We start from the raw sequence: 64,563 nt of genomic DNA, 5'->3' as shown, positions 1-64,563 counted from the left end.
GTGTGGATCTCTATTTCTCTCGCTCCCTCTTCTGTTCTTGCTTCCGTTGAGAGCACTCTCACAAAGTCCACTACATGAAATTACAGCAGCCAATTGATGTAACAAGATACAAAGATGATGTGATGTGGTGGCACGCTGTGCATATCAAGGTGTGGGAGGGAAGGGTGGCACTGTGCACATGTGGCAGGGGCAACGGTCAGATGATGTGGCAAGGGATAGTGGCAGCTATGATCAGAAGGTAGCAGTGGGCAGGGACAGCTCCACAAAGTCCAGGGCACATAGGCACGGAGGTAGAGACTGCACGACGGCACGATGCCCAAGGGACAATTGATGGGATGGTATCATAGGGTAGGCGACTATCACTGAGGCATAGGCAATGATGGTGGTATGAGCCTGATGCATGAAGTGCATGAAGGTAGAGGTGGCACACATCACAAAGCATGCCAAGGGGCTTGGTGGTCAAGGGGCATGGTGACATGGTGATGTATGTGGCAATGACATGTGGTACTGGTAGCCACACAGGGCCATACAGTGCTACAGTGGTAGCTTTAGCAATTTTGGGAGGGAAGAGGCTAGGTTAGGCAAGGGAGATGAGAGAGAGGGTAGTCAAGGGGCAGGAAGATGGTTTGTAGAGAGAGAGAGTGGGGGGGGGAGAGAGTAAGGGGACGAGAGAGAGTAAGGGGGTAGAGAGAGTGTAGCTCAAGGGGAAGAGACAGAGAGAGAGTGAGAGGAGGGGTAGGTAGAGTGAGAGAGAGTTAGAAAGGAGAGGGGGGCAGCTATGAGGAAAGAGAGGGTGTGTGGGTGAAGAGAGTGGAAGGAGGGGGGTAATGTAGAGAGAGGAGAGAGAGGAAAGGAAGAGAGAGAGTGGGGAGAGAGTAGAGAGGGGGGAGTGATAGAGTAAGTAGGGGTGGGAAGAGAGAGGGGAGAGAGGGAAAATGGGATGGGTGGATGGCGATAGAGTGCGGAAAAGGGAGTTATTTTTTTTTTAAAGAGGACGAAGGTGGCTTAGGCAAGATTTGCACACGACAAAGGGGAGGTTTCAATGCAAAGTCAATCTTATCATGACAATGCCACTGACATTTGAATCCCAACATCCACACTATCTTTTTTCTTATCAAAAAAAGAAATTAACACACACCATTAGGCATAAACCATGGCAATGCTCTAGAGCCATGGGGGAAAGAGAGAGAGAGGGTGAAAGTGATAGCATGAGTGGTGGAATGGAAAGAAGAGAAGTGGAGATGAAGAAGGAGGCTATGCCACAAGAGGGAAGGGTGAGGAAGATGAGAAGCATGTACATGGTAAGAGGGAATGAGGAGATAGAGACATCAAGGAAGGACTTAGGAGGGGCATACATTATTGGAAGAGAGAATGGAAAAGCAAAATGCTAGAGTGGTGGCTATATAAGAAAGAGCGGTGTCACATCTAGAAATGGTCCCCCCTTTTTATAACCAAAGGAAGGGGGCTCTCCCCATAAATGCATCCTCCCAAATGGATGGTGTGGGTGGAGGCCTCTCCCACGTGGGCTTGGCGGTGCACATTCTCAATAGCATGCGACAATTTCATCCCCTCAAAAATCAAACATTCTTATCCTAAGTCTAAGAGGCCTCATGGCTCCATCTCAGTGTTATAATGCCTAGGAGGAAAAGTGGAGGGTTGGCACAAAGATCTTGCCACCTCATCCTACTTTTTACCCTTATAGAAATATTATTTCTTGGACTATACATAACCACCCCACATGGGACTAGCCCACATGGATGAGAAAGTCCAAGATCCCCTCACATCTCCACCAATTTAATACTATATTTCCCATTGACATTGGCCATATCTCACATAATGTTTTCATGGGATTGCCTAGGTGGAGGGGTGGCACATGGGATTTCCTACCATCTCACCATACAATATTATTTATGTCATGGACTATGTACAACACACCTATGGGTCCTCTTACATGGAAGGGTGGCACATGGACTTACCCTGCCAACCTCAACCTTGGGCCCTTGCACACTATATTTTATGCTACTAATGCCACACACATTCACATTCAAATTTATTTAAACTATTCCCATTGGGAATTTTTTTGCCTATAATTGTGTGTGTGTGCGCGTGTGCATGGGCGGGGGGTTTGACATTTTGCAAGTAAATTTTTTGTGAGTTTGTGAGCTTTTCAAGTATTTTTATATGTGAATTTTATAGCTAGTGGCTAGTTACGATTCTTGCATATCACCATGAAAGTATAAATAATAATAAAACCAGGGAATATATTTCATAAAAATAGGAAACACTCAACGGAAACCATGGAGCTAGTTCTATTAGAGGACAATATCTCATCATAAATACCTTGGATCAATAGATCACCATTAAGCTATAAAGGCAAGCAAGTAGTAGCCAAGCATCATTGCATTTGTGGTTGAGCCAAACATAAATAGCTGAAACAATAGCTCACCGGCGAGCTATAAAGACAAGGTGCCAAAAACTTTTTTCCCGGATGGAATTTTGGGGTTTCATCTAAAGGTAACCATGTTTGCTCATTTCTAGTGTCAAAGAGGTCAAATTGTGCATGTATCAAAAGTTGTGTTTCTTACAAGGACTTTATACCCCTCTGGAAACATAGTTCAAGTTTTGTTTTGTTCCAAGGAATTTGTACCAATGGAGTAGACTAACGACCCGGATGGAATTTTGGGGTTTCATCTAAAGGTAACCATGTTTGCTCATTTCTAGTGTCAAAGAGGTCAAATTGTGCATGTATCAAAAGTTGTGTTTCTTACAAGGACTTTATACCCCTCTGGAAACATAGTTCAAGTTTTGTTTTGTTCCAAGGAATTTGTACCAATGGAGTAGACTAACGATAGTCATCCATAGGTCAAATATTTGAACATCTGTAATTTATAGTTTTGTGGGAGATATGTGTGTTTGTATTGGGTCCTCTGCATGTAAGAATACAAGTTGTGCATAAAATAATATTTTCAATTTCTCCCAATGCTAAATGCATAGTTCTGCTTAAATTTTGAATTTTCCCATTTTAAAAAATCATTATGGTTGAGTCAAATCAATCCTTGTAGCTAGAGATCAAGGTGGTTGTAAGAGTTCTACACCATACGATCTTTAATGGCATGCCATGAGCTATATAAAAAATTCAATGAAAACTCGCAAAAACTTACTCGGAAAATGCCAAGTCTAGGGGGGGTCACTCATAAATATATATGCATAGCACGTGCATTCAACAAAAGGAATTTTTGAATCCCCTTTTTACACATTTTTCACATACAAAATGGTATGATATAAAGGGGCTATTCACAGATTAAATAAAAGAAGGGTGTATTTTATTCATGATAAATTTAGAGATAAGGGTTTTACAAATAGGCATTGAATGCACGTCATATATAGGGCTTATAGATAGTGGCCCCCCAATGTGTGTGTGTGTGTGTGTGTGTGTGCATACATACATATGAACAAGAAAAGCAATGTTCTGTGTGAGATAATTAATGACACTTGGACATCAAGAGAGAGGTTCAAAAACAAAATAAACTATATTTCACATACTTTAACACTTTATAATTGAATCCCTTTATTCAAATAGAACTATTAATTATGAGTTCTAAACTCAAGGCATCAAAATCATGTTATAAGGGACCTCTTATTTAAGCAACACTACTACACCCTAGCATATTTCCGATGCTTATCCCTATGGTTTGTGGGCCATATTTTTTGTTCCATGGACACAAAAACTATCGGGGGGATTTGCAATCGCAAGAAGCATGGGTATATCTATTGGTATATCCATCGAAATATACCGACACTTGTACTGATACCTATATCGACACCCATACCAATAGACATACTAACTCTAGAATTCTTGACAAAAAAAACATAATGTTGCTTGCAATAATACCAAATATTATTTTTTGTTGCAAGTTTGATCATTTCAAAGATAAAAAATGTAAGATTATGTACACCAAGTTTGAGATTAATATATTCATATATTCATGTTGAATGTAATATACAAAGCGACATAATTCCAATCTAAAAGTGTAAGGGCCAAGCATACTCATCCTTCTCGATGGCAAAGAAACAATTAGTAGCATTTACATCAATGGCTTCATCTTAAGCCACTCGAGCTCTATATCCAACTGATCACCTATAAATATCATCAGGGTCTATATGTCTGATCCTCTAATTCACCCTCGTTAATAATATCATGTGATACATGATCCCCATGTTCTTCCCTAATGTCGTGATCTCCACCTTCCTCTATTATGATGTCATTATTTCCACCTTCTTCTCCGCCCATATCATGATCTAGCTTCATCTTCTTCCCTAGATCCATCAGGATCAACTAGGTCCATTGGCAGCATCTCCATATCCCTATTTTCAAAAGTCGATCTACTTTAAGGTGCAACTTGGACCACCTACTACCATCTTGGATCAAAACGATCCAGATGAAAGTCCAACAAGGAGGGAATCAAAATTTTCCTCCAATAAAATTTCATTTGCGAGAAATGAGGAAATATACATGCCCAAAAATGCAAATGATATCCAATGGACATGATACTTTGCCTAGCCTTGAAGTAGGTGGGATTAACATTGGTGCAAAGTACCATAACTGGTGGAGACTGTGCAAAGTTGATAGATTCATCCAAATGCATAAATTTGACACTCATGCATGACTTTGGTGTGAAATAATGAAAAATGCATGCCTAACCATGCAAAATTTTATTTTTGCTAACACTTTTCATGTGCCTTAAACCCTAAATATTTTACTTACTTGAAGCCCTCCCCCAACCCTCTTTATCCCTAAATATTTTGCCATCATATACCACTCTCCCCTCCCCCCAAGGACTAATTAATACAAATAGGGACTTTTTGTATCATAGGGCACCTAATGCACCTCAATGCTAGCCCCCCATCTGAGGAGATTGATCTCCACCCTCAATTATTATCCTCCATCCTAGCCCTCCATTGTGCACCTCCATCTTAGCCATTGATCTTGATCTAGATCAAGGGCCCACATTAAAAGGTGCCTATTACCTCTTTAACCTAGCCTCCCAAAGTGAAAATTAGCCATTCGGAGCCCACCAAAGTGCATCCACCATCCACTAAAGCCATCCTAGGTCTTTCATCCAACCACCATCCACCAAATTAAAGGTACCCATGTTAGGTTAGTAAGATGCAATAACACCGAGTCAAAATTATTATGCTATGATGTCTTAGAGCCCTACCAAATTTCATCTTGTTTTTACCATTGATGCCTAACATATATCGAAAGACTATGCTATTGATTTTTAATTCTAAATCCTATATTGTAAATGCTAAAGCCTAAACCCTTTATCCATCCTAAAGTACTAATTAGAAATTATAATTAATAAGTAGATTATTGAAAAGAGACTAATATTTATGTAATTGTTGCTGCTGCATCTTCCTTGCAAAGCACTCTCACAAATGGAATGGCAATAGATTTTGTTCCAAGGATGGAGGTGATTTTATGTAGCAAAAGAGAATAGTTTCATTTGCTACAATCCATGATAGTGATCCAAATTTACTTTTCTACTTTAAAATACTTGGCGAAGATAAGATGGCAGGTACTGTATCAAATATTCTTAGCACATATGTTGAGCTAAAGCATAAATGTGGAGATATGGAAATACTTGGAGATGTTATGCCCTATAATACATCCAAAAAATTCATTTATTGCATGGGACAGAGATGAGACTTATCTAGCATATATCATCAAGACTACAAAGTGCATCCCTTTGGATTTTAGTGTAGGGGATATTTTACAAATGAGGTCATTTGCAAATAAGAATATAGCAGAAGGTGACGTATTGGGATTTGAACAAGTGGAGCAATGGTCATTTGCACAGATGAGGATTCTAAAAGGCACTGATGATGGTATGGTTGATAACACAACATCCTTACATGATTCCTACTTTAAGGTAGGCAAGAAGATGAGATGGAGCATGTAATTTTTAAACATGAGAAAGAGGCACATGGTTTTCAATGATAAAGCTAAGGTATACTACAATATCAAAGGACTTAAAAAGCATGCCCACAAGCTAAGCTCTATTGCTTCAAACATGTATTATTTCAATGTACTCAATAATATAAGTGAAATCTTATCTAGAGTGGATGAGTTCATTGGTTCCGAGAAATAAAAATATTTTTGAAGCGATGCCTTATCCGAACTGGATGAATTCTTGCACATTGAGAAGGGTAAAGGTTTCAATAGCAATGTCTTGTGGATGAGTTCATGCATATTGACAAACCTAGTTTCAATCAAACTTGTGGAGTTGTGAAAGCCACAAAATATGTCCCAATGAGTGATGTTCTCTCGGGAGTGAAAGAGTTTTAAGGATCTCAATACTCTCATAGAACATTTAATGCACTGAATGGCACTATGATTATGTTAAAAGCAAGGATGAGATCAACCAAGGATTATTCAGTATTTAACTTTGATTGTGATATGGACAAGGATGCAATGGCCAATGGATGCAAGGTGACAAACAAACGTGAGGAGGGGAACTACACAAATACATATAATGATGTGCACAAATAATGAAAATGGTCATACAAATGCATGAAGAGAAAGTGAATCCTGACAGATCTGCAAAAGCAACCAAAGAGGAAGAGAGTAATGAATGAGGGGAAATATGTTGAATGCATTGGGACATTTGTGTTGCACGTGAAGACGTATGTGATTCATTGACTTGGCAAACATCAAGGAATGTAGAGGATACATGTGGTAAACGAGAGGAAGCAAAAGAAATGACACCTTCTCACAAGTCTCTCTTGCTTTCTTTAGAATGACAAGAAAAGGCTAAGTTCAAGACAAAAGGTCAAACCTCTCGTAAATGGAAAGAGGATTGGCAATAATGCATATCACATTATTACTAGATTATCACATGGCACATATTAGGATTTAGTCAGTAAGGCAAAGGACATCAAAATTTTAGCATTCACGGTAATAGAGGAAGGTCCAAAGCAAGAAGCTCAACTGTCAAGACAATAGTAATTTTGCAAGACTTCATTTAGGAAAATGCTTTACCTTAACCCCATATCTCTATCAAACTCCCTAACGATGACATGATCACTAAAAGGCACCTTAAGCAATAAATTATTGGAAATGTTTAAAGTAGAGGGGAATTGTTCGTAAAATCCAAACCAACACAATCAAAGTTTTTTTCAAGAAGCTAGCATTTATATTTACATTTTTCTCTAAATCCTCCAAGTAATTTTATTCACTTACTTGGAATTCTCATAGTAATTTTTATCTCTAAATTCTCATAGTAATTTTATTACTATGCTTAACTACGGTCTTCACCTACAAGCGCTACTAGCTACCATGGAAAAAAACCCCCTACACCTGCAACCCCCCCTACAAAATATCTCCCTAACTTCCATTGATTGCCCACCTCCCCATAAAACCAAAAAACCCCCAATCTCTCGACTCTTCCTTCCCCGACTACCCCTCCCTTTATCTATATAAGCCTACCTCTATGCATCCTTCCCCATCTCAAACTCTAGCCTACCTATGTCCTCTTACCCTCTGCAACTATGTCCCCTACCAACCTCCATCGCTATCTGTGCCCCGTAGCCTGCACCTTCTCTGCTCGCACCTACTCCCCTCTGCTTTGCTATGCCTACCACCCTCAATCTCCGTTGTCTGCTACCCAAGGGATTACGTCCCTCCACTCCTGTTACCTCTACCCCCTTTCCTGCACCAGTCTGTACCCAATCCCCGAGGGGACTCTGCTCCTAAGCAGTCTGTGACTCTCACCCGCCTTTTCGCCTCGTGAGTTGCTGCTCTTCCTCCCTCTATGGGAGTATAAGCCTTGACAAAATATGAAGAGGGGAGAGGAGAAGAGTGGAGATGAGGAGAGAGGGCACAGCTAGAGAGCACACAACAAATGACTAACTATACACTAGATTTAGTTGAAAGAATAGAATATATACAGACCCTTTTAGGGTTAGGGTTAGGGGATCTAACCCTTTCTTTTATAGCACTCTATAAGGTTAGTGCTATGCACATATGATCACGTGATGGTGCTATGCACACATGATCACATGATGTTGAGCGTGAACTCTCAACACCTTCCCTCAAGATCAACATCATGAAGTAGGCCTTCCCTCAAGATGATGATTCTTTGGAATCGAAGAAGGACTGAGCATTACATTCCATCACACCCCTTTAATGGGAATGTCCTTCCTCTACATCACAATATATTGTTGTTGGCTTTGACGCATCAAAATAATCTGTTTCTAACAATAGTCTTCTGAGCCATATAGCCTCACATGCACTTGTAGTGAGTGCCCTATATTTTGCTTCAGTCGAAGACAAAGAAACACTTGTTTGTTTGTTTGTCAACCATGATATAGCACCTTGACCAAGGAAAAATGCATATCCCTGTGTCGATCTCCTGGTCTCATGATCTCCGGCATAGTCACTGTCATAGTATCCATGCAACCGTGGATGACTTCCTCTGTATTCTATCCCAAACTATCTTGTACCTCTGATGTATCTCAAGACTCTTTTGGCTGCATTCCAGTGAGACTGTTTTGGATTTGCCATAAACTATGCTAGTGAGCTTACTGCATAACAAATATCTAGCCATGTGATTGTCAGATATATGAGAGATCCAATGAGTTGCCTGTAGTATCTGTCATTGACTGTAGGCTTTTTTGAATCGTTAGTAAGTTTCAAACTCTATTCCATGGGAGTGGTTGCAACCTTGCAATCTGCCATATGAAACTTCTTCAGGAGACTGTCAACATACTTGAGCTGACTCATAAATGTGCTATCTGAATCTCTCCAGAACTCAATTCCAAGACAATAGTGCATAAGTCCAAGATCTTTCATGTCGAACTCTGCAGATAAGTCTTGTTTTAGTTTTCTGATGAAGCTATCCTTGCTTCCTGTCACAATCAGATCATCTACATACAAAAGTGCAATAGTAATGTCTTCCCCTTGAACTTTGTAGTAGAGAGTATGATCTGCATTGGACTTCATGTATCCCAGATCAGCAAAATACTTGTCAATTCTACTGTACCAACTTTTGGGTGCTTGCTTTAAGCCGTAGAGACTTTTCTTGAGATGGCAAACCTTGTTCTCCTTTCCTGGTTCAACATAACCTGTTGGTTGTTGCATGTAGACTTCCTCGTCTAGATAACCATTGAGAAATGCATTCTTGACATCGAGCTAATACACATTCCATTTGCTGAGTGTCGCTAGTGATATCAAGAACCGTATGGAATCCATCTTTGCTACTGGAGCATAAGTCTCATCATAGTCTTGACCATATTGTTGTGCAAATCCTTTTGCAATTAGTCTGGCTTTATATCTTTGAATACTGCCATCTGGATTGTACTTCACTTTGTATACCCATTTGTTGGCTATGGCCTTCTTTCCTGGTGGAAGGTTGCATAATTCCCAAGTGTTATTTTTATACAAAGCATCCATTTCTTCATTAATAGCAGTTTGCCATTCTGGCTTGTCTACTGCGTCTTCGAAGTACACTGGCTCTTCTGTAGCCATGATGGTAGTCATAAGAGCATAATTGGTGGTTTCCACCTGAATTGCTTTGCCTTTCTGAGCATATGTCAATCTGGCTGGTGGTCTGCTTTCCCTAGTAGACCGTCTGAGCTGCTGTGGCTCTGCTTGGGGTGTTGCTGGCAATTCTTGCTCTTCTTCATCAACCTGTTCTGTAGATGACTGTGAAGTCGATGCTTCTATCTCCTATGTAGGTGAGGTTTTCCATTCTAATTCCTCATCAAAGATTACATCTCTAGAGATAATGACTTTGCGGTTGATGGGATCATACAATTTGTATGCTTTGCTTTCTTCACTGTAGCCAACCATGATGCATTTGCGTGACTTCGCATCCAATTTCCTGCGATGATCATCATGTATGTGGGCATGTGCTATGCAACCAAATATGCGGAGATGCCCAATGCGTGGCTTGTGTCCAGTGAATGCTTCATAAGGAGTCATACCTTGTATCGGTTCGGTAGGAAGCCGATTAAGCAAGTAGTTAGCTGTAGCTATTACTTCTGCCCAATACTAATTCGGAAGATGCTTTTCACTAAGCATTGCTCTAGCACTGTCTGCTAAAGTCCCATTCTTCCTTTTAGCTCTTGCATTTTGCTGAGGAGTATCTGCACATGTGAATTGTCTTCGTATGCCGTGATTTTTGGATAAGTTCATGAATGCTGAAGACATGTACTCACCTCCTCTGTCTGATCTCATGACCTTGATTTTTCTGCCTGTTTGGTTTTCTACCATGGCTTTGAATTCTTGAAATCTGGAAAACACTTCAGATTTCTCTTTTAGAAAGTAGACCCAACAATATCTGCTGTAGTCGTCGATGAAGGTCAAGTAATAAAGTGAACCATTGATGCTGCGGGTCTGGGCATAACCCCATATATCTGTATGAATCAAATCAAGAATACCTCGTGCATGAGAGGTACTTCTAACAAAGTTGGTTCGCTTTTGTTTGCCGAAGCAGCATGCTTCACAAACCTTTCCAAGAAACTATAGCTTCGGAATCCCAATTGCCATATTCTGATTCCTGAGATCTAACAAGTACTTGAAGTTGACATGACCATATCTCTTGTGCCATTTTGTAGATAGTGGCATCTGTTGCATTTGAACTGACATGGCATGCTTATTTGGTATTGTAGCTAGCATCCTGTATAAGCGTCCTTCCTTGACACCTTTTGCTACTAGCTGATCTCTTTTGGATTTGTCTCTGATAGTGCATTCATCATCGTCCAAGATGACTTTGTAGTTGTGTTCCGTCATTTGACCTACTGACAAAAGGTTCTTGCTGAGCTTCGGAACATAGAGCACATCTTTGACTAATCCTTTTGTACCAGTGAAATTGTTCATAGGGATAACACCTGTCCCTTGAACTAGATTCGGTGTATTGTCTGCTGTGTAGATGACATTTTTCTGTCCTTCTAATGGCTTCATTTCTGTGAACCATTCCTAATGATTTGTCATATGAGATGATGCACCGCTGTCGATGTACCAAGGATCCTATTCCACTTGGTCGACTTGATAGCTATAATCCTCTTTAGGATTGAAATCAGTGTCTAGGTGCATTGTATCAGTCTGATGCAATTCCTCACTTGCAAGAAACATATTTCCATGTTCATTTGCAAAATGACTGTGACTAGAATGTCCACCACGATGATTTCCTCTTCCTTGGGAATTCCCTCGATTACTGCTGGATTGACCACCTTGGTCGTACTGCTTCTTGCGGCAATCTCTTTCATAGTGTCCAAACTTGTGACAGTAGTTGCACTGAATGTTTGACACATTGGTGGATGCATTCCCTCGTCCTTGGAATCTTCCTCGATTGGAATGATTTCCTCTTTGCTAATTTTGATGTTGCTGAGGATTCTGCTGATGCTGACTTTGATTTTGTTGATGATGACCACTTTTCTGATATGATCTACCTCTGTTTCTGCCTTTGCCTTTGCTTCTGTTTGAAGCTATGAATGCGTGATCATTAGAATGACCTTGACATGCTTGAATGGCCTGAGTCCTGAGTTCTTCACCAAGTAGAACTGATTGAAGTTCTTCCAGTGTTGGAATTTGCCCTTGGATGGAAATACTCTGGACTAGATTCTCATATCCTTCTCCTAGTCCATTCAGGATTACTTGAACCATTTTTGCGAGATTCATAGTCTCTCTTACTGCTGCAAGTTGATTGTTGTAGTCTTTGATGCGGAGTACATAAGCATGACTGGTTTCACTGCTGTTGTGGAAACTCTAGTTGATCTGGTTTCTCAGGGTGAGAATCCCGGATGTGTTCTTGGACGCGTAGAGAGCTGCGAACATATCCCATGCTTCTTTTGATGTCTTGACTGTGTTGAGTTGTCCTAGCATGACATCTTGCACATTTTGCTTGATCAGGTGATAGGCATACTTGTCCTTCTTATCCCATTCTACTTGAGCTTGGGCAATGGCAGGATCTACTACTGGTGCAGAAACTGTTTGTGTAGATGTAGATCATGTTGTAGATCCTATTGCTGGTGCTGTGACAACATATGGAGTAGAGCTACTGGTGGCTGGATCGGCCAATGGTCTAAGTGTAGACCCATCGACATACTCCCATTTGTCCTCAAGCACAAGAATGGTCTCCATTCGGTATTTCCATGTACCATAATTGGAGTTGTCTAACTTAGCAGATGCCTCCAAATTGAGGTTGCTAGTCGACATGGTGCAAGAAATGTACTCAAAAAAGTGTCCTGAAAATCTCTGTATGAATCAACTGCAAATACACTAAAGATGCCAAGTGAAATCTCTGTACCATCGGTGAAGATAGAACTGCAGTATATAAAATCTAATCTGTGTTACAAGGCTTGTGGCAATGATGTCGGGAATAGCCAAGAGGCTTTACAAGGCTGAAAAAATGATGTGCACGATGCCGTGAGATAGCCAAATAGGCTTTACAATGGTGGCATGTGTGTGTGAAATCAAATGCTATCTGCCCACTTAATCAATCTGCAATGCCTCTGAAGTCTGCTCCCTTAACTGATGAACATAAGGTTTCAGGTAATGTAATGATGTGAAATCGGATGTGAGCATATGGACTGACTCCGAGTAGGTACTAGTCGAGAATTTCGGACATGGCTTAGATTGGCAACTTGGGGAAATTCAAAGCGTCCCCTCTATGGCGATCTAGTCTACTCTGATCTAGATCTAAACCAACCGTCGATCGATGAAAGAATAGCAAATAATTCCTTTTCTTTTGTTCTTTTTAAGTGCTGGGTCAGATGCGCGTCGATGTAGAGGCAAATGTGCGTGAAGGAAGTGGTTTTGTCGACGAGGCTCAAATGTGAGTGTAACTTGCATCGAAATTTGCACATGATGTGACGAGCGCGTAGAGCACGAAAAACCGAGCGACTTTCCTTTTTGGAGCGCCCTCAAATTCTTCCTGGATCAAGAGATATGACTTGATCTATGTGGAGGGGCAAAAGGAGTGCAAATGTGCTCAATGATGATGTGTCACTGTGAGTCACATGCAGTGATGATGTGGCACTGTGCCTAGCAAGAGGTGTGCCAGTGAAGCTCTGTGCTGAGGTGGCAGGAGTGTGCACATGCAGTGTGTGCATAGTGTGCCTGGCAAGGGACTGTGCCTGCAGGGGTCAGTGCTGAGGTGGCACAAATGATGTCAGCAAGGTGATGTGGCAATGCTGACATGGCACTGATGACGAGTCCCTGATGATGTGGCACTGATAACATGGCTAATGATGTGGTTGATGATGTGGTTGATGATGTGGCTGACGACATGGCCTGATGATGTGTCACTAATGATGTGGATTGCTGATGTGGCACAGGTGACGTGGTCGATGACGTGTCTGCTGACATGGCACAAGTGATGTGGCCTGCTAACGTGGCTGTCGGTGATGATGTGGCAGTGCTGACGTGGACTGCTTATGTGTCAAGGTCGGTGATGACGTGTCTTGTAGAGCTGATGTGGCAATCATGCCACGTGTCGAGAATTATGAGGTGCTTATCTACCACGTGGCAAATAAGATGACATGGCAGACTGATGATGTGGCAGTTGTGACTAAGGCTATCTGCCATGTGTCGCAAGGAGGGCGACCGAAAGTGTCTTGTCGGAATGTTTGAGATGCCGACGGAATCTCGAGATTCCGTCGTCTTCTCCGATGATGGTCGATGAACAGGAGCCACCGGTCGGTGCTTGTGAAGGAGATCCGTCAGGAGTTGCGACTTGTTTTGGCGGCGGCTAGGAGCTCATGGGAGCTGCTACAGAGTTCATTGCTGGAGGAACGGCCATCCGGGTTGGCAGGTTCGCTGGCGCTATGGCACTATGCGCTGTATGCTATTGACCGTCCGTCGGTGCTGTTCGCTAACTTTGGAGCGTTGCAAAGGGCCATTGTAGGAGGCGACAGTCGTTAGAGCTTCTTACCTTGGAGTCGGGGTGTGGCACACAGCGGTGCATTTGAAGGAGCAGCCGCGCTGCAGATCTTGGGCTGAACGGTGCTGTTCAGTCTACTATGAAACAAGCCGAGATCCACAAGATGGTCATGTCTCAATACTTCATAGATCGCTTGTTGGAGGCGCAGTCTGGTAGAGTTTGCTGAAGCATGGTGGCAAGGGTACTTGCTAGAGGGCGTTGAAGCATGCTTTCGAGGGCAAGGCTATGGCGCTTCGTTGTGGGAAGCGTTGGTTGTAGTGAGGGCGGCTGGCGCTGGTTCTTTCATGGCCTCTCTTTGATGAATCAAGCCAAGAAGAGTATCCGGATCCCTTGTCATAGATGCACCGAGTCCTCTTGTATGCCTCGTGGCGGCTTTGGTTAAGCTCTCGTGGAGGCTTTCAATTGTCTGAGAAGCTCTTGATCATGAGACAAGCTTTGGAGTAGAGCCGTAGTCGCAGAAGGGCGTAGGAGATGGCTTTGGACCTTTTGGAAGTCCAGGCAAATAAAGTACCTCACAAATAAAGTACTCTCTTTCTAACAAGCTCTCTCTCTCTCACTCTAACAAGATCTCTCTCTCCCTGAGAAGACTAATCAAGAAAAACACTCAAATGAACTCTCTCTCAAATGACGGAAATCTCTCAAGAACAATGACGGAAATTTCTTTCAATGGACGGAATTTTTCACATGAACAGAAATTTCTCTCAAGTGAAGGGAAGAATCTCACAATCACTCAAGAGAACTCTCAATCTCACAATCTCTCTCACACTCTCAAGAATCTCAATGTCTCAGCGGAAGACAAGGAAGCTCTGATACCATGACAAAATATGAAGAGGGGAGAGGAGAAGAGTGGAGATGAGGAGAGAGGGCACAGCTAGAGAGCACACCACAAATGACTAACTGTACACTAGATTTAGTTGAAAGAATAGAATATATACAAACCCTTTTAGGGTTCGGGTTAGGGGATCTAACCCTTTGCTTTATAGCACTCTATAAGGTTAGTGCTATGCACATATGATCACGTGATGGTGCTATGCACACATGATCACATGATGTTGAGCGTGAACTCTCAACAAGCCTTAGGAGTTACTATAGTAGTCCACAGAGGTCTGCTCCTTACTGCACCCGCTTAACTTAGTGGGTTGTAGACTTGTGGAGTGTGAACATTTTGTGGGACTGTTACACGCACGTGACCCGTGCCTCGTACCTTGTGCACCTTTCATCTTCTCAATCCCGTGATGGACTCACAGGTCACCCTCATACTTTACTACTCACTCTCCCCCCTTTTCTATGTGGTTCATTGACCATTTTTCCTCACCAGTTCTCCATTATTCCATTCCCTTTTTCTTTTTCTTTTTTAATTAAACCCCCCCCTCCCCCCCACCTCTTAGTTTCCCTTATAAACCTCCTAAATTTTGTTTTACGTCTCTAAAACCTTACATTTATTAAAGCCTCTTTATTAACAACTTTTTAATTTCCTGACCTTTTTAATTAAATCCTTCTTATCATTCCCCTCACCTTCTTCTTCTCTCCCCTCTGTATCTCTAAATTCTACTGGTGATTTTTTCCCCTTTTGCTTTCTCCCCTTGTTTTCACAATCTCCCCTTACAACATCCCCTTATCATTTTCTAAAAAATTCTTCCCTTTGTGATCCACCTCCTTCCTTTAATTTTTCCATGTTCAAAATTATTCTCTTCACAACCTTTTTATATACATTTATGTGCTTACCATCTCTTGTACTAATCTTAGTGTGATTAGATGCTCACTTTAATCTCCTTATTCTTCATTCCCCTTTCTTTTCCTAAAAGTTACTTTAATTAAACTTTACACTTGTAAGTGCTCATTAAACTTGATTAGTCTGAGGCTAAGTGTTAAATTTATTGTGACCCCGATAACAAGGGAGGGGTGGTTATGACACCTATCTTCCCAACTTAAGTTAAAGCTGGTTCTCACCGTTTTTCTTGTTGGATGGTGGCAGGTAGGCAGACTCCTCTCTTTAATAAAAGTGATGCTGCCAACAACATATCAAAGCTCTACTACTCACATTTCCTCTTTCTTAAGTAGAACAAATTGTTCACCCTCTAGTGATGCTACTTCATTTTTAGTGGATGTTTATTTCAAAGTTTATCTATTAAACATCTCTCATTCCTACTCTAAATTGTCTACTCTTCCCTATGGAAAGGGGTATTGTAAATATCTTCTACACACACACACACACACACACACACACACACACACACACACACGTATGCATGCATGTATATACACACACATGCATGCGTGTGCACACACGCACACACACCACACACATCCACATGCACACACACACATGCACACGCATGCACACGCGCACGCACACACACACACCCACCTTCCCTAGTGCTCATGAAACCTGGTTGAGCATTAAAAATCCCTACTTGAAATTAAAAATTCTTGGATTTTCATATTTGGTTATAAATCCCAGTATTATTATAACTTTTAAAGACTTTTATATTTTGACCTTTAATTTTCAAGGCTCAAAAAAATATATTTTTTCGTGCACTTGACCTTCCCATTTGCATTGCATACATTTATGCATAATGGATACTAAGACTTACACTGACAATGGCATTCCAATAGGTAGGGCCTTAGTGGGATTCCCACCTTGTGTAGATAAACACTGGTGGGCATTTGGTGCCGACCACAAAAAGCACATGGAGTTTTGAATGCAAGGGTTGGTGATGCCGAGTCCATGTTCTGGTTTTGGATTGTAGAGTTTGCAAGGGGGCTCACCGTTTGGTGATTATACCAAGTTTATTGCCAGTTTGGTGTGTTTTAGTGGAGTTTTGAATGAAGGGCTAGTGATGAGCTTCTAGGGGCACTGATCTTCAATTTCATGTGGTAGATTTTGAAATAGTACTATTTGCGACCAGGCATGCCCAATGAATGTACTGCATTTTGTTTTCCTAAGGGTGGGTTGAGACCACACCGGGCGGGTGGGGGTAGATGATATTAGAGGATGGCCGTCGGTTGTGGTGAATCACCAACTGATGGTCATCAAGTTGCTAATTTATGTCAATAGTGTGTGATTGGTGTAGCGCTTGAAGGAGATGGAATGGGCCAACCATATAGCGATTGGAGGAGTTGTCCATGGAGTGGGTGACGTTAGTTGGTTCTTTGACTTCTAAGTTGAACTAAAAGTAGTCCATCATGGTTTGTAGATTTGTTGATTATGGTGGTCTCTGAGAGGTATCTATGATAGAGTCACCACTACGGCCTTGGTAGCACAATCACTAAGTCCCCATTTAGAGAAAATGTAAAGTAGCTCACATAAATAATACAATAAAATTTTCCAATAAAGTATAAAAGGGAAACTAAGGGTATATGAAAGGGAAAGAGAAAAATGCAGGTAAGGGTGAATGAATATGGGGAAAGGTACATGAGTGAAAAGAGAGGAGAGAAAAAAGATAAAAGGGGGGATAGGCCATTAAATATGAGCAAGGACGTCGCCATTTTGGCAAGAGATCCTCATTTTACATTAAGGTGATATCATGGAGCTAAATGACTAAATAATTCACTAACTCTCATCTAAGGACAAAAACTTAACCCACACAAAGTGACAAAATCATTAGGACCCTCACAAAAAGGCAAAAGCCTAAACTGAAAATTTATTACAATGACCTAAACTACCACTAATCCTAACACTAAGGGGGGGGTTCAAACCACCCGCCCAAACTCTCTCAGAGTCTGGTGGGAAGGTGCGTCCTCCTAGGTGAACGAATCAAAATGAGTGGTAGATTGGAGATGCCACAAGCGACCAACTGCAGCCCATAGCCCTACGAAGTGTTTTTAGTGGGTATTGAACGTGCACCAACAGGTTGATAGTGGCCCCCTTTTTCCACTCAACCAATCACTCATTGATGTAATAAATGTGCAGCTCATGTTTAAATGTTTTCCTCCAGGTGGTGTGGACACCACACTTGCCTGCACCTAGTCGTAGAATTTTTCTCTGTTCTTGGGCAGGCGGGTGGTTTGAACCCACCCTTAAACAGCCATTAACATGGTCAACTTGACCAAATGAACTAGCTTCTTAACAATGAACTTGATTAGAGTTTTTAGGCGGGTGGTCTAAACCCACCCCTAACCACCCATTAACATGGTCAACTTGACCAAATGAGCTAACTTCTTAACAATGAACTTCAAAAACACTCACATCCCTTTACGAAAGCCTTAGTCCGAGAAAAGACTCTCCATAGACCCTTAGCAAGGACAAAAAGCCCTCTGACTTGGTCGAGGCACACAACCCCTTCTTCTACTGGGTCCCTTTCGAGGGGCAAAAAATCATAAGAAACCATTTGACCTGGAAGACCCATTAAAAAGAAATACAACGCGACTTTGCCGTCAACAAACTCCCCAAGAAACAAGCATTTGTTCCTTTTCGACACTCTCTCGAGCTCCTCCATAGCTATGCCGGTTCGTCCCTCTCTGTCCTTTCTCCATCTCTGATCTTTGTATCGCAGTTTCTTCTTACCCATTCTTTTGATCTATAAATCATCCTTGTTTCATGCGCTTTTCCGCCCTACATTCGATCGGGCTCGTCTGTAGTCTCTTAACTTCTACTTGTCTTCGACGGAATCACTTGGATCAGACTCTCAGATTCGCTGTTCCTGATGCTTCCACCTGGGTTTTCCATGCGTGTTAAGTCGTATAGCACGTATAGTAATGCGGACTGGCGCAGCTGGACGTCTTTGCGAATATATGGAAGTAGCTGCGCTTCTTGTTCACTGTTATCTAGCCCTAGTAGCCAATCCTTTAAAGATAAGATCTAATTGTAATAGCAAAGTCAGTATATTTAAAATGGGATGTCTCGACATCTGGCCAAAGAGGCGGTTGTGCAACATTCCTTCATGAGGGAATACTTTTCTAAGCTTCAGGTAGTTGTAATGATTTTGGGAGGACTTAAACTTCTTTTTGAGGGACATTGTTCGGGCGATTTAACCTCTTTCCACGGAAGTTACTCGAGAAGTCGTACTTTTGCAGACAATAAGGTGGGCACATGCAACTCACAAGATCTATGCTAAATCCGGTCTGAAGGAGCTATTTATCAACGTGTAATGGACGTCGAAAAGCCTTTTTAAGCATGGCCATCTATTGTCGTGTGAGAAGAGCCCCAAGACCTTCGTAATGAGGCTTGCTTAGTGTCAATAAAGTACAAGATGGTTAGCCTTCTCCTTTAGTGCTAGCCTTCGTCATGGTTGAGTTTGCCCTTCACCTCCGGAGTGCCGATAGAAACTTAGTACGAAGACTTTGTATAAATGGATGCTTAAGTATGTGTGGGTGTGTGGATTTGTATGTGTGAGAGCATGCTTTTATACTATGGTCTACACCCACTGTTGGGCGCTCATGACGTTAGTGGGGATGTCATAGTAGCTAGTCCCTGCTATGCATGATGGAGTTTATGGTTTTCAATCTTATGAGTGACTATCATGAGATTGAAACTGCACTATGTTGTGTTTTTAGAGGATGAGTTTGGGAATGTTCTTGGATTCATCTAGGTATATGCTTCTTCCGTATTAGCGGACATGCAAATTTCACCTTGTGAAGTTTTCGTCCAAGTTGCGGCCTGCTGGTATTGCAATAATTCTTTCTATCTTAAATGGTGCGTTGCCCTATCAGCTAGATTTAGATTTAGAGGCTCGTTTGGGAGAGACTAAAATGAAATCGTTTAGACTTCACAAGCAGTTGTAGCTTGAATGAAGAGATTTGGACTACTTTTTGATTAGCCTTCTCCTTTAGTGCTAGCCTTCGTCATGGTTGAGTTTGCCCTTCACCTCCGGAGTGCCGACATAAACTCAGTACGAAGACTTTGTATGAATGGATGCTCAAGTATGTGTGGGTGTGTGGATTTGTACGTGTGAGAGCATGCTTTTATACTATGGTCTACACCCACTGTTGGGCGCTGATGACGTCAGTGGGGATGCCATAGTAGCTAGTCCCTGCTATGCATGATGGAGTTTATGGTTTTCAATCTTATGAGTGACTATCGTGAGATTGAAACTGCACTATGTTGTGTTTTTAGAGGATGAGTTTGGGAATGTTCTTGGATTCATCTAGGTTTAGGCTGCTATGCTGGTGCACTGTTGTGAGGTGTCCCCAGGAGGGTATGGCCAGATACGGCTCTGATTAGGGCTCTGCTGTGGCCTGGTGGTCGACGGTCATCGCATGGCAGCCCCTCTGTGGCGCCTTAGCCAGGCCAGTGTTGGGGGCTTGTGTGGCCACCCTTGGAGCTGTAGACCCGCCCTGTGGAGGCCTTTGTATGAGCAGAGGTGGGCCAACCAAGGCTTTGGTCATCCTGCTTGAGGAGGGGGTCAGCCCCTATATGGCTGTGCAGCAGCCCTTTTATAGGGCAGGAGGGGGTCGGCCCCTTGGAGCAGCTCAGTCAGCCCTAGAGGCAGGGGTACAGTCCCTTATAGGACTGCGTGACAGCTCCTATATGCAGTAGGGGGGGCGGCCCTAAATAGACCAGCCGATTGGGGGGGGGCGGGGTGGTGCCTATTTATATGCCCCCCTCCCTCAGTTGTTCATCTCTTGTAGCACAAGTTGTGCATCTTTCAGCAGAGGTTTTCCCCTAGCAGTTCAGGGGGTTTTGGCCTCTGTCCTTTCAGTTCGGTGTGTGTTGTTTGGTTTGCTCTCTCCATTTGTATTCAGTTCCGCTGCACTTCTCACAACTTCGACACCCATAATCTGGAAAAAAACTTTGCAATAATGCTGAGAAAGTGGGGAGGGGAGGGGCCTATAAATAGGACCCTAGCCCTGCAGTTGACCTGCTTATGCAGGCCTGACCCATAGGTTGGCCTAACTCGATCTAGCAGGGTCAGGTCTGGTCGAGTTAACCTGACCGGGCTGAAGGCCTGGTTTGCCCGCAACCCAGCCCTGGCATAGGTGGCACCTGGGGTGGTGGATCGTGGGTCAAACAGACCTCAAAATAGCCCTGAACCAGCCTGGAATCTGGCTGTCTCCTCTGGCCGAACCTCCTGCATGTTACTCTGGTGAGTATCATTTCCTCTGTCCCTAGCCTCTCTCTCTCTCTCTCTCTCTCTCTCTCTCTCTTTCGCACACCATGCTTCCTTCATGGTATCAGAGCAGGTTAGCCCTGCCCTAATCTGCCCTGCCATGTCATCATCCTTTCACCCCTAGCCCTAATTTTGCTTATGCTGTCTCCTCCTCTCAGCTAGCTCGTTTCGCCTCTATTCTGCCTCCTTTCAGCCATGTGCTTCTGTTTTTGCCTCTCCACAGCCTGCCTTCATAGCCGCCTTCATTCAAGCTCTCTTGGAGCTGTAGCTAGGCCCTTGGCTCCCTCTTTGTTTGCTGGTCGGCACTTCCTGCAAGAGGCGCCTGCTTGTGTGGTTCCCCAAGGATGTTTTGGAGCTCTCCATCGCCGAAATCAGGGTTTCTGAGCTGCTGCTGCATAACCGCCTTCAACAGAGCTACTGTCGAGCTATTTCCACAGCAGCCGTTTTTTCAGCTTGGTGACCTGCTACATCAATTTGGAGCTGTCCTGCTGTGCTGCCTTGCATATTTCAGACCTGCTGCAGCATTTCAAGCAGTCACAACGACCACAAGAGCTCCTTTTCTGGTTCAGTTCTGCATTTCGGAGCACATTCTTGCTGTGTTTTCATTAGGGTTTGTATTTGGAGCATCACCAGCCACCTATATCTGCCCTCTTGCATACGTGAAGCCTCCTATTGTGTTTTGGAGTCCTAGACCAGAGGCCACACTTGCTGGTTCTTCATCTGGTGCTGCAAGTTTGCTACCTCGGTTTGCACACATGGAGACTTGTCCTCGTGGTGAAGACCCATCAGCAGAAGTCACAACTTGGGATGTGAGGAATGACAAGGCACTGCCGCTTATTGGTTTGAGGCTGGCTGACAATCTGCTTCATCATCTTGACCTCAATAGTTCAGCCAAGGAGATGTTGGACAAGCTCCAGAATCTATTCGTCACATCTATTGGACCTGTGGCTTAAGCTTTATCTGGTTTATTGGATGATCTATCCCTCTTTGAGGTGGTAGATGATGTTTAGTGCTAATAGTCCTTTTGTGTTGAGCCAATAAAAGGTTCTCAGTCTTGAGTAGTCCCTCTAAAATGAATGTATTTGGAGTCAATAAAGGTACTCTTCCCTGGGTTGTCCCCAAAAATGATTTGGTATGATGGTATTGACCACCCAGTTCAGAGTAAGGGGGGTGATGAGTGATGGTCTACTCTTGCCGGTGGCAAGCTGATTGAGAAGTCACTATCACACGGGAGGTGTTGGAAAGTTGGACTTGCTCTTTGCAGTATTGCGGTGGAGGGGGGATCGGTCTACTCCTTACGTATTGGGTCTCATAGCCAAAGAGTGTGTTGTGTGATGTGTTGTACTAGGAGATCTAGTAGAGGTTTGATGTGAGTGCCACGTGTCATCTTGGGAGTTATCCCATATGCACTTTGTGCTAGTGTGTGTGTGTCTAGCCTATAAAGGCTTGTACTTCACTTGTCTTATTGATGATGATGAATGAATGAGAGCCTTTTATGGTGTCTAAATTTGAGTATCATTTCCTCTCTCTCTCTCTCTCACACACACACACACACACACACACACACACACACACACACCATGTTTCCTTCACAGTCTGGAAAAAAAGCCGACCGTGATACAACATTAGAAGATTCAAGAAAACCATGAGCTGCTATGCAGCTGTACAGTGGATATATGACAGACACATACTAATGTAACACAGTTAAGCTATTGCACAATACATACAATCAAGGAATGACTGCTGTTTACAAAGAAAAGAGCAGCGCATCAAGCGCTCAGAAAACACATTCTTGGTCACTGCTGAGGAGCGTCTGCAACAAGGCCACAAACTTTCTTCAATCACTTCATTTATAGGCTTCTTTGTTTTGCAGATAGCAAGCTCCTGAAAAATGCCAGGGACTGTGATGGTGTGATGATAATTCATGAAAACTCTCATTTTGTTGTTGCCGATCAAAGATTCTTGAAAAACGCCAACGAACTTTGATGGTGTCATGACAATCTAAGCTGAGCTCTGCTTTTGTACTGAAAAAATGTACTGGTAGAGTCACGAGTTGCAGAAGATTGTAGATGAGCCGAGATGCATCTCTGCTGCCAGCCAAAAGTTTTAGCTGCATGTCATATCTATGTTTTGCTTCTTGTTTTCCTTGAGCAACAAGAGTCTCTGCTAAGATTGCCGTGATGATTACAGTGTAAGAATTGACGCTAGCAAGCACAATTGCTTAAACTGTAGATTTTCCTGTTGCAAGGACTCGGTCATGAAGCAGAACATGATGGTCTGCAATAACCCATGGAAACTTCTGATAGATAACTGGCATTGCAGCTTGCCAGCTGAGATACTGCTACGAAAACAATTTGTAGTCTCCAAGACATTTGTGTCGAAGTTTTACTACAATCCTGAACCACTGTGAGTTTACTGTGGGACTCCTGTTATGATGACCAAAGGGCAAATCTGAAATTCCATGGTTATGCTCCAATATTGTCACCTACCAAGAATGAGCCGGGAGACTGAAGCGATTGTCCCCATTGGACAAAATTGGATGTTCCTTGACAAAAGCATATTCTGCATGATCTGTACCTGTCCCACCTTATGCTGAAGAGTGAAATCAAGATCTTCTACAAATACCATCACTAGTAGCAAAGTAATTGTCTGCTGGTGTTGATGTAGGTGCTCTACACTTCACAACAGTGAAGAACCAGTGCTTTCTTATTCTTGTATTACTAATGCAAGAATTACAAACGATCCAAATGTTGATTCCAAATATCTCCTCACAGTCTACTCTTATGTTGATCCCCTTCCCCTTCACTTTGACACCAAACTTTGAATCCGAGTATCTCCTTATAGTCTCCTCTCACATGTGCATGCAAAGCTCGTTTTTAAATGTAACAGGGAAGAGTGAAACGACAAAGCAAGCTAATCTAATAGCTCATGGACAGTTCACCCTCGTTAAAGATACTTATAGAGAGAACCTAAGTACCTGAGAGTTGTATAGAGAGAACACTATATGCTTTGGGAGACGCCACTTTACATTCAAGAGGGAATCCTAACATTCATCCAATGCACACCATCACACCTCTAGACAAATGCACAGAAAATATGCATATGGCATAGCCACCACCGACCATTTAATGCATTTTCTTTCTATAGTACTGCAGTGATAGTAACTGTTTTGGCTCTTTGGTTGCCTTGCAGTGGCCACAAAATGTTGTTCCAACATTTGGGGAATGGGATAGTAATGAAGATCTGTCCTACAGCATAGTATTTGATACAGCACGAGCAGAGAAAGAGAGGAATTTGTTTAGCTCCAAACAAACTGTTGGCTATCACAATTTGGAGGACAGAAATGCTGCATCTCTTCATCAAAAGTTCAATGCGCCTGATATGCATGGCCCAAGAGCATCTCAGACGTATCATGATAAAAGACCAGGAATGGGAAGTAAGGGTTCTGGAGAGAGCGAGCTGGATTCACACAATGTGAATGCTTCTTCTGCTGGTAGACTGTCAATGGGACAGCCAGCTTCTACTCACTTGCAGGACGACTCTATGCATCAGTCCAAAAGTAGGCCTGTTGGCAGTTCATGGATTCCACCCTCTGGAACAAGTGCTGATTCTGGTTCATTACATGAAGCCTTCCAAGAAAAAGTAGGCAGCAGATCAACAATCTCAAGTGGACAAGACAGAAGCGTGCATAGAAAGTCAGATGAAGTTAATTTGGCACCTGCGAAAATTGCCAGGTCTCAGCGAAGCTCAGAAAGTTCCAGAACAGCTGATGGGGTGGGTCTTAATCAAGGTTCTTGATGTGTAGTTGCATATTTCTTCTTGATGTGATGTTGATTTATTGTGGCGTGATTATCAGGCAGAACAAGCTGTTTTGCCAAGGTTTGGTGATTGGGATCCTAGTGATGCTTCATCTGGAGAGGGGTTCACAGTAATATTTAATAGGGCAAGGAATGAGAAGAAGTCCAAGTCTGTAGCGAAGACCTCAGTGCAGCCAGTGTCTCCCAAGCAACCAGATGAAGATTTGTATAATCCAAGCTTTTCTCATGTTCCTATGGTGCGCAAGAAAAAGGTGAGTTTTCACATGGTCCTAGAAAAGTTTTCATGTCAAATAGTGAGTGAAGCTTTTTTACTCAATAGTATTGTCAGATAATTAGTGAAACTTTCATTTGTTTTCATAGTATTGTTTTGCCAAGGATATTGTATAAGAAATTAATGAAAAAAGTTCATAGTATTTTGACTTGGTTTGCAATTTTTCTTTAGGTATGTTTATGATGATAGAATGTGTAACATGCATGAGAAGTAGGGCTACTTATCTTGCATATGCCATGTACACAACTATGCAGTGGGAGACTTGTTGAACAAGAATGGATTAAGGTAGAAAACTCTTTATTGTTGGCATGTTTGGCCAAGCCCCTCATGGTGTGATATTTGGGTGCGTACATGGCTCAAATGTATGTGAATATAGGAGGGCCTTAGGTGCTGAGAAAGAAAGAAAAAGAAATAAAGGTATATTAATGTCCTCGGGAGGCCTTGCGGGTCTATGGGACAAAGTACATCAAGAGAATAGAACTCATACAAGCCTCAGTGGGCTGAAGCAAAGGGCGCGCTAGGGCCCTTGCTGAGTGCTATGCTAAGCTAAGCTAAAGAGCTCGAGCTCAAACGAAACTCAGATGCAAACCCGGCGCCATGGTGCTGTGTGATGGGCTGCAAAGTTATCCCACAGTTGCCTTTGTTGAGCTCTCTTGCTGTGGCAAAGGACATGGTCTCCTCGATCTCTGTATTTGATGGGCTATGTCAAGAATGCTGCCTCGTCTCTGGCAATATCTAAGGAGAGCTGAGATAGGCTGGACCTCGATCGTGTGTGCTATGGTCACTCTTCGTGTCATGTATGGTCTTTGCATCCCTCCTCGGCAGCGTCGCGTTGACTCTTGTGCCTCTTCTCTGGCGATCTCCTCTAAGGAGAGCTGAGATAGGCCGGGCTATGGTCACTCTCCGTGTCGTGTGTTGTCTCTGCGTCCCTCGCTTGACAGCGTCACATTGAGTTTCTCTGCTGACCCACATTGCCCTCATATCAGCTAGCTCCTCTTCCTCCGTCCCACATTGTCCTGGAGTTGACTCAAAAGCATAGACGTCTATGACATGTCATTGTGCTTGGTCTACCTCAGCCTCTTGCTGCGCGGTCACATCGTGCTGCTCTTTGATCTGTTGCAATAGAATCTCTTCTGTGTCATCACATCTCAATTAGATAGAGCCCAATGCAGACGTGGTCATGGAAGTGGATCAATTGTAAGAGTGGACTGAAGACGTGTCCCTCCTGATAAAGGCAGTGGTATCATCCTTGGATTTCACAGTAGGTTGGGTAGACACATAAGAAATGCTTCTTTGTCTCGACCTCCCCGAGCATGCATAGCCTATAGATCCGCTGCTCTCTAGGTATGAGTGTAGCTCTCCCTGCCTCAATCATCAGCTGATGGGATGAGACTCGCATCTGTCCAATGGCAATCCTGAGTGCCTGTGAAACTCCTCGATCCTTGAGGTACTAGGGTCTGATGATGAGTCCATCCTCAAAAACTCTTAGGAAGTGATCATGATAGAACTGGATCTTGGTGGGGGAGCTCCTGGGCCCCTCCCCAAGCCTGAGACGTATGGAGTTGGAGGAGACCCAACCATATGATACAGTTAATCCCATCTTGTAGGATCAACTTGGGTGGTGCATCCATGTTGTACTGAAAATGAGAAAGCCGGCCCATTTTGAATATCATGACTGGCAAACCACGCGGATATGCGTGCATACCATACTGTATCAACCACAATCTTTGTAGAAAAGAGGTAGGGCAGATTTGGAGGAAGGGGGATAGAATAGCAAGAGGGAGAGAGAGATGGGGGAGAAAGAGAGGGGAAGGGGAAAGAGAGAGAGAGAAAGATAAGGGGTAGAGAAAGAAAGAAAGAAAGAAAGATGTATTAATGTACGTGGGAGGCCTCGTGGGTGTGAGAAATAGAGTGTGAGAGAGAGCAAGAGAGAGTGAGAGAGAGAGCAAGAGAGAGTGAGAGAGCTGGAAGCTTGGAAGCTGAAAGCTTAGTTGCAATAGAAGAGAGTGAGAGTACAACACACTGAAAGAAAAGATAAGGTTTTGTCCTAGTGACAAAACCTTATTAGTCACTAACCATAGTTAGTGAACTAACTGCAGTTAGGGGGAAAAACCTCTTAAAGAGGGAAAAATGCCCCTAACTAGCTTATTATATTACATTGGTCACTGCTGAATTATATCTATAATTCTAACACCCCCCTGCAGTGCCAATGTCATGTACAAGGCTGATCAATCACCAGACGGATATAAGTTCAGGGCACTGCGAAATGCCTCAAACTTTTCACGTGGTAGTGCTTTGGTGAAAATATCTGCAACGTTGTCATGTGTGGGCACAAAGATCATACTGAACTCTCCTGCATGCAACTTCTCTCTGACGTAGTGATAGTGAACCTCGATGTGTTTCGTGCGAGCATGAAACACTGGATTCTTTGCCACTGCAATGGCACTCTGACTATCAGTGAGAATTGGAGAGGGACCCTCCAAAGACAGACGAAGATAAGCAAATAGACGTCGCAGCCAGACACATTCAACTGTTGCTGTGAAAGCTGCCCTGTACTCAGCTTCACATGATGAGGTAGCCACTGTAGATTGTTTCTTGCTCAGCCATGAAATACAAGATTTACCCAAAAAGAAACAATTGCCACTAGTGGACTGCCTAGTGTCATAATCACCAGCCCAATCTGAATCACTGTAGGCATGCATCTGCAAGTCACCCCCCTTGGGAAATAGTAAGCCAAAAGACTTTGTGCCCTGCAAATAACGGAAGATGCGCTTAACTGCCTGCCAATGCATAGTTTTTGGGCTGTGCATGTACCTGCTCACCTGAGATACTGCAAACTGAATATCAGGTTTAGTGTTGCAGAGATATATGAGGCATCCAACAGCCTGACTGTAAAGTGTGGCATCAACTGATTCTCCTGCATCATGCATTGTGAGTTTCAGCCCCGGCTCCATAGGAGTGGATATGGGCTTACACTCTTGCATGTTAAATCTGTCCAAGAGTTTCTGAACATACTTGGACTGAGACATAACAGTGCCACGTCTCTCATGAGAGAATTGGATCCCCAAATAAAAGTGAAGCAGCCCCAAATCTGACATGTCAAAGTTGGTCTGCAAATCAGCTTTGAAATCTGCAATTTTTTCTTCATTGGACCCTGTGAGCAGTAAGTCATCGACATAAAGAAGGATGACTAAGATTTCCCCCCCATCCATCTTGATGTAGAGGGTGCTCTTAGTAGGACTATTATGCAGCCCCTTGCTGGTCAAAAAGGCATGTATCTTGGCATACCATGCACGAGGGGCCTGTTTCAGCCCATATAAAGCTTTATTGAGCTTGCATACTTGAAGTGCATTTGCTGTAATTTCAAAGCCCGGAGGTGGTTTGACATACACCTCTTCCAGCAAGTCCCCATTTAAGAAGGCTGTTTTTATGTCCAACTGATAAACATTCCACTCAAAATGTGCAGCCATTGCAATTACTGATCGGATGGTGGTCATCCGGGATGTAGGAGCAAATGTCTCCTCATAATCTATGCCCTTTTTCTGAGCATAGCCCTTAGCAACCAGCCTGGCCTTATATCTGTCAATGGAGCCATCTGGCTTCCGTTTGACTTTAAATACCCATCGTGTGCCAATGGCATGTTTACCTTGTGGCAAGTCCACAACATCCCAAGTCTGATTTTTTGCAATGGACTGCAACTCATCGTGCATGGCATTCATCCAATGCACATTATCCTTTGCCTCTTCAAATGTGGCAGGCTCCTCCTCATCAAGGAGAGTACCTGCATATGCTGATTCCACTGAATTAGCACCTTCCATGTGCCTTGCTGCACTGCGAGTCCTGCCAGGTAACGGAGCATCAAGTTTACTCTCTCTGAGAGTCTGTAACAGCCAGTTTGGGACTGTTTTTGCTGCATGTATGTCTGCAATTTCTTGCTGCACCACCTGTTCCACTGCCTGTGGAGGGGGCAAAACATCCTGTGGCGGAACTGAAGCATCAGAAGGTTGCTGTAAATTCTGATTTGGATCAGAAAAATCAGCAGGGGAACCCAAAGCAATGGGTAGCAATCCCTCAAAGACATCCTCTGAAGACGAAGGCATTTGAAATTCAGCCTAAGTGTGAGCTGAATTTTCAGAAAATATCACATCTCTACTTACTATGATTTTGCGTGTAGCAGGATTGTAGAGACGATACTCCTTGCTTTCTGCACTGTATCCAACAAATATACATTTGATGGCTTTATCTGACAATTTGTGCCTAAATTCAACTGGCACATGTGCATAGGCAAGGCATCCAAAGACTCGGAAGTGATCCACTGAAGGCTTCCTGTCATTCCAGACCTCAAAAGGAGTTTTTGTTTTTAAAACCTTAGTGGGAGCCCTGTTCAAAATGTAATTGGCACACATCAAACCCTCTAGCCAGAATTTATGAGGCATGTGTTTGCTTTTCAGCATACATCTGTCCATTTCCATGAGGGTTCTATTTTTCCTCTCAGCTTTGCCATTTTGCTGAGGGGTCAGCATGACTGTGAGCTGATGCACAATACCCTTGCCCTTGAGAAAAGCATTAAATTCTGCAGATAGGTATTCTCCACCTCTATCCGTGCGTAATGTCTGTATCCTGAGTCCGGTTTCATTTTCAACCATGGCTGAAAAGTGTTTAAACACCGTGAACACTTTAGATTTCCTTTTCAGCCCATAAACCCAGGTAAAATTGGAGTAGTCATCAATAAATGTAACAAAGTAGAGATGACCACCCAAAGACGGAGTCCTCATGGGACCACATACATCACTGTGTATAAGCTGCAATTTGCGAACAGCTTTAACTGAACCATCCTTTTTGAAGGGGAACCTATGCATCTTACCTAAAATGCACCCTTCACAGGCATGTGGAGGAGGTATCTCAAGAGGTGGCAATGCATCAACCATTGAAAACTTCTGAAGTGTCATCAAGCTGTTGTAATGCATGTGGCCATATCTGGCATGCCATAATTCTGCATTTTGCATGGCAGCTGTAGGAGTAGAAATTGCCAGAGCATGGGCTGCTCTTTTCTAAAAAATATCAAGCTGAAAAAGTCCACGAAGCAGAGTACCAGATAACCTTAAGGCATAGTTAGCTTTCCTGTCTCGGACAGCACATTTGTCATCTTCAAAGATGACCTGAAATCCCCCTCTGTTAAGAGTGGACACTGAAAGGAGATTTTTGGTTATGCCAGGCACATATAAGACATCAGAAAGTCTGAAAATGGAGCCATCAATGGCAGTGAGCTCAACCTCCCTATGCCACGTACTGAATATGAAGAGTTGTTGGCACAAGTGACTTTCTTACCAACAGGAGGTGGATGCAAGGAAGTAAAAAGACACTTCCTAGAAGTGATGTGCTTGGATGCACCGCTGTCAAAATACCATGTGTTCAGTGTTTCATTAACACTGAAAGCAGATGCATCTGTAGAAGAGTCAAAGCTGCAAGTCAAAAATGCATATGTATCATCACTGCAAGAGGCTGTACTATCCCGAGCATCTGGAACAGCCAATCTAGAATCTGAAATGCAAGATAAAAAGGCATAATCTTGACCAACAAAGTTGTCTGTAGCAGGGCTTACTTGCATCACTTTTAGCCTTTTGTGAAGGCTGTCGTGACCCACTGGAAGGCTGATTTGCTGATGTCTTTGCCTGTCCCTTTGTTTTTGATTTAAATTTTGAGAGCATGGCTTGTTCACCTGCACGTGAAGCCAAATTTTTCCTGGTCTGCTCTTCTTGAAGCAGAAGTCCTATCAACTCATGAAAAGTGAGGGGATTTGCACCCCCCCTCAATGATAAGTTCAGCGAAGTGTGCAAGCTGAGATAAGACTCAGGAAGAGAATTCAGAGTGATTGTAATCATCTCTGAATCAGGAATAATTTCATCTATGTTTAACAATTGCTCTCTGAGATCCTGTAGCTTTGTGAGATGGACTGACATGGAGTCACCCTCCTCCATATGTGTATTGCTCAACTCTCTTTTTAAGAAAGATACCCTGGCATCATTCCGTGCTGCATACATGCTTTCCAAGATATCCCACGCTGCCCTGGAGGTCTTACACGACCGGATATGCGGAATGATTGATCTTTTCATTGAAAGAGAGATGCATGACAAAGCTAAGGCATCTCGTGAATCCCATCTCTTCTGCTGTGGAGTATTGACTGTAGTTGCACCAACAACTTGTCGTGCAGCTGCACCAACAACTTGTCCTGCAGCTGCACCCTGTGCACGACCTCTTCCACCTCCTTGCTGAGGAGGGGTAGCAGGTGCAATATCTGCTGGTCGGATCTCATCCCCATTGACATAATCCCATAGATTCCGAGAAATCAGAATATTACGTACCATAAAACTCCAGAGGGAGTAGTTGGTACCATCCAGCTTGTCTTCTTGTGAAAGACCACCAAACGGAAACTCATTCTGATTTTGATGGGCCATTCTTGAGAAAAAGATTGAAGCAGATACAGAGCTGAATTCCCTTACTGGGAATGGAATGCACAACTTCCAAAAAACACAGCCAAGCACGGGCTGTAAATGCAACTTAGATTTCTGTACTTGCGCTGTCAGAAATTTGTCCAAGCATCAAAAACTCTCCAAAATCTGCCAAAAGTGCTTCAAACACTCCAAGAAAGGCTGTATGTACTGAATACTCCAAAAAATGCTCTCTCAACACAAAAGCCCCAATTTGTGGCCAGAAATTGCAGCCAGAAAGGGGCAAAATTACTAAAAGCCCCAAATATGCAATTTTTAAACAAAAGCCCCAAATTTCAGACTAGATCTGCAGATCTGTCTGTAAAAGCCCCAAATTTTAAACAAAATCTGCAATTGTGCTCCAGATGTAGCTCCAAAACTGCACAATGATTGCAATGTCTGCAATATATAAAATGCCCCAAATGTACTCCAAAACAACTGAACCAAACTATGGTTTTCTGCAAGATGTGCCTGCCATGTGTTTGCCCCGCCCTCTGCTAGTCGTTTGGATGACTCCAGAGCCAGCTTCGGAAGTCTCCAGTGAGGTAGGTCCCAAGCTCTGTGAATGAAAGTCACTATCTGAAAGATGGCATCAACCTGGAGAGGTGTCATGGCGAACTTTGCTTGTACTATCTCACGTGGGACTAAGGGCTTACATCGAATCATCCTGGACCCCATGATCACCTATAGCTGCTCAAATTTCCTCCACCTTGCCTTTGAGAGATCGCATCCCCAGAAGGGCGCTGCGTACATGGCAGTCAGTTACACTAGAGAGATAGTGAGAGAGTAGGGAGGAGAGAATGTGAGAGAGCATAGGGAGTAGGTAGCAGGAAGCAGGTGGGAGAGTAGATAGGATTAGATGTCACATAAAAAAAGTGTACAATAGGGGGTGGATGGGGACTTACATAGTCCCTCCACATTTTCCACCTAAAAGGCCTCTAAAGTGCCTCTAAATTGGCCCTTTTCCCCCTTCATTACAGCCATCCCTTTCCACAGAACTTTGCCCTCAAAAGTTCACAGCATGACTAAAATTTCACAGCATGGCTGTCCAAAAAGTGAAGCAAACAGAAACTACTAATCAGCCCGGTAGGAGATAGGGGTGGTCCTGGACGATGCTTTTTGGCTGCCATGAATTTTCATCCTGAGGGAGTCCTTGCACTTGATAAGATACTCTATGTAGGCCTTGTTTTGGAGTACATGGTCTCTGAAACCCACGATGCGGTCCGGAACATAGAGGATGTGTCCCTCCTCATCCATAGGTGGCAACTCAGGAAGAACATGGACATGCTGTCCAACATGTGGTTTCAGCAAAGACACATGGAAACATCATGGATCTTGGAGGTATTGGGTAGCTCCAACTGATATGCTACCTCTCCAACCTTGCGGATGATCCTGTAAGGACTATAATACCTATGAGCAAGCTTTGTGTTGGTATTACCTTTCAGCGAGGCATAACGGTTCTTATGGAGACACAAATGCACATAATGTCCCTCTTTGAAAGACAAATATCTCCTGCGTTCATCCATATATTTCTTCTGCTTGGCTTGGGCATCCTGCATATTCTTTTTTTCCAACTGCAGAAGGGCATCCATCCTCTCCAAGTCATTCCGTGCTTGCTGATTTTTCACAGCCATGTCAGCAATTGAAGAAGGCATCCCGACCTTGCATCTGTACATTGCCTCAAACGGGCTCATGCAATGGAGAGATGCTGGGTACTGTTATAGAAAAATTCAGCAAGTGCCAACCATTTATCCCAAGACTTTTGAGTATCATGGCAAAAATGCCTCAAATATTCCTCCACCCATTTGTTCACCCTTCCCAACTGGTTATCAGTCTCAGGATAGTAAGTAGTGCTAGGTGTGAGTAAAGTACCCACTGCTGTCAATAACTCTTGCCAAAAGGGACCCATAAATTTTACATCTCTGTCACTGACAATTTTTTGAGGGAAACCATGATGCTTCAAGACATGCTCAATGAATTGTCAAGCAACCTGTGATGCTGAATACCAGGTCTTAGTGTATATGAAATGGATCTGTTTTGTCATTCTATCCACCACAACAAAGATGCTGTCCCATCCCCTCTCTGTAGAAGGAAATCCTGTGATGAAATCCATTGCTATGTGTGTCCATTTGCCCTCAGGAACTCATCATGGCTGCAAGAGACCTGCGAGTAATTTGCTATCCACTTTATTTTGTTGGCAAGGCAAGCATTCGCCCACATCTCGCCACATGCCATCCCAGATGAAGCTCTGTTTGACCTTTTCATGTCTTAGTGATACCCACATGTCCTGCCATAGGAGATGAATGCTTTTCGTGCAAAACACATCAATCTATACTTGGAGTCTGGCACAAGATAAATTCTGTCCTTGCAGTACAACAGTCCATTATGTAGCTTAAATTCAGAATGCCCTTGGCTTGAAGGCTCCTGTAACTCCAAAAATATGGGAGTTGCCTTTGAATTCTGCATATATTGTTCCTGGATCCCATGACTCCACTCCTGATAGATGGTGGAAATGGTTGATAAACTAGAAGCCCACATTCTAGACAAGGCATCCCACCTCTTCTGCTTCATGGACAAATTGCACTGCGTAAGAAAGTACTGGAGTGTCCTATGATCCGTCTTAATCTTAATCTTTCCACCGTACATGTAGTGGTGCCAGTTCTCGAAAGCATGTAGGATAGCCAACATTTCTTGATAGGGAGCTAATCAAGTTTCGATGACAGGTATTTCTATAAATGTCATTACCTGCCCACTTTCTTATAATTGCACTTTTAATAATTCGTTCTTTGGTTCCCATGGTCTTTTCCGAGTTTATCGAGAAGTTAGGGACCAAAGAGTTCACATTCTCTTTGACTCGGGCAGCTCTCACAACTTTGTTAATTACAAACTTGTGTAGAAGATGGGGCTGTCCACGATACCTAGAGATCACACCTACGAGGTGTAGCTTCCAGCTGGGAAGCAGTTTTGGGATCGCAATATTGAAGCACTTTCTATCTGGATTCAAGACTACACAGCTGCTCTTACGTGCTATGTCATGCACTTGGAACAATTGGATTTGTTAATCGGAATAGAGTGGTTTAAAACTCACGATATTCGGATTGGATGGAAAGACCATACCCTTTTTTTTTTGGATGAGGACACCCAATTTTGTATTCAGTGTGATAATATTCCCTCTTCTTAGGGACCTATTGTATCTGCGATGCAGCTTTGGAATATAATAAACACTTCTCATTATGATGTGTATCAGTGTGTTTTGATTCCGCTTTCTTCATTTGTTGTTTCTGTTAATAACAAAAATGATTTAAGTGTGTTTGAACACCGTGAATTGAGAACATTGTTGGATGAATTCATGGATGTATTCCCTGCTCAACTGTCAGAAGATTTACCTCCAGAACGGGCAGTAGACCATCGCATAGATTTAGTACTTGGGGCTCAACCTATTAGTGTTTCACCTTATAGGATGAGCTAGCTTGAGGAGGATGAGTTAGCTTCACAACTACAAGATTAGCTGAATATGGGCTATATTCGCCCAAGTAAATCACCTTGGGGCGCACTTGTGCTCTTAAGAAAGAAGAAAGATAATTCGTGGAGAATGTGTATAGATTATAAATGATTGAATAAAGTGACAATTAAGAATCGATACCCTCTTCCTCGTTTCGATGATTTGATAGACCGTTTGGTTGGAGCGAAGTATTTCACTAAGATTGATTTGCATACGGGTTATCACTAAATCCGTATCTATGCTAAACACATAGATAGAATCGCATTCCGAACTAGGTATGGCCACTACGAATTTCTCGTATTATCTTTTGGTTTGACCAATGCTCCTGCCACCTTCCAGCAAATGATGAACGATTTATTCCGATATTTTTTTGGGCAAATGTTTTGTCGTGTTCTTAGATGACATCTTGGTATATAGCCGAATGCTAGAGGATCACATTGGACACGTCTGGATTGTCTTAGTTATACTAAGACAGCATAAGCTTTATGCCAAGATGAGTAAATGTGACTTCTTTATGAAAGAGATCATTTACTTATGGCACAAGATTTCTTCTGAAGGTATTAGCATTGATCTAGGTCGTATTCATAAGGTTTTAGAATGGCCTATCCCTTAGACTGTGAAACAACTTCGTTCTTTCCTAGGATTCACGATTTTCTTCAGAAGTGCACCCTTGACCAACATATTGAAAGGTTGTGGACGCAAGTCTTCCCAGTCGATCTCTTGGAATGATGCATTGAACAAGGCTTTTGAAACCTTGAAGTTAACTATCAAGGAAGCACCCGTTCTTGCATTACCCAATCCTACCCGGCCTTATGTTTTAGAGGCTGATGCGAGTGATTTTGCGATTGGGGCAGCTTAATTTCAAGAGGGCAGATCTGTAGCTTTTGAGAGTAAGAAGCTAGATGACACCCAATATCAGTGGCCCACACTAGAAAAAGAACTCTATGCAGTTGTATATACTCTGAAGGTTTGGAGACACTACTTGTATGGTTCGAAGTTTCTTGTATTGACCGATCACCAGTCAATCAAGTATGTGTGTGACAGGTCTGAATTGAGGTGACAAAAGGCTAGATGAGCAGAATTAATGCAAGATTTTTATTTTGAAATACGTTTCTAAAGGGTTCGTTAAATAGTGTGGCTTAAGTCGAGTCAAGTTTGTAAATGCTATGTCATTTACGGAAATATCCTCAGACCTATTTCAATCCTTGAGAGGGCTTTGCGCAATTGATAGTCATTTCAGTTCTTATTGGTAGAAAGTCCAGGATGGGAGCTCCATGGTCGACCAGGACTCAGGGATTGTGCCAACTACGGTACAGGCAGCGGGAGGTCAGTGGATGATTAGGAATGGTTTGCTGTTCCGGAATGGAAAGATATGTGTGCCAGATGTTCCGGATCTTCGATCCAAGATTCTCTGGGAGTGTCATGATAGTGCCGGACATCCAGGTATACATCGAACTCTGTCTCTTGTGAAGCATACCTTTTATTGGCCTAAGATGCGTGCATTTATTGAAAACTGTGGTAGGTTGTCGGGTTTGTTAGGTTACTAAGGCAGAACGCCTTAGAAGCACGTGTTTATTACAGCCATTGTAAATTCCCGGTAGTAAATGGAAAAGTATTTCCATGGATTTTATTACCGGTTTGCCTATAACGCGCAAGGGTCATGACTCAATTTGGGTCATAGTGGACCGTCTGACAAAAATGGCTAGATTCTTACCTACTAGAACAACCATATGAGCTGTTCACTTGCTCATGAGTTTGTGGACCACTTGTTTAAGATGTATGGTTTGCTCTCTGACATAGTCAGCGATAGGGACTCGAAGTTTACAAGTAACTTATGGACACTTGTTTTTGAGAAGTTGGAAACTACTCTAAGTATGAGTTCCTTAGATCATGCACAATCTGATGGCAGTACAGAGAAGGTCAACCAATTGGTTGAAGATATGCTTCGGGCATATGTTTCTAAGAGACAGTCTTCATGGGAAGATTATCTACCTATGATAGAATTTGCTTATAACAGTGCAAAGCATTTGAGTACTGGTTACAATCCTTTTATGCTTATGTACGGGTTTCAACCTAAGTCACCAGTTATGGTTGCATATAGACTAGAATTGCCTCTTGATGTTAAAGTACATGCAGTATTTCATGTCAGTAGAGTGAAAGAGTTACTGGGTGTGGATGAACAACTTGTTTCTCCTCAAGAAATAATAGAAGTTACAGATTTGACTTTTATTGCATACGAACCTGAGAACCCAAGAATTTGAATTACAAGGGTATTCTGTTGAGGGATTTTCTGAATACTAAGTAAATCAAGAATTAGGGTTGATAGAAATTGCAACCCAAAAATTGACCTCGAGGGGCTCAATTGATGGGGTTGTTCGAACAATGATTCCTCCATCTCAGCCTAAGATTTTGAGTTCAAGGATACTAAATAGATAAGGTTGATAGAATCATTTACCTTCAAGTACATATTTTACCATGCTTGTGTATGGATATGTCAACAGAATTAACTCTGTGGATTCAACTCGACGATATGTAACCTTGTTTAGATTGAGAGATTTACTTTTCTTGGGTTGGTTATCAAAGATAGTGGCTTTGGCCTTAGATTTTCTTTGATTTGAATCTCATGGAAAGTATGGCACACGCAAACTAATAGTCAGAGTATAGTTATTGGCATTGACTCATCTTCACAAAGAGTTTTCGGGCTTTCTAGTGAACTCAGGAGTGAGTTCTTAGAGAAAGGGGAGTATGTCATGTGCATGTTGTACCTAGGGTTGGATAGCAGGTGAACGTGGGTTACGGGATAGCATAGGGCTGGATGGCTATTTTTAGTTGAGATTGTTATATATATAGATTGATTCATATATAGTGCTCGCTTTATGTGGAGGGAGCTATTCATAGCATTATGCTATCTATAGCAGGTTTCCTTCTATATAGAGGGAGGGCCAGTGCTATTGTGCAGATCAGTTGAGCGCTCCTCAACTGATGGATGGGACTTGGACCCAAGCCGGGACTCTAGCCATCTACATGGCGGATCATACGTGGTGTATCGAAGGTCCTCTGGACGGGCTCAGGTGGTATGGGATGCCTAGGTTAGATACGGACCTATGGATGAGTCGAGCTGTAGCCCACATGCTCGAGGGTGGTCGGGAGGATCGAGGCACCTGCGCTATGATTCTAGTTGGATTGAGGACGAGATTCTAGGTTAGTGATAGGGTTAGATCCTACGGGGTCGCGTCAATACCCTTGCCACTCAACCCGAGAATCAAGCCTGCCTAGCTCTAAGCCTCCCCAGGCTACCTAAGCTAGTCTTGTGTACCCAGTACACGTTGGATACCAATCCGTGCACGACATACTTCCCCTCCTCTAAGAACTCACTCCTGAGTTTGCTAAAAAACCCGGGAATATCCTCTGGAGGCTCTGTAATGTCTCCCATTTTGCATCCTCCTCAACACGATCCTTCCACTTGATCTTGTATTCCATGATAGTTTGATTACGAATCTGTCTTTCACGAAATTCAAGATTACTGAAATACATGATAGACTTTCCATCGCAGAACAATTAGGTCTCCGTTCATAACTCATGATGGAAGAATCTTCATGGAAGTATCAATGGGTAAAATTCTGACCAAAGATATGGTCCCCTGATGAATCCTCGGAATGCCTCTACATGAGGATAATCAATAAAAATTCATTTGGCTATATCTAGTTAATGGTACTGTTCTAGACATGTATATAGTCAACCATCATAGGAATAAGATCCTATGTGATCCAAAGACTACAGAAATATACAATCCGAGATCTCTAAAAATAAGATCCACTATCGAATATTTTGTATAAACTTGTGCACAATAAACCGCTCCGATCACAGGATCATCCAGTTCTTAGGATCTCTTATCTAGGAACATCAAGTTCCAAACAAGGCGTTGACAGACCATCATCAGAAGAGATGCGGTAACCCTCCCTCAGATCGAGTCTAGACTATGGAGCTCCAAGGTTGAACCCAAAAAGTACATGGCTTCTCTCAGGGTAAAGAATCTTAGTTAGCCCTCGTAAAAAATCTAATCAGGTTGCCCCCAATTCAATTCAGCCTACTTGTACTTCACCCTAGAGATCCTTGGGTATTATTTCACGCTGGATTATACCACTACATCAGAGAATCTTAAATGTAACATACCTTAGTGTCCCATACCACCAAAGTATACTGCAAATAAAAAACTCAGTGGACAATATGAGTAAATCAGGTAGCCAATCCCTCTTCAACTCAGATGATCCCAGATTGAGTCAGGGTGGCAAATCCGTTCTCAATTCTTTTCTTAATGTGATTATATCACCCCCTTGTGTTACAATACCCCAACCAATAGGTCAAAGAAGAAAACCAGTAGGTAGCATCCCTAACAACTCTTGAATCCTGACTATCCATGACCTCGGGCTAAAAGAGTGAGAATCAGAATGACCCCGCCTTTGGACATGATTCAAAGAAGGTATCCAACAAGACTCATCCTGGTCTAATCAATAAGAACCTTCATATGTCTAAGCGGTAACTCTAAGAAATGCCATAACTCACAATCACATTGAGATCAAAACTTCAAATAGAAACCAAACAGGAATCTACGCACCGAGATTCGAGAAAGGGAAATTCAATTGTCTTAGTTAAATCCAGTTTAAGATGTAACAAAGTCTCAGGCTCCCTCAATGTACCATATATCTAAAAAACTTCAAGATATATGGAACAAAAGTACACGTTATATAATTTGAAAAAAAAACCCATCAAATTATAGATGCCACAAGTTACAAATCATAACCAAATTAACCAGAACCTGGTCAATTTAATAACAAGACAGTTTATAATTCATACAAAATTGGGGACATCTTGAACCAAACGTGGTTCAAAAGATCCAGTCGAGCCAAAAAATAATTGGGTGTCGGTCAAAACTGAGGATTTCAACTTCTTCATCGCTTCTTAATAACTCAGAAGAGGTATAAAGACTCTAAAACAAGTTGTCTACATTTAGAAGAACATGAGCCTTCTTCAATAAATTTCCGGTACTGAGGGGTTTTATAGTAGTGAAGAGCTGCCCAGAGTTCATCCATCAAGGAATCCATCCCTCGTAGCAGGTCATGAGGTTGTCTACGAGGAATAATCTCCGAAGTAGCCTCATCCTCCATCTCAATAAAACAGTAATCCAACGTAGGTGTCTCATTACTTTGATGTCCTTCCATGGCTGGAAAATATCTCACACGGGAGAGGGGCTAGAAGAAAAACAGCTGCGTCCAAACACGTGCTCTTCCCAAGAGAGAATCTGGTGCTGCGTGGAATCAAGGAAGAAGGCGAGTAGAGGACAGCAAGAAAGATGGCGGAATTTGATAGGCTGATCTCAGACATAAAGAGGGTGGGAAATTCGCCTTCATGCGCTGAAGTGCTGAAGTGAGAGAGAGAGAGAGAGGAATCCCGGGTATATAAATAGCCAGGAAGGGCCATCAAAAGCTAGGCGAATTTAGGGTGGGTGCTTGATTTAGAGCAAGTGCTTTCCTTGCTAGAGAAAAACAAAAAAGCAAGCTGCTTTTTTTTACCAAAAATAGTCTCGCTTTTAATAGATCTAGTCCTGCTTTTCTCCAGCCAGCCAAAAATAGCCAAAACGCGCTAAAATCAGGCCATATGCTTCTTCCCAAAGCCAAGCGCCTGCCCCCAATGATATCGCCCCTATCTCTGTGTTGGAAAGGTCACCTCCCCATCTGTGAGACCCCAAATGAGGAGAGCGTGGGGGAGAGAGACCTAGGGCAGAAGATGCCCAGAGAAGAAAGAGAGAGGGGGCTGCCACATGGGCAGCACCTCACAAGAGAAGAAAGCTGCAAAGGACGGAACCTGTGGAAGGAGCAGAAGGCGGGGACAGCAAGCCCTAGATCTGACCTGGCAGGGTGCGATGACATCAGCAGTGTACGGCACAGGACACGTGGCTGGGAAGAGGGCCTGGCAGAGGCACAGATATTGCAGGGAGTGCAGGCCCAGATCTGCAGCAGGAACTGTGGCTGTTAGTGGGCAGGAGGCAGGCCTTTTATAGGCTGGTTACTTGCCTTGAAAGGAGGGCCAAAGGACCCTGAAAGTGTGGGCCAAAAGCCCTGGGGGGGTGTGCCCTTTTAGGGATGGACCAGCCACAGACTGGTCGGGCAGTCTGTAGCAGGCTGGTCGGTTTTTTTACCAGCCCCCTTGTGGCCTATATAAAGAGGCCATTTGAGCCTCACTCAATCATCACTTGGAGCAGCACAAGTACCAGCAGAAAGGAGCAGCAGGAAGCTTGTCTTGGGCCTCATCACTGGAGGAGCAGAGGGCATACAGTAGCTGCAGACTTAGCTGAGGGTGCTGCCCACCTAGGCTGGTGCAAAGACAGCAAGGTGGAAGGGATCTAGACAGAAAGTCTACTTACCCTCGAGGTGGAGCACGCGGGCTCGAGTCTAGAGATAGCCGGTAGATAGGAGAAGGACATTGTGGTTAGATCAGAGGACCACACCATTGGTGGGACTCTGGATCTCTCTCTTTTGTATTGTGTCCATAGTTTTGGACGGAAATATATTTTTGGTGTCTTCTATATCTGGCTGGTTCATTGTCTATTGATGAGTCTGCACACCTATTGTATGCACATAAGTAAAGAAGTTTGTGATTCCACAACCACACCGCACACTGTGTGAGCTCCTGGGCATTACTATAAGTCTTCCGCTACGTGTACCCTCTGTTGGGTATTTTCTAACATGGTATCAGAGCCCTAGTAGGAGGCTCACAGGTGTGGAAGCCCGAAGGCAGGGACCTTGCTGAAGGACGACCATGATTCAGAAGCTCTAGGGAATCGACTTCGATGACTGGAGGATTGTGCCCTTGCGAGAAGGAGGGTGACTCAGGTTCAGTTAGGTGCGTTCAGAGTTCTGGTTTACTGAAATTGAGTTTGGTTGACTTTGCTGTGTGGTATAAACAGCAGAGATGTCGACCTCTACAGCCTCTTCAGCCCCTGCTTTCCCTTCCTCCTCCCCCAGTTTTCTCTCTTTCACTATCCCTAATTTTGGAGAGTCTGGGAACCTGGACGGGACTAATTACTCGATCTGGAAAGTGAAGATCCAGAGTCATTTAGTGGCTCGAAAGTTGTGGAAGCTGACCACGGGAGAGGAGTCGAAGCCGGAGGACATGGTGGACAGTAAAGGGGAGGTACTCATGGCAGTAGACAGAGAGGAGCTTGAAGCTTGGGAAGAAAGAGATGCCCATGCCCTGGCAATAATCATAGGGACTACGGCGGACTCCGTTCTTCCGCATATCCAGCTGGATGAGACGTCAATAGAGGCGTGGGCCACCCTGAAAGATCTGTAGGAGAGAGACAATACCTCCCGGATCGTGTTTCTTCAGCATCAACTCTACAATCTTGATATGGAAGAAGGAGATACGGTACATAGGCATTTGACGAAGGTCAAGGTGGTGCGGGATCAGCTGGCAGCAATTGGTCAGAAGACAGACTCATGCCATCTGGCCTTGATGGTACTGAGGAGATTGCCTCGGAGTTTCAAGAGCTTTGTTACGGCTGTGACAGCAGGACAGAGGACCAAACCTTTGACGTTTGAGGAGTTGTGTCCATTACTGCTACAAGAGGAAGCTCGGGAGAAGCTCTACAACGAGGACAAAGACGACAAGGCGATGCTGGCAAAGGAAAGGGCAAGCCTAACGGTGGCAAGTCCAATAAAGACGACTATGATGACGAGGGGACTTCGAAGAGAAAGCACAAGAAGAAGTGTTTCTATTGTGATACGCCCGGACATTTTGCAAAGGACTGCAGAAAGAAAAAGGCGGATCAGAAAAACAAACATGAGTCTGACTCAGATTCAGAGGGAAAGACCAAAGCAAATGTGGTAATCGAAGAGTTGTTCCTGGTGACATCACCAAGTGTTACCGAGGTCAGATATGTTGATCCAGAAATCACAGTAAGGATGTCTGACATAGAGATGTGGGTCGACGAGGAGTCAGATGCTTTTGTGAAGGTGAAGGACAGCATGGAGCGCTTGGTACCTTGCAGGTGTGTGGCTGTTGACACTGACACGAGGGTGGATTCCATGGAAGGCCCTGTGGTCTCATGGTCAGATGGATGTTGGACTTCAGAAGGGGATAGTACAGGATTACACAGGATCTTGGCGGGTGCCTCATTGAGGTACAGGGTTTGCTTTCAGAGCGAACATTCAGGCAGTACAACAGTCTGGTATGTATTTGATATTCCTGAATTTGAGCCTTTATAGCATGCTGTGGAGAGACTCTGCTCTTCATTTGTCTCAGGTGAAAAGAAATTGGAAGGAAGATGCCTTCTTCGAAGGCAGAAGGGGAAGTATTGGTGCTTCTTCAAATCTTGGACGCAGATTGCTAGAAGGTGATGGACAAAGAGTACTGAAGCCAGAAGAGTACCTGCTTGAGAACTCAGCAAGAGTTCATGGTCCAGGTTATTTGGAGATATTCATTGGTTGCAGACCTTGCCAAAGGAAGGACGGGTTGAAACAGACCCTCAGAGCATCGTGCCTGGAAGACTCCAGGTTGTTCACTCATTATGAGGGGGACGACTGGAAGATCGTGACGGCTGGATTGCTCGAGTTCAGCGGCGGGAACGTGACTAAGGAGGTGGTACCAGGAGGTGCTACCAGAGATGGACGTGTGTACCAGGATGGTGTGAGGAAGCGGAACCGGACCTGGTGGAGCAGGAGCCACTGGATGCAAAGCCAGGAAAAGATTTCGACACCGAAAGGTTCCAGAGGACTACGACCAGGAAGTTACTGGAGCATCTTCATCAACGTGTTGGCATTGGGCTGAGATGTGTCGGTGAGAGGGGGTGTTGGAAAGGTCACCTCCCCATCTGTAAGCCCCCAAATGAGGAGAGCGTGGGGGAGGGAGACCTAGGGCAGAAGATGCCCAGAGAAGAAAGAGAGAGGGGGCTGCCACATGGGCAGCACCTCACAAGAGAAGAAAGCTGCAAAGGATGGAACCTGTGGAAGGAGCAGAAGGCGGGGACAGCAAGCCCTAGATCTGACCTGGCAGGGCGCGATGACATCAGCAGTGTACGGCACAGGACACGTGGCTGGGAAGAGGGCCTGGCAGAGGCACAGATATTGCAGGGAGTGCAGGCCCAGATCTGCAGCAGGAACTGTGGCTGTCAGTGGGCAGGAGGCAGGCCTTTTATAGGCTGGTTACTTGCCTTGAAAGGAGGGCCAAAGGACCCTGAAAGTGTGGGCCAAAAGCCCTGGGGGGGGTGTGCCCTTTTAGGGCTGGACCAGCCACAGACTGGTCTGCCAGTCTGGTCGGCCAGTCTGTAGCAGGCTGGTCGGTTTTTTTACCAGCCCCCTTGGGGCCTATATAAAGAGGCCATTTGAGCCTCACTCAATCATCACTTGGAGCAGCACAAGTACCAGCAGAAAGGAGCAGCAGGAAGCTTGTCTTGGGCCTCATCACTGGAGGAGAAGAGGGCATACAGTAGCTGCAGACTTAGCTGAGGGTGCTGCCCACCTAGGCTGGTGCAAAGACAGCAAGGTGGAAGGGATCTAGACGGAAAGTCTACTTACGCGCGAGGTGGAGCACGCGGGCTCGAGTCTAGAGATAGCCGGCAGATAGGAGGACATTGTGGTTAGATCAGAGGACCACACCATTGGTGGGACTCTGGATCTATCTCTTTTGTATTGTGTCCATAGTTTTGGACGGAAATATATTTTTGGTGTCTTCTATATCTGGCTGGTTCATTGTCTATTGATGAGTCTGCACACCTATTGTATGCACATAAGTAAAGAAGTTTGTGATTCCACACCCACACCGCACACTGTGTGAGCTCCTGGGCATTACTATAAGTCTTTTGCTACGTGTACCCTCTGTTGGGTATTTGCTAACACTCTGATGCCTGAGTTTCCTAGACAAGCTGTTCTCTGGCTTACGAACGCCCTCTCTTTTCTCCTACTTCTCAACTGCAGCAAATCTAGGTCTCTAGGGTAGGAATCTCATCCTTGAGAACCTAGAGCGAATTCTTTCTCTAACCAGCCCACTGTCACGCGTCCCCACAAAGCCAATCACATCAACAACCCAAGCGTGGGAAGTTAGGTCAGAAACGATCCATCCTCATATCTCTTGCTGAAAGCATCAAGTCTTCTCATCGCCTATCCTTCTCAAGGAATCACGATTTCCAAACACGTAGCAACCGAGAGAGAGCACACAGCCCATGGACTTCTATTTCTTCCATCATGAGCGCACACCATCAGCCAACGATTCAGCCCATACATGAGTGGAAATTCAGATTTGCAAGAGCAATCTCAAAAAGTGTACCTGGAAGACATCTTTTCTGCATACCTCACGTTGAATTCAATTGTGATAGGATGGCTTTGATACCAAATGACACGACCCCGCAGGATGTGACACTAACAATCTCGTCCTCAACCCAACCAGAATCATAGCACAGGTGCCTCGATCCTCTCGACTACCCTCGAGCACGTGGGCTACAGCTCGACTCATCCATAGGCCCGTATCTATCATCCATAGGCCCGTATCTAACCCAGGGGTCCCATACCACCTGAGCCCGTCCAGAGGACCTTCGATACACCACCTATGATCCGCCATGTAGATGGCCAGAGTTCTGGCCTGGGTCCAAGTCCCATCCATCAGTTGAGGAGCGCTCAACTGATCTGCACAATAGCATTGGCCCTCCCTCTATATAGAAGGAAACCCGCTATAGATAGCATAATGCTATGAATAGCTCCCTCCATATAAAGCGAGCGCTATTTATGAATCAATCTATATATATATAGCAATCTCAGCTAAAAATAGCCATCCAGCCCTATGCTATCCCGTAACCCACGTTCACCTCTATCCAACCCTAGGTACACCATGCACATGACAGGTACGAACCATGACAGGTACGAACCATGACAGGTACGAACCAGTTAGAGGTCTTCGCTATTTTTGGCGCTTGGGGCTTGAGTCTATATAAGGGGCCCAGAGTTCTCAGAGAGCCGATGGGAGCAAGTCTCGTTCCCAGGTGCTATGTCTGATCCTGGATTGAGTTGTGGACGCGTGCCTGCATCATAGCGTAGCCCAAGGCCCATCAGCAGATCCCAGGCTTCACAGCGCTACGTGATGGTAGACACCAGGCTGGTTAGGATCTGGTTGGGAGTTCGTGCCAGTAGCTCAGCTTGTGGCTCGGAGGGGACATCTCCTGATTCGGGATCGCATCCCATAGATGTCATGGTGGGGTGGTGAGCAGCCTACTCAGTTTCCTCACGTTTGGTGTGTTCTTGTGTTTGCTTGCAGATCAGAGGTTTCAGGAGTTTTGGGGTCGTGTCAACTTTGAACTCATATAAACCTCTCTGTGTGTCTTGTGCTCATCTCCTTGTTTCATTTTGATTTGATGGTAGATTGACCTCAAATCAATCTTAGTGAATAATTGAGCACCCTTGAGTTCATCCAGGAGGTCATCTATCCTGGGGATTGGAAACCTGTTCTTGATAGTGGCCTTATTCAAGTCCGTGTAGTCAATGCACATGCGGTATGAGCCGGCCTTTTTTTAAAAACCAGGAGTACTGGGGATGCAAAAGGAGAAGTGCTATGAGAAATAAAATTCTTCTCTAGCAATTATTGCACCTGTGTTGCCACTTCTTCTTGTTCTACCTTAGAAAGACAGTATGGGACTTATGAATTGGCTTGCTACCCGGTTCCAAGACTATGGCATGATCAACATCTCTTCTTGGGGGCAACTGTGAAGGCATATCAGCAAACACATGAGCAAATTCTGAGAGCAATTTCTGCATCAACATGGGGAATGCTGCCCTCCTTAGATATTGACACATTTAGGGCATAGATGGCACACTCCCTCTTGAGCTCTTTGGCCAGCTGCCTTGCTGAAATGACTTTTAATCTAGGGGTTGCAATACCATGCAATGTTACAGATCTATCCCTGTGGACAAAGCTGAGTGACAAAGTATTTAGGTCCATGCTGATTTTGCCCAATGATTTCAACCAATCACAGCCCAGAACAGAATCTATTGGGCCCATATGCAATGCCAAGAGATCACCCGCAAATTGATAATCATCAGAGAACTTGATTCGTGCATCCTGGCAAACAGATCTGCTGATCATATGCTGTCCATTTGCGACCTCTACTCTCAGCCCATGATCTATTTCAGTAGCAACCAGTCCCACCTTCTGTAAGGTTTTGCAATCAATAAAACTGTGAGTGCTACCGCTGTCCACAAACACGTGAACAGTTCTGCCATTAATCATCCCTTTCAATCTGATAGTTTCAGCACTTTTGGCACCCATCAAGGCATGAAAAGAGATAGCATAAATTATTTGCTGCGCATCCCAATAGATCTCCTCCTCGTCCACAAGAGCATTACCACTAACATCCTCACGTGCATGAAAAGGTATAGCAACCTGATGCTCCACAAGAAAAGATGTAGGCCTACAACCTCGCATGCCACGAGTGGGCTGAATGTGAGTGATTGCATAGCATGAACATCATGATCAGTAGCACCACCCGGATCAAAAGGAAAATCAGTTCCCTTCATGGCTCAGTGTCCAGGAGCCTTGTCCGAATCATGTGTTCTTGCCATCTCATCATGAGAGGCATCCAAGGACTCTGGCATCAACTAAATCCTCATCATCAGAGAGTTCAATGATCATGCTAAGCTTGGCTGAACAGGTGTTCCGCATCTTACACACATCCCGATGCTCAAGGGTCCATTTCTCGCCACACTTAAAGCACAAGTTTGCTTTCTTCCTGCTGTCCATTATGGCCCGGTATACTGCAGAATTGCTGATTTTTCATTTCCAGCAGTAGGCTTGGTTCCTGGCTTGGCATCTGATGGCTTGTATGGCTTAGTGTAGGGCATGTTACTCCCTGAAACAGTAGGAAACCGTGGAAAAGGTGCTGCTGCAGATTTTCTGTCATTCCAATCAGTCACCCTAGGCTCTTCTCAGCCTCATTTGCATTCCCGTATGCGCTGCCCACTGCCATCTTATACTTGTTGGCATATTTGGGCTCAAACACCTCTTCCAATTGGGCTGCACACTCAATTGTTTGAGGGTTATGCGCGTTGACATCTGCAGCCAGGGAAGGACTCAATCCTTGGATGAAACACAACAACTTCCCTTTCTCAGATACGTCCTGTACAAACAAGGAAAGTCTCCAAAAGCGCTGCAAGTACTCTTGGACTGTACAAGTCTGTGACAATGCATAGAATTCAGCCAAGTACTGATCCTTGTAGGCATCACAGCGTGAGTGTGGAGGCCACCAACGGACTGGCAACGGTGCTTGTTGGTTGTTGCGATCGACGAGCTAGTAGAGGCCAGCGAATTGTGTTTGCTTCAGACGTTTTTTGTTCGCGTTTGCTATAAACATTTTTGGTTTGATCGACGGGACTGGATGTAGCTAGTTTGTCTGGCCATCAGGCATGGTTTGGTCATCGGCTGAGTGGACTAAGCGGACGAGATGGTCGTTGAATCCCGAGAACTTGTCATTGTGAGGCTTGTTTGCTGCTTGTGCCTTTGGCTTTGTCTATGCGCTTGTGGCTATCTTGTGTAGGACGTGGGCGTTCCACGTTGAAGAGTTGTCGAAGCAAGCCACCTCCAATTTCATGTTGGTGCTTCGACACTGCTTGCCCACATCCTGTTGGTTGCATTTGCGTAGCAGATGAATTGGAGCAGGGGAAATGGGAATCAAAGGTACCAGTGTCGGTGCTCTGATACTAGTGTAGAAAAGGGGCAGGGCAGATTTGGAGGAAGGGGGATAGAGTAGCAAGAGGGAGAGAGAGGTGGGGGAGAAAGAGAGGGAAGGAGAGAGAAGGACGAGGAGGGAGGAGAGAAGGTGAGAGAGCGTAGGGAGGTGGTAGCAGGAAGGAGGTGGGAGAGTAGATAGGATTAGATGTCACATCAAAAAAGTTTACATTAGGGGGTGGATGGGGACTTGTATAGTCCCTCCACATTTTCCACCTAAAAGGCCTCTAAATTGGCCCCTTTTCCCCTTCATTACAATCTTGGCCAGCCATTTGGATGACTCTAGTGTCAGCCTCTGTAGTCTCTAGTGGGGTAAGGCTCAAATTCTATGGAGGAATGTCACTGTTTGAAAATGGGCATCAACGTGGAGAGGTGTCATAGCGAACTCTGCCTGTACTATGTAATGGGGGATTGAGGGCTTATTCCGAATCATCCTAGACCCCATAAACACCTATAGCCACTCATATCTCCTCCACTCTGTCGCCAAGAGATCACTCCCCCAAAAAGGTGTTGCATACATGGCAGTCGGCCTCTCTAGGGTGGCGAAAAGCCAGCCCTTCGTTGGTGGATGCTGAAAGTGTGCCTGAAAACACTCTAGGCGGGCCAAAGCACCCAGTCCTCGTGTGAGTCGTGCCTTGGCTGAATGTGTCAATGTGAAAACTGGCCTTGTGAAGATTGCTCCTAAGTCTGTGGAGGACTACACTATCTCCATTGGTTCACCTCGGTAAGTGAAGCTATGTCAGTGAAGCATTATGCACGAGGTGTTGAAGATCATATCGTTGGTCTTCCCAAGGTTAATTGTCAAGCCTCTCTCTTTGCAAAACACAGGTAGGGCCTCCAGATGTCTCCGCATCTCTGTAGTTCCTCTGGTGAAAATGATATGAGGACAATGTCATCCGCATATAGAAGTATCTGTATCATCAAATCAGTCAGCAATGTTCCCTTGCCTCCTATGCAGTCAATAAAGGATGTGATGTCATAAATGTAGAGCCCGCCAAAGAGAGTCCATGAAAGGGTGCATTCCTGCTTCACTTCGATCGTGCTCTCAACCCAGTCTGATAGACCTCTTGGGGCAGACTTTCCCTCTGACGGGCTCATATAAGCTCATCACCCCCAAAATCGTAATCTTCGGAATGTGCATCTCTTGTAACCTCTTGGTCATATGGATCGTGGGACAGTGTTGAAGGCCTTCCGAAAGTCTACAAAGAAAGCGTAGGCGTTTTGGTGTCTCGACCTTGTGCCCTTGATGTCAACCCTTTGTAAAGATGTTGTCTAGAGTGGAATGTTGCCTCCGAAATTTCCCTAGGGCCCGCTGCGCATGTGCCTAGCCGTTGCTCTTCCTCTCTAATACTGATCCATAAATCTTGCGCAGAGTGTGGCCAATCGTAAGAGTGCGGTAGTTCCTAGTGTCCATGTGGTCTCTTGCTTTGTTTATCGGTACAATGGTGGTGGTGCTCCGAAGCTGTGGCATATAGCATGTTTGAACATATGTGCTAAGATTGGAGCCTTGATCTCTTGTCGATGTGCGAAATGCTTAGTCCGTAGTTCCTCTGTGCAGTGAACAAATGACAGCTGGTGGGCCTGGCATAGAGGACATATCAAGTGGTTCTTGCATCGGGATGTCATAGAGTGAACATGCATATGTGTGCCAAACATTGGATCTATGATGGGAATAGGTGGTTGTCACTCCAATAGAAGCCCCCACCCAATGATAGGATCTCCCCCTCGAAATGATGGGATCACCTCATCCATCTTGTGTGTGAGGAAAGCTTGCCTCTTACGACGTGTTAGTTGTCGTGAGATCCGCTGCGCTTCGGATGGCGTTAGATGGCCTAAGGCTTGCTCACGTGTGAGGTGAGATCTCATCTCTCTACACTCGTTATCGTACCAACAGTTTTGAGGCATCTTCCCAAATGGGACATGTGTTGCAGATTGTCGTGGGCAATGATCAAGTAGTAGCGTCTTGTACCACTGAGACAAGGGTGTCTGAGGCATGGGCGAGGTTTGCATCATCTCCAAGGGAGGCCGGAAGCTCACAGACCAAGTGACGCACATAAACGGGGTTAATGTTATGCTCTAGTCGAGGTAACATGACCTCAGAAGGGTCAGTCGACATTTTCCTTTAAAGGATCAATATTTGTATTATATTTGGCTGGGCTTCATGTAAATGATAAAAAAGGAATAAAGGTCAAGGTCCTTGGTGTGGGTGACATGGCACTAGACTAGGTGGATCTAAGGCTAAGGGACCTAAATGCATGAAATGTGCCTAGGGGAAAATGTTTTAAAGATATCCCAAGAGAGGGGTAAATAATGCATTAAGGAAGGACCCTACATTTATGACATGTGGCATACTAGATTCATCTAGGGAGTTTTGGGGCTCGTTGGGAATTAGCAAGCATGAGCTTTTACGTAATCAGGCTATCTGAGAGCTTGCTACCAACCAGGTTGGCTGGGAGGAGAAACCAAGTGCTTGTGCCCGTGATTCGATGACAAGCAGTAAGAAACGAGATTGGAGGTAACATTTTGGTATCAGAGCGCAGAATAGCCTGGGTAGCGTGGATGAAACGGCGCACGACGAGGGCTATCTGGTGGTCACGGGCGCAGCTGTTGGGTCACGGACGTCATCGCAGCTATCGTAGGTGATGGCGCAGCTGTTGGGTCACGGACGTCATTGCAGCTACCATAGGTGATGGCGCAGCTGTGGGGTCACGGACGTCATCGCAGGTTCATACTTGGTATCACGCAAAGGATTTCGGGACCAGGACTCCGGGTTATCGCAGGAAGGGACTAGCTATCGCAGGAGCGTACGGTTCACGTAGGCAGGTCATGGGACTAGTTGTCGGAGGAGCGTACGGTTCACGTAGGCTTCTCGGAAGGCATACGAGCTGCGCGTGTAAAGGAATTGCCAGGAGTCTGTAATTCATAAAGCGATACGTGGGTGGGCTCTTGTATTCAGCTTGCAAAGCCAATTGATTTGTGAAGGTGTAGGAACGGTTGGCGGAGCAACAGTCAGTTGCTCGGGTTCTTCGTTAGCTTTAACGAATTAGGACCGTGAAGCCAAACACTCCAAGAAAGGCAGTATGAATTGAATACTCCAAAAAATGCTCTCCCAACACAAAAGCCCCAATTTGTGGCTTGAAATTGCAACCAGAAAGGGGCAAAATTACTAAAAGCCCCAAATCTGCAATTTTTGAACAAAAGCCCCAAATTTCAGACTAGATCTGCAGATTGTCTGCAAAAGCCCCAAATTTTAGACAAAATCTGCAATTTTTGCTCCAGATGTAGCTCCGAAACTACACAATGATTGCAATGTCTGCAACATACAAAATGCCCCAAATGTACTCCCAAAAAACTGAGCCAAACTATGGTTTTCTGCAAGATATGCCTGCCAAAGAACACCTGCAGATGAAGGAACCCCGTGCAGATCTGCAGATACAGATCTGCAAGTACAGATTGTACGGATGAGCAGGTTGTTGCCACACGTGTGGTATTGAAGATCTGCACGCAGATCTATGGAAGGTACGGCTGGTACAGTAAGTACGGAAGCAACGATTGCACGCATGGTTTGGTACGGTACGGTACTTATGATCTGGTACGGCAAGTACGGAAGCAACAGCGCAGGTCCGGTCAACTATGACGAGCTGTACGGCGAAACTGTACGGGGGCTGTACGGCTAACCGCACAGTCTGGCGACGATGTACGGCCGACGATGTACAGTCGACGATGTACGGTGAGCAGGTCTGCAAGGCATTGTACGGACGACGATGGAGTACGACAGAGCTGTACGGCGAGCTGATCTGTACGGCGCAACTGTACGGCAGGATTCCGTACAGCCGTACGGACTGTACGGATGAGATGATGCAGGCTGAAGCTGGAGTTGTACGGGGAGGTTGGAGCTGGAGGCAAAGAGTAGGAGCTGAAGGGAGCACGGAGCTCTTGAACCTGCTCTGATACCAAATGTGAGGAGATGGTGAGTGAGAGAGAGCAAGAGAGAGTGAGAGCTGGAAGCTGAAAGCTTAGTTGCAATAGAAGAGTGTGAGAGTACAACACAATGAGAGAAGGATAAGGTTTTGTCCTAGTGACAAAACCTTAGTAGTCACTAACCATAGTTAGTGAACTAACTGCGGTTAGGGGGAAAAACCTCCTAAAGAGGGAAAAGTGCCCCTAACTAGCTTATTATATTACATTGGTCACTGCTGAATTATATCTATAATTCTAACATGGTCTGCTTCTGGCAAGAGGGGGTGTACTATGAGATTAGAACTCTGTGAGGTGTGAGTCGGGATCCCATGTCGTGGCAGAGTAAGTTGCATTTATTTAAACGAGTTGTCTTAAAATTTTAAACAATGACCAGATTCACAAATTGAGCAACGAAATTCATGAATAATGAATTGGGAGTCATTTAGTACGAAAATTGTGTGTTAAAAAATAAGCGCTTGTACAACATATGATATCATTTTTCTCAAAAAGAACGACATGTGTTATATTTTTCTGTATGAAAAATTTATTGTGTTTAAAACCACATAAGATTATACAAAATTCCTTTGTTTGCTCAATTAAGGCTGAAGATCACCCTTGACATGATTGGATTTGACCTCTATGTAACGGCTACAATATCATATATACTCACAACATGGACATGGACATCAAATATACCAAAGTGATGATTGTTGCATCACTGAGTGTTGTCTCTAATGTAATAAATTGACCAATTGACACAGAAAAGAAGGTGGCCATCAGTGAATGATGGGGTTAGTAATCATGCTAAGAAGACCTGACTTGGCACTGTAACTTGACCAAAACTACCCTTGCTTTTACCTTAGATAGGTCTTCTTCAAAACCAACATTTGCCAAGGCCTGACCTAGTCTTGGTACAAGCCGACATCATTATAAATTCAACAATGCGCACTCAAATTTCACTGGAAGGTGAAGCAAGATCAGCTCAAGGAGTAGATGCATGAAGCTGCGCAGTATAGTTTTAGAATTCTCAACCACAAGGTTCCTTCCGGAATGCTTCTCATTGTCATGATGGAGAATTTGCTCAAACATCAATGCTCTGGATGCATCCTGATCACAGAAGGCTATTTTGCTGATAATGTCTCCTAGGAATCTTGAACACATACGGAGTATTATGGAGGAAGTAAGTCACATGTTAGTCTGATACTACGACTGTAGAGGAAAATTTTCTCTCTTTTTCCGTTGATATCACAACATCATGCACATCTTCTTGTTATGTTCTTATTTAGCACCACAGAAGTGGGAACTCTGAAGAGTCAAGATGAGAGTTTCTCTAGATTGCTTAGCTGGACCATGGCATGATTATTTGCTTTGATGCTCTGCCATGCCATAAATGGTACTTGATACTTTATTGTTTCCTGGACGAATGCTTGTCTGCACTTACATGCATGCTATGAAATCCATCTTCACAAAGAGCATAGATAAACATGCAGATTCATAATCTTGTTACAATGTGCAGAGTTTGTACGAGCTGGTTTGTTCGTATCTACAAAAGTGATTCAACTGCATGCCGGTAGATAGTATATTCAAATATCAGAGATTCAGAATCCAATATGATCCCTTTAAGAGGTCTGGTGGATCATATTATGAAAAGGCTTCCATCTAAGGAGCATACATATGACAACCTTCAAGCTACCAATGTATTAGAATTCGTAGTGTGCTGGCCTGTCTAACACAAAGACGGAAAATATATTTATTTCCTTCTTTGTTTTGTTTTGAGAGCTGGCTTTTTCAGTGTGGCACTTATACCCAACCAGACTTCTCATGGAGAACTCTTCCCTGCACCTTATGTATTCGGCGCCACCTTAAGTGTGGACTCCCTGTTCACAATATACTAATGTCAAATGATAATTCGCCTAAACATATTCTAGCAGCTTGCAAAATTTGCGGGCATGGAAACACGTTTGTTAGTTGATGGAAAAAGGAGGCCAACATTAAATTTGTTTAGACGGATACTTTACAATCATCTTAGAAAGTACTACTTCCAATGATAGGCCTATGTCGACTGGACAGCTTAGGAATTGGACTTGCATGTTTTCTTGATAGCTTGCCACAGACAAAATAATTTTTGATGGGTGGAAGCCCATGCAAATTTTTAATGGCAATCCATCCAAAGAAGCCATCTATCGTGTGGAAGACACATTCAGCGCAAATTACAATCGAGGACTTTTATGAGATGTTCAAAATAGCAGACATCTACTTGTCATTGTGTATCAATGCAACAACATAAAGTCCACTAGATCAATGTGGGATGCATTGATTCAGTTTAATGACAATTTAAAACCTATATGGTACTTGGGAAGCTCTCTCTTTAGTGGACTGGCTGACATTTGGGATTTCCTGCTTTCAACTAAACTTCAACTTCTTGGCAACACATTAAACTATTTGTTTTGATGTCCTGTTTAGCACACCTGAAGCGTACCACTCTTAACTTCATACCTTCACCAATTGTAACTCACAGAACATGTAAATTCAAGTTCTAGCTTTTCACTCTTTTCAACCAGTCCATATATGCCAAGGCTTGAAAAAGGCCTTGTAATTTTCATGCTTTGATGAAAGATTTACTGTGCAGGGCTTATCAAATTTCCTCTGCTGCATTGCTGCTGGTTCAGATGGCTAGAGTGCAAATCAAGGGCAGGTTTTGGGATATTGGATTTTAGGCCTGATTCTGTCATGGTTGTCACAACCTCCCTTGGTAGGATTTTGTTCAGTTGAAACTGAAGGGTAATGCTTGTGGCGGGAATGAAGTATTTAACGTTTGCTACATTGAAGGCAATTTAATGTTTCCAGCTCCCAGAATAAGTTCAACAGTGAAAGTTGGCCAATGTATATTAATCATAACTTGCCAGATTTAGTGGTCTGAAGTTCTAATCAGCAATGGAACCACTAGAGAAAACTTTGTACACAAATGTCCCAAATCTGGGGGTTTCTCTTTTCTATATTCTTATAATCCTTCTTGTAATTGGTTCTTTCATATGTCATCTTTGTGTTGTCATGTGTACTGTCATTAGTGGAGGTGGAAGGGTGAAGAGCTTTCCTGGGCCCTGATCATAAGGACCGTGGCTAGGTTGGATTTTCTCTGGATGCAAGTGTTAGACAGTGTGTTGAAGTGGCAAAGAACTTTTGTTAACAATACTATGTTGAAACTCACCAATATTTGCCCCATTAGAAGGACAGACCGAATTTGTTGAGGATTTTGGGATTGATAAATAGATATGAATGATTGGTGGCTAAGTTATTTGTAGGATTGATTGTGTGTGTTGTCAATCGAATTTTGGATTTTGAACTGTGTTCTCATTGTTTGTGCTTGAGCATGATTTATATTCAGGCATGTACAAAGTCACGGAATGCGAAGTTCAGATATGTTTGCAGTGATTTAATTCAAAGTTTCTGAAGGTGTTGCTTATTCTTTTGAAGCACATAATTATAAGGTATTTAGTTAGCCTTGTCAAATCACATTGGGGACCTTGAAAAAAAAGTGTGCTCCTTTGCCCTTTCCCCTCTGCTTGCAACAAACTCAGACAATTAGAGTGGGACTTAAGGAGAAATGGAGAAGCTCAAGGAGAACATCTTAACCAAGGAAAAAGCAATCCCTATATCAAAACGTGAAGCACTCCAAATAAATCGATTGCCTCAATAGCAAACAAATGCCCTACTATTGAAGGCTGATGGGATCCTAAAACAGGTGGTAATCTTAATGGTGAATCAACACAATTCAAAAGAGCTTGGAAAAGACGAAGTAGCCTCAAGGAGACTTAACATAGTTGAAAGTATATCTTGAAAGGCTACAAACCAAATACATGGTTAATCACCAATCACTCTGATGTCATATTGGAGCAAGCTATCTCAACAAGCAGAACGCACTTTTGAGTATCAAATCTAGTAGGCTTCGAGGGCATTTCAAAAGGGGATCATGACTTCGAAGATGCTCAAGATGACTTGTTGGAAGGCAACCTTTTGAATAGAATCATGCCCACCAACTTGATGGTCTAGGATCTCTCACCTTGTATTACAAGAGGAAACAACTTTGAATGGGTGCCCTCCAACTGTAGCTGATAACCCCCAAGCTTAAGCCAACCAACACTTGACTTTGGCAAAGACATCTCTTAAATAAGAATTCGGCTTGAAAATATTAGAATGCATTCTAGAAATGGACAATCCTAATGTCGGAATGGAAGATTTTGAATTGAAAGAGAGATGTCATTGATGATCCAACCCCCTCTCACTTTCACAATCTTCTCCTTTACCCATTCTTTGCCTAGAAAACTCTCTTCAACTAAGCTACCCCTTGACACAATATTTGTGCCCCTTGACACTTATCCTCCATTCTTTTAAGAAAGATTTGGAGGTTTTAGGGAACAATTTATGGGACAAAAAACAAGTTGGCCCAAATAGTTTCTTGAAAAAGGAAGTAAAGGATTTCAAGAAGAAAGTACCCAAAGGGCAAAGGGGTGGTTACTATAGGCCTAATTTTTCTCACCAAGCAAGCTACGGGGTTCAACCCCATTGGAGGACCCGCTACTTGAAAGCTCTTTTTGGCCTGGTTGTAGGAAAGGCTATAGTGATTGGTTGGTTTTGGTGGAGATGATAAAATGCTATTTTTGGCGTGCTCGTTGATATTCAAGTGCGTTGTAATTTTGTCCCCATCCAATTGGTGCTTGCTATTTTTGTCCTCATTCTTTTCTCCCCCTTTCTCTCTCTCTTCTTTTTCTTCGTCTTCTTCTTCCAGGGCAGCTCTCTTCTTCTTCTTTTTCTTCTTTTTGTTCTCTCTCTCAGCTTCTAGGGCAAGCCTTTTGAATGTATTCAACTTGTTTGTTTTGTAGCAATACTACATTGCTTCCAAGTTAATTGCCAAGTTGCCTCTCCTATTGTTCTATATATGCCACTTGCTTGCTTGCTTATGTTATGCTTGCCTTGCATGTGTATGCCACTATAGACTTGGTCAATGGATGCTGCTTTTTTTTTTTGGGCAAAAAAAGAGTGATTATATTAATTTAAAACAGTTTTGTGCATCTTCAAAGATCATCCAAAATAGGAGTGTTGCTCACATATGCACTTCTTGTCTTACTACAAGAGTGACAAAAACCAAAACCAGTAGTTTCTTCACTAGATATTGAGAGAAGCTTGTCAGATATGGAAGGAGAAGCTAGAGAATTCCCCCTTGGAGTCAATGGTGTGTATTGAATCAATAGCAGAGCAACATTAATAACTTCAAGAAAAGTGTCTTGTAGGAGCATCAGAAACACCCTGAATAGGGTCAATAGAGATCTCATCCAAATCCTATAGCTGAGTAGGTAGCACCACAACAAATCTCTGGGTCTGGAAGGAAGGGAGGCTGATGATAACTCGAGTCTTTTGGTTGGAAGGGAGGAGAAGTTAAGAAGTTTCTTGTCTCTATTTGAGTTCTTTGTGGTCTCTGATTCCAAAATCAATCAAGAAGAAACCACTGTAGTTTGGTTGGGGTGGGATGCCTTACTTGAATGGTATACAAGGTTTTCTTTCAAATGGATCAAAGCTAATGAAATTATTAGATATTTAGGATGCCCCATTTGATTTACTATTGGTTTGAAATATAATTTTGAGTGGTGCATGTCCAAGATACAGAGTAAGTTTCTTGCATGAAAGAATTCCAATTTATCTTTTACTGGTAGGGTAGTTGTTGATAAACAAGTACTGATATCTATCTCAATGTATGTAATCTCTACCTTTCCTTTCTTTGATAATGTACTGAAGAAAATGGAAATGTATATTAGAAATTTTGTATGGAGGGAGCAATCATATGCCATAGATTGGAGTTATATGGTGGCTAGTAGGAAGGAGGGTGGTCTAGAAGTGCAAGAAAATAATTGCTAAATGGTTCCTTAAACTTCATTGAAGTCAACCATGGGCAATAATTGCCAAGTATTTGATTGAGCTAAATAGTCCTAGAGGGGTCAAGGCTCCTTGACAGGACATAGTTCTCTCTAATTATAAAGTCAAATTTCCTCAATCTGAACTACTCAATAAGATGATTGTGAAATGGAAGCTCATTTTAAGGATGTCAATTGGTGAGCTCGGGCCAGTTACAAAGGGATACTGTATTTGGTCAGTTTGGATTGTAGAATGGTCTTCTAGAGGCTTATTTCAACCAATGGTAATTGCTTCTTATCAGTTAAAGAGGATGTGTGCAAAAGGATTGGTTAACTTTAGGAGCATTTGGGACTCTAGCGGTTGTAGATGGTTGGGAGCAACGATGATTTTTGCAAGTTAGTTTCGTTAAGAAGCTAAACTTTTATATTGGTGTCGAAAGTTTGTATGCTTTAATAAAAGTAAATGTTTGAAACATTCGCTAGAATTTGAAACTTTTATGCAAAAAAATTTAAAGTGTTGCCAAGATTTACATTTTTTCTTTCAAAATTCAAGAGAAAATATATCCAAAAGTACTACATTCTACCAATACTGTGAAACTAAATAAATGAGCTTGAAAACTTTCGCCAAGATTTTATATTAATATATAAGCATATCTTCGATAAAAACATCCCTAGTTGGGAGAGGATTTGATTGCCAGGCAGTACGGCTTGTCTGGTCAAAGCACAATAATGCAGAGTCTCTTAAGAAACATTATAAATGAGTGGTCAAGTAATGTGGTCTATTTGGATAGAGGAGACTTGAGAGGATTTGTAAATGTTGTTGGCAAAGAGATCAGCAAATGCTCTTAAAATGGTAGCACTTTTGGTAGGCACAATGAGCTATGGAAGGTGTGGTGGGTCATCAAGGTGACAATAATTACTTGCACATGAATAAGGATAAATAAGATGAGTTTTTACTGGAAGTACAATCATGGGTATTGTTTTCAAGAAGTGGAATTTTCTTTGAGACTGGCTCTCAATTCTGTTAAAGTAGGCAACATGTGGGTGATAAGTTGTAAGACGGAATGATATAGAACTCTTCATTGTAACTATCTCTTATTAGATTGATCTTTCTTTTTTCTTATATTAATATATAGAACGTATTTTTGCAAAAACCTCATTGATTTGTGAAGGAGTGGAGGGATTTATTTGATTGAATTTCCATTGTTATTCTGCTGATACAAGAAAGCTCAGCCTAATATGTAACCCTAGAGAACTTAAAATCAAAGTTCCTATGATAAAGAAAGCTCAGCTTATATACAAAAAGCTGTTACAAAAGGCTCAGCTTATATACAAAAATCTTAGCTCAGTGGGGTGAGCTAGGTGTTTTGTCGATACAAGAAAGCTCACCTCAACTGGTGAGCTAGGTACCCAAAAATGGTAACTTGACACTATGCTAAGCTGGTGAGCTACCCACCTTTTCTAAAAACGACCTTCATCTTGTCTCAATTGCACCTAACGTCATAAAAACTCTCATAAGATAATTTCTTTGGCCTTGTCAACCTGGGAGCTATGCGACCCATATAGAATCCACAAATAAACAACATCGGTGTGGGACTCAAATGCAATTCTTAGGTGAATTCAATCATCAGGATGATCGCCCATCCAATTAAGGTCCATCAGCATCTCATCCACTCTATGATCATGGGAGAGAACTACCAATACTTTGGAGATATCTAGGAATAAGAATGGAATCAACTGAAGATGGGACATAGCCAAAGGGTGGAGACAAGGATCAAGCAAGAGGAGGGTGGAGCTGTGTGAAGTCGACGAAGGTGGTGGAGATGAGGGTAGGGTAGTGCAAAGCCAACAAAGGTGTGGAGATGAGGGTGGGAGATGATGGAGCAATAGATGAGAATGGAGCTATGAGAATGGAGCTGTGTGAAGTCGATGAGGGTGGTAGAGACGATGGTTGACAAAGGTCATGGAGATGAGGGTGGGAGATGACGCTACATTAGCACTTAAATAGCCAGTACCCACCAAGCCACCTCAATGAGCTTGTCATACTTCTAGTTAAGCTATTTTGATCAAATTGCCAGCAATTAAGCTACCTAATCACTTCAGAAGGGGCATCTAAAGAAACTTTTTTCCAATGTGGCACTTCATTTTGATGAGGGAAAAGCACAAAAGTCCCAACACCCTTTGGCCAGGTAGCCAAGCATGTGATTAATTGGTGGCTTGAATTTTGATTAATTGAAGATGGCTCATTATTATTTGGATGGCACCACCGAGCTTCCAGTCACATGCTGGCTCAGGTTGGCTCATGATTATTTGGTGGCGGCCTCCAGTCACCATGCTAGCTAAGATTTTGATTAATTTAAGGTGGTTTATTACGATGGCGCATGACTATTTGGATGGCACCACCGGGCCTGTGCTGGCTCTGATTTTGATTAGTTTAATGTGGCTTATTAAGATGGCTCATAATTATTTGGATGGCACCACCGGGCTTCCAGTCACTGCGCTGGCTCAAGATAGTTGTAAACATCATGCAAACCAAGTGACTGTAGGAGCTCGGTATAAGCTTGGTGCCTAAAAAGTAGCAACATTAAGGCATTACACTTAATCCTAATCAAGATCCAAGGGCTGCCACTTAGTCCTTACCACATCATCATTTTGCTCTTCGCTCCATCATTATTTTAAGTCTCCATTTCTCACCTATTGAGTGCTAGCATGGTGGCAAGTGATGACTAGCCCAGTGGTGCTATTTTCCAAGTAGTTAAATTAGTTTAGTTTATGAGTAGCTAAATTAGTTTGGTTCAATTTTTGGGCTATTTACTAGTAGTTAAATTAATTTGATAGTTTAGTTTCTGGGGTTGTCTTAGATTGTGGTCCTCCAAAACTAGCCCTGTGGTTTTAACAGCAATAGATAATTCAGCTGGTTAATGTGATTGTCCTAAATTGAGTTTTGTTATTGTCTAATTATAGAAATTGATATAGGTGGTGAGCTCTAGGTAGATGATAGGTGGTGAGTTGTCAGTACATGACATGATAGATTGTAGATAGTCTAATGCACAAAGATGCAGCATAGAGATGGCACCAAGAAAATTTTTTAACTTTGTGCAGCCACTGCATTAAAATAGAACCAACGAGGTGGTTGCACAAGGAAATACATTTAGGATTAAATTTTGACCACTTGTTTTAAACTCGATGCAAAATATATAATCAATTGTGGGACTCAAATGTGCGTCTCAAGCCAAATAACATAAATATATTTTCTTTGGTCTAATTAGGAGTAGCTATAGCCACCTCCAAAAACCAATGCGCTGGTCGCACGAAGGCAATGTGTGGTGGTTGTGAATCTAGATCAATGTGGGAGAGCTAAGTGAAGATGACATGTGGCGAGCTATCAATAGATGATAGGACAGATTGTGGATGGTCTGATGCAGCATAGAGACTACATGAAGGAGGGTAGATTTGCTTGTGTAATGATATGTGTTGAGCTCTACGGTGTTTTTTTGAAATATTGCATCTCATTATTACGTTGGGAAATTTTTGGCGAGAGCATGAGCCAGTCCCAAATTCAAAATATCAACCACCAGCGTGTCGTGTTGGGGCCTCAAAACTACCCCTAAAATAGTTTCATGATTGGCTACACCCGATCATGCATTGACCCATTTACATGCACACATTTTGGATAACTTTTAATACACCAAATATTGAGTACCATGTGAGGCAATCTGGCTTGGGGATCCTCTAAGGTACAAAGATTTGATTCCTTTCAAGCAATAAATAAATGGAGAAAATATTAATTAATTCTCAATTAATATTTTGATAATCTCTCTCTCTCTCTCTCTCTCTCTCTCATCAATGCAATGCAAGTTCACCCTGGTCTTACAAGTTACTGCTCAACATGATTACACACACCAAGCAAGTGAATTCAGCTGCACAAGCTCAATTGTCCCAGGACAATCAACATTTTCCAGTTTACGAAGCATTTTCTAGGCTCAATTTTCCCAAGACAATCAACATTTTCCCTCCTCTATACCAGTATTTAGGGGCCAGCCAGTCTTGGCTCTCATTTTACTTCTTCTCTTTACGTTATTCTTCTCTTTATGTTCTAGTTGTGGGTCTTTATGTCTCCCATTTGTCTTACATATTGTGATTCCGTATTCCTTATCAAATGGGAGACATTCAATATGCAAATATTGTCAAAGTACAAAAATATTTGAAAGTGTTCCTCAACCAATAAAATTTGATTGCAGAAAATTTTAGCTTGGCAAAACTATTGAAAGATTATTTACAACTTTGTTTCTTCTGTGTTGTTGGGGGGGGGAGGGAGAGAGAGAGAGAGAGAGAGAGAGAGAGAGAGAGAGAGAGAGAGAGAGAGAGAGAGAGAGAGAGATCACATAATGAACTAAGCTATGAATTTTGACAGAGAGGGAGAGAGGGATTAAACCTTGATAAATATTTTAAAATAATGCTTTGGTTTTCTCTATGAGGGGGTAGGGGGAAGAGAGGAAGGGAGAGATATCATATCCTAAACTAAGCATGTCAAAATATTTTTTGTTTTTTCATGTGAGGGGATGGCTTGAAGGGAAGAGAGAGAGAGAGAGAGAGAGAGAGAGAGAGAGAGAGAGAGAGAGAGAGAGAGAGAGGAGAGTCAGAAATAGGTGAATAATGAAGAAATTTAATTAACAAAGGTGGAAAAAAGGGGGAAATTTTGGAAAAGGAAAAAAGGGGTTGGAGGAGAACTTCTAATAAAAAAATTAAAAAATTAAGTAGAGCAAATAAACATTAGTAATATAAGAGTAACAAGGATTTAATTAAAGGGGGAAAATTTTGACATTAAAAAGGTTAGAAAATTTGGGGAATAATAAGGGAGAAATGAATTTTTTTAATTAAAAAGGAATTTAGAGAGAAATTGGGAGAAAGGACTACTAAAAAGGGAGAACTTATAAGGAAAATAAACAGTTGGGGGGGGGGGAAGGGGGAAGGTAGATTGCATGTAAAGGGGGAAGGAATAGGAAGAGTGTGTGTGTGTGTGTTTCCTAATATGTGTATGGGAGTGTTTTTCCTAATATGTGGAGATATTGGTATTCTAGTACAAAAAGTCACCCCGTGTGAGTGTTTTTCGTAATATGTGCAAATGTTGGTATTCTAGTGCAAAAGCCACATTGACTTTAGGCTAGTGTGATGTAATTTGGGATTAGTGGATGGTTTATAACTCTTGCAATAATTTAAAGTAGGTTAATTTGAATTTTTTTTGAGATTTCTTGTTGAAGAAGTACATGTCATTGTAAGTTATCATGTAATGAAATCTTAAAGTAGCTTCACTTTGAATACAAATTACAAGACATAGAAATGTGAATGATCTTGTAGTAGCATTTCAGTTTTATATTTGAATTTTATGTAGGTTTGTCATATTTTTGAAGAATATATTATATCACTTTATTTTTAGTATAGTTTGGTATTTACAAAAATATCAAAAGTGATTAACAAAATCAAATAATTAAATTTACAGTTTGATATTCACAGTTTGTGTATGGCCAAATTAAATTCTTATGTATATTTAACAGATGTCAATGTTCATGATGGTAAAAGCAATAATTTTGTGTCAATTGATATGTCTCCTATAAGTGTACACAATACTAGCCCCACAATTCTACATGGGGTTGCGTCTTTGTTGAGTTGCTCCCCTCCTCCTACCTTCAAGGGTTGTAATAATAGGGCTTCCATAAAAATTTGTTTATATGAGAGTGCACTCGTACAAGACAAGAAGCCAAAAATAGGAGACCTAGTAGGAGATAACTCTAACTCTAATCCATCCTTGGAATATTTACCATCCACACCTATTGCTAGTTCATTTGAGAGCTAGATAGG

General features: G+C 43.1%; 1 protein-coding gene across 1 annotated transcript; it reads left to right on the top strand.

Moving 5' to 3' along the window:
• Positions 1 to 18,237: 18,237 nt before the first annotated feature.
• LOC147881874 (uncharacterized) lies at positions 18,238 to 55,799 on the top strand. Its single transcript, XM_087401776.1, has 4 exons — positions 18,238 to 18,395; positions 24,188 to 24,769; positions 24,852 to 25,064; positions 55,428 to 55,799. The coding sequence occupies exons 1-4, from the start codon at positions 18,390 to 18,392 to the stop codon at positions 55,473 to 55,475; spliced, it is 849 nt and encodes a 282-aa protein (XP_087257902.1). The 5' UTR covers positions 18,238 to 18,389; the 3' UTR covers positions 55,476 to 55,799.
• The last annotated feature ends 8,764 nt before the right edge of the window (positions 55,800 to 64,563 follow it).

The sequence above is a fragment of the Dipteris shenzhenensis genome, chromosome 30, assembly GCF_047967505.1.
Source record: "Dipteris shenzhenensis isolate YYH24624 ecotype China chromosome 30, Dip_SZ_1.0, whole genome shotgun sequence".
In the NCBI taxonomy this organism is placed as follows: Eukaryota; Viridiplantae; Streptophyta; class Polypodiopsida; order Gleicheniales; family Dipteridaceae; genus Dipteris; species Dipteris shenzhenensis.
The sequence above is the reverse complement of the archived record's forward strand: the minus strand, read 5'-3'. Positions and strand labels throughout refer to the sequence as shown.

Bases quoted from the DNA above. Each gene is read 5' to 3' on its own strand.
- LOC147881874 (XM_087401776.1), top strand. The intron at 24,770-24,851 runs GTGGGTCTTAAT...CGTGATTATCAG, and splicing joins GTTCCAGAACAGCTGATGGG to GCAGAACAAGCTGTTTTGCC. The intron at 25,065-55,427 runs GTGAGTTTTCAC...TTTACTGTGCAG, and splicing joins CTATGGTGCGCAAGAAAAAG to GGCTTATCAAATTTCCTCTG.